This window comes from Aulonocara sp. 'chitande type north' Nkhata Bay, linkage group LG10, assembly GCF_057382095.1.
Source record: "Aulonocara sp. 'chitande type north' Nkhata Bay isolate Kocher_YH1m ecotype deep benthic linkage group LG10, A_spYH_male_GT1.1, whole genome shotgun sequence".
In the NCBI taxonomy this organism is placed as follows: domain Eukaryota; kingdom Metazoa; phylum Chordata; class Actinopteri; order Cichliformes; family Cichlidae; genus Aulonocara; species Aulonocara sp. 'chitande type north' Nkhata Bay.
In genome coordinates this window covers 7763400-7835488 of record NC_141353.1, presented here as the reverse complement: position 1 = coordinate 7835488, position 72089 = coordinate 7763400, and the positions used below count along the sequence as shown (strand labels likewise).

The 72089-nt window shown below is 37.5% G+C and overlaps 2 protein-coding genes across 3 annotated transcripts; one reads left to right on the top strand and one right to left on the bottom strand.

The window, feature by feature from the left end:
* The first annotated feature begins 25800 nt into the window (after nt 1-25800).
* LOC147320133 (uncharacterized) lies at nt 25801-31452 on the top strand. 2 transcript variants are annotated; one of them, XM_086307963.1, is made up of 13 exons: nt 25803-25980; nt 26336-26373; nt 26675-26759; nt 26859-26949; nt 27090-27178; nt 27259-27386; nt 27481-27532; nt 28372-28469; nt 28571-28707; nt 28791-28856; nt 29044-29090; nt 29256-29404; nt 30123-31452. In XM_086307963.1, the coding sequence occupies exons 2-13, from the start codon at nt 26349-26351 to the stop codon at nt 30443-30445; spliced, it is 1290 nt and encodes a 429-aa protein (XP_086164089.1). In that variant the 5' UTR covers nt 25803-25980; nt 26336-26348; the 3' UTR covers nt 30446-31452. The 2 variants fall into 2 exon arrangements, with proteins under 2 accessions (XP_086164088.1, XP_086164089.1); XM_086307962.1 differs by having other exon boundaries at nt 25801-26373.
* On the bottom strand, nt 30398-70051 carry LOC147320132 (uncharacterized). Its single transcript, XM_086307610.1, has 3 exons — nt 69881-70051; nt 31672-31779; nt 30398-31107 (listed from the first exon to the last, which is right to left on the bottom strand). The coding sequence occupies exons 1-3, from the start codon at nt 70049-70051 to the stop codon at nt 30670-30672; spliced, it is 717 nt and encodes a 238-aa protein (XP_086163736.1). The 3' UTR covers nt 30398-30669.
* Nucleotides 70052-72089: the final 2038 nt, after the last annotated feature.

Sequence of the window (72089 nt, the reverse complement as noted above, 5' to 3'; positions counted from 1 at the left end):
CCTGTGCTGGGCAAACAGGTTTTGCAGCCGTTTGAGCTAAGATTTTAAAATTATTCAGATAATGAAAACCTATACTTTGTTTCAGGCGAGTTTCCCATTCAAATGCATGTAACAGTGAGAAACGCATTGTCTTGGCGAAATAAAGCGTTTTTGAACAACTTCATATAAATCGCTGTAACTTTTGATAGAAGACTCAGACAAACATGTTTATGGCTTTATCTTATAGAACTCAATATCCCTGTGCTGGGCAAACAGGTTTTGCAGCCGTTTGAGCTAAGATTTTAAAATTATTCACATAATGAAAACCTATACTTTGTTTCAGGCGAGTTTCCCATTCAAATGCATGTAACAGTGAGAAACGCATTGTCTTGGCGAAATAAAGCGTTTTTGAACAACTTCATATAAATCGCTGTAACTTTTGATAGAAGACTCAGACAAACATGTTTATGGCTTTATCTTATAGAACTCAATATCCCCGTGCTGGGCAAACAGAACAGGTTTTGCAGCCGTTTGAGCTAAGATTTTAAAATTATTCACATAATGAAAACCTATACTTTGTTTCAGGCGAGTTTCCCATTCAAATGCATGTAACAGTGAGAAACGCATGGTCTTGGCGAAATAAAGCGTTTTTGAACAACTTCATATAAATCGCTGTAACTTTTGATAGAAGACTCAGACAAACATGTTTATGGCTTTATCTTATAGAACTCAATATCCCCGTGCTGGGCAAACAGGTTTTGCAGCCGTTTGAGCTAAGATTTTAAAATTATTCACATAATGAAAACCTATACGTTGTTTCAGGCGAGTTTCCCATTCAAATGCATGTAACAGTGAGAAACGCATTGTCTTGGCGAAATAAAGCGTTTTTGAACAACTTCATATAAATCGCTGTAACTTTTGATAGAAGACTCAGACAAACATGTTTATGGCTTTATCTTATAGAACTCAATATCCCCGTGCTGGGCAAACAGGTTTTGCAGCCGTTTGAGCTAAGATTTTAAAATTATTCACATAATGAAAACCTATACGTTGTTTCAGGCGAGTTTCCCATTCAAATGCATGTAACAGTGAGAAACGCATTGTCTTGGCGAAATAAAGCGTTTTTGAACAACTTCATATAAATCGCTGTAACTTTTGATAGAAGACTCAGACAAACATGTTTATGGCTTTATCTTATAGAACTCAATATCCCCATGCTGGGCAAACAGGTTTTGCAGCCGTTTGAGCTAAGATTTTAAAATTATTCACATAATGAAAACCTATACTTTGTTTCAGGCGAGTTTCCCATTCAAATGCATGTAACAGTGAGAAACGCATTGTCTTGGCGAAATAAAGCGTTTTTGAACAACTTCATATAAATCGCTGTAACTTTTGATAGAAGACTCAGACAAACATGTTTATGGCTTTATCTTATAGAACTCAAGATCCCTGTGCTGGGCAAACAGAACAGGTTTTGCAGCCGTTTGAGCTAAGATTTTAAAATTATTCAGATAATGAAAACCTATACTTTGTTTCAGGCGAGTTTCCCATTCAAATGCATGTAACAGTGAGAAACGCATTGTCTTGGCGAAATAAAGCGTTTTTGAACAACTTCATACAAATCGCTGTAACTTTTGATAGAAGACTCAGACAAACATGTTTATGGCTTTATCTTATAGAACTCAATATCCCCGTGCTGGGCAAACAGGTTTTGCAGCCGTTTGAGCTAAGATTTTAAAATTATTCACATAATGAAAACCTATACTTTGTTTCAGGCGAGTTTCCCATTCAAATGCATGTAACAGTGAGAAACGCATTGTCTTGGCGAAATAAAGCGTTTTTGAACAACTTCATATAAATCGCTGTAACTTTTGATAGAAGACTCAGACAAACATGTTTATGGCTTTATCTTATAGAACTCAATATCCCTGTGCTGGGCAAACAGGTTTTGCAGCCGTTTGAGCTAAGATTTTAAAATTATTCACATAATGAAAACCTATACTTTGTTTCAGGCGAGTTTCCCATTCAAATGCATGTAACAGTGAGAAACACACTGTCTTGGCGAAATAAAGCGTTTTTGAACAACTTCATATAAATCGCTGTAACTTTTGATAGAAGACTCAGACAAACATGTTTATGGCTTTATCTTATAGAACTCAATATCCCCGTGCTGGGCAAACAGAACAGGTTTTGCAGCCGTTTGAGCTAAGATTTTAAAATTATTCAGATAATGAAAACCTATACTTTGTTTCAGGCGAGTTTCCCATTCAAATGCATGTAACAGTGAGAAACGCATTGTCTTGGCGAAATAAAGCGTTTTTGAACAACTTCATATAAATCGCTGTAACTTTTGATAGAAGACTCAGACAAACATGTTTATGGCTTTATCTTATAGAACTCAATATCCCCGTGCTGGGCAAACAGAACAGGTTTTGCAGCCGTTTGAGCTAAGATTTTAAAATTATTCACATAATGAAAACCTATACGTTGTTTCAGGCCAGTTTCCCAATCAAATGCATGTAACAGTGAGAAACGCATTGTCTTGGCGAAATAAAGCGTTTTTGAACAACTTCATATAAATCGCTGTAACTTTTGATAGAAGACTCAGACAAACATGTTTATGGCTTTATCTTATAGAACTCAATATCCCCGTGCTGGGCAAACAGGTTTTGCAGCCGTTTGAGCTAAGATTTTAAAATTATTCACATAATGAAAACCTATACGTTGTTTCAGGCGAGTTTCCCATTCAAATGCATGTAACAGTGAGAAACGCATTGTCTTGGCGAAATAAAGCGTTTTTGAACAACTTCATATAAATTGCTGTAACTTTTGATAGAAGACTCAGACAAACATGTTTATGGCTTTATCTTATAGAACTCAATATCCCCGTGCTGGGCAAACAGAACAGGTTTTGCAGCCGTTTGAGCTAAGATTTTAAAATTATTCACATAATGAAAACCTATACTTTGTTTCAGGCGAGTTTCCCATTCAAATGCATGTAACAGTGAGAAACGCACTGTCTTGGCGAAAGAAAGCGTTTTTGTACAACTTCATAGAAATAGCTGTAACTTTTGATAGAAGACTCAGACAAACATGTTTATGGCTTTATCTTATAGAACTCAAGGTCCCCGTGCTGGGAAAACAGGTTTTGCAGCCGTTTGAGCTAAGATTTTAAAATTATTCACATAATGAAAACCTATACTTTGTTTCAGGCGAGTTTCCCATTCAAATGCATGTAACAGTGAGAAACGCATTGTCTTGGCGAAATAAAGTTTTTTTTGAACAACTTCATATAAATCGCTGTAACTTTTGATAGAAGACTCAGACAAACATGTTTATGGCTTTATCTTATAGAACTCAATATCCCCGTGCTTGGGCAAACAGGTTTTGCAGCCGTTTGAGCTAAGATTTTAAAATTATTCACACAATGAAAACCTATACTTTGTCTCAGGCGAGTTTCCCATTCAAATGCATGTAACAGTGAGAAACGCATTGTCTTGGCGAAATAAAGTTTTTTTTGAACAACTTCATATAAATTGCTGTAACTTTTGATAGAAGACTCAGACAAACATGTTTATGGCTTTATCTTATAGAACTCAATATCCCCGTGCTGGGCAAACAGAACAGGTTTTGCAGCCGTTTGAGCTAAGATTTTAAAATTATTCACATAATGAAAACCTATACTTTGTTTCAGGCGAGTTTCCCATTCAAATGCATGTAACAGTGAGAAACGCATTGTCTTGGCGAAATAAAGTTTTTTTTGAACAACTTCATATAAATCGCTGTAACTTTTGATAGAAGACTCAGACAAACATGTTTATGGCTTTATCTTATAGAACTCAATATCCCCGTGCTGGGCAAACAGGTTTTGCAGCCGTTTGAGCTAAGATTTTAAAATTATTCACATAATGAAAACCTATACTTTGTTTCAGGCGAGTTTCCCATTCAAATGCATGTAACAGTGAGAAACGCATTGTCTTGGCGAAATAAAGCGTTTTTGAACAACTTCATATAAATCGCTGTAACTTTTGATAGAAGACTCAGACAAACATGTTTATGGCTTTATCTTATAGAACTCAATATCCCCGTGCTTGGGCAAACAGGTTTTGCAGCCGTTTGAGCTAAGATATTAAAATTATTCACATAATGAAAACCTATACTTTGTTTCAGGCGAGTTTCCCATTCAAATGCATGTAACAGTGAGAAACGCATTGTCTTGGCGAAATAAAGTTTTTTTTGAACAACTTCATATAAATCGCTGTAACTTTTGATAGAAGACTCAGACAAACATGTTTATGGCTTTATCTTATAGAACTCAATATCCCCGTGCTGGGCAAACAGAACAGGTTTTGCAGCCGTTGGAGCTAAGATTTTAAAATTATTCACATAATGAAAACCTATACTTTGTCTCAGGCGAGTTTCCCATTCAAATGCATGTAACAGTGAGAAACGCATTGTCTTGGCGAAATAAAGTTTTTTTTGAACAACTTCATATAAATTGCTGTAACTTTTGATAGAAGACTCAGACAAACATGTTTATGGCTTTATCTTATAGAACTCAATATCCCCGTGCTGGGCAAACAGAACAGGTTTTGCAGCCGTTTGAGCTAAGATTTTAAAATTATTCAGATAATGAAAACCTATACTTTGTTTCAGGCGAGTTTCCCATTCAAATGCATGTAACAGTGAGAAACGCATTGTCTTGGCGAAATAAAGCGTTTTTGAACAACTTCATATAAATCGCTGTAACTTTTGATAGAAGACTCAGACAAACATGTTTATGGCTTTATCTTATAGAACTCAATATCCCCGTGCTGGGCAAACAGAACAGGTTTTGCAGCCGTTTGAGCTAAGATTTTAAAATTATTCACATAATGAAAACCTATACTTTGTTTCAGGCGAGTTTCCCATTCAAATGCATGTAACAGTGAGAAACGCATGGTCTTGGCGAAATAAAGCGTTTTTGAACAACTTCATATAAATCGCTGTAACTTTTGATAGAAGACTCAGACAAACATGTTTATGGCTTTATCTTATAGAACTCAATATCCCCGTGCTGGGCAAACAGGTTTTGCAGCCGTTTGAGCTAAGATTTTAAAATTATTCACATAATGAAAACCTATACGTTGTTTCAGGCGAGTTTCCCATTCAAATGCATGTAACAGTGAGAAACGCATTGTCTTGGCGAAATAAAGCGTTTTTGAACAACTTCATATAAATCGCTGTAACTTTTGATAGAAGACTCAGACAAACATGTTTATGGCTTTATCTTATAGAACTCAATATCCCCGTGCTGGGCAAACAGAACAGGTTTTGCAGCCGTTTGAGCTAAGATTTTAAAATTATTCAGATAATGAAAACCTATACTTTGTTTCAGGCGAGTTTCCCATTCAAATGCATGTAACAGTGAGAAACGCATTGTCTTGGCGAAATAAAGCGTTTTTGAACAACTTCATATAAATCGCTGTAACTTTTGATAGAAGACTCAGACAAACATGTTTATGGCTTTATCTTATAGAACTCAATATCCCCGTGCTGGGCAAACAGAACAGGTTTTGCAGCCGTTTGAGCTAAGATTTTAAAATTATTCACATAATGAAAACCTATACTTTGTTTCAGGCGAGTTTCCCATTCAAATGCATGTAACAGTGAGAAACGCATGGTCTTGGCGAAATAAAGCGTTTTTGAACAACTTCATATAAATCGCTGTAACTTTTGATAGAAGACTCAGACAAACATGTTTATGGCTTTATCTTATAGAACTCAATATCCCCGTGCTGGGCAAACAGGTTTTGCAGCCGTTTGAGCTAAGATTTTAAAATTATTCACATAATGAAAACCTATACGTTGTTTCAGGCGAGTTTCCCATTCAAATGCATGTAACAGTGAGAAACGCATTGTCTTGGCGAAATAAAGCGTTTTTGAACAACTTCATATAAATCGCTGTAACTTTTGATAGAAGACTCAGACAAACATGTTTATGGCTTTATCTTATAGAACTCAATATCCCCGTGCTGGGCAAACAGGTTTTGCAGCCGTTTGAGCTAAGATTTTAAAATTATTCACATAATGAAAACCTATACGTTGTTTCAGGCGAGTTTCCCATTCAAATGCATGTAACAGTGAGAAACGCATTGTCTTGGCGAAATAAAGCGTTTTTGAACAACTTCATATAAATCGCTGTAACTTTTGATAGAAGACTCAGACAAACATGTTTATGGCTTTATCTTATAGAACTCAATATCCCCGTGCTGGGCAAACAGGTTTTGCAGCCGTTTGAGCTAAGATTTTAAAATTATTCACATAATGAAAACCTATACTTTGTTTCAGGCGAGTTTCCCATTCAAATGCATGTAACAGTGAGAAACGCATTGTCTTGGCGAAATAAAGCGTTTTTGAACAACTTCATATAAATCGCTGTAACTTTTGATAGAAGACTCAGACAAACATGTTTATGGCTTTATCTTATAGAACTCAATATCCCCGTGCTGGGCAAACAGAACAGGTTTTGCAGCCGTTTGAGCTAAGATTTTAAAATTATTCAGATAATGAAAACCTATACTTTGTTTCAGGCGAGTTTCCCATTCAAATGCATGTAACAGTGAGAAACGCATTGTCTTGGCGAAATAAAGCGTTTTTGAACAACTTCATATAAATCGCTGTAACTTTTGATAGAAGACTCAGACAAACATGTTTATGGCTTTATCTTATAGAACTCAATATCCCCGTGCTGGGCAAACAGAACAGGTTTTGCAGCCGTTTGAGCTAAGATTTTAAAATTATTCACATAATGAAAACCTATACTTTGTTTCAGGCGAGTTTCCCATTCAAATGCATGTAACAGTGAGAAACGCATTGTCTTGGCGAAATAAAGCGTTTTTGAACAACTTCATATAAATCGCTGTAACTTTTGATAGAAGACTCAGACAAACATGTTTATGGCTTTATCTTATAGAACTCAATATCCCCGTGCTGGGCAAACAGGTTTTGCAGCCGTTTGAGCTAAGATTTTAAAATTATTCACATAATGAAAACCTATACGTTGTTTCAGGCGAGTTTCCCATTCAAATGCATGTAACAGTGAGAAACGCATTGTCTTGGCGAAATAAAGCGTTTTTGAACAACTTCATATAAATCGCTGTAACTTTTGATAGAAGACTCAGACAAACATGTTTATGGCTTTATCTTATAGAACTCAAGATCCCTGTGCTGGGCAAACAGGTTTTGCAGCCGTTTGAGCTAAGATTTTAAAATTATTCACATAATGAAAACCTATACGTTGTTTCAGGCGAGTTTCCCATTCAAATGCATGTAACAGTGAGAAACGCATTGTCTTGGCGAAATAAAGCGTTTTTGAACAACTTCATATAAATCGCTGTAACTTTTGATAGAAGACTCAGACAAACATGTTTATGGCTTTATCTTATAGAACTCAATATCCCTGTGCTGGGCAAACAGGTTTTGCAGCCGTTTGAGCTAAGATTTTAAAATTATTCAGATAATGAAAACCTATACTTTGTTTCAGGCGAGTTTCACATTCAAATGCATGTAACAGTGAGAAACGCATTGTCTTGGCGAAATAAAGCGTTTTTGAACAACTTCATATAAATCGCTGTAACTTTTGATAGAAGACTCAGACAAACATGTTTATGGCTTTATCTTATAGAACTCAATATCCCTGTGCTGGGCAAACAGGTTTTGCAGCCGTTTGAGCTAAGATTTTAAAATTATTCACATAATGAAAACCTATACTTTGTTTCAGGCGAGTTTCCCATTCAAATGCATGTAACAGTGAGAAACACACTGTCTTGGCGAAATAAAGCGTTTTTGAACAACTTCATATAAATCGCTGTAACTTTTGATAGAAGACTCAGACAAACATGTTTATGGCTTTATCTTATAGAACTCAATATCCCCGTGCTGGGCAAACAGAACAGGTTTTGCAGCCGTTTGAGCTAAGATTTTAAAATTATTCAGATAATGAAAACCTATACTTTGTTTCAGGCGAGTTTCCCATTCAAATGCATGTAACAGTGAGAAACGCATTGTCTTGGCGAAATAAAGCGTTTTTGAACAACTTCATATAAATCGCTGTAACTTTTGATAGAAGACTCAGACAAACATGTTTATGGCTTTATCTTATAGAACTCAATATCCCCGTGCTGGGCAAACAGAACAGGTTTTGCAGCCGTTTGAGCTAAGATTTTAAAATTATTCACATAATGAAAACCTATACGTTGTTTCAGGCCAGTTTCCCAATCAAATGCATGTAACAGTGAGAAACGCATTGTCTTGGCGAAATAAAGCGTTTTTGAACAACTTCATATAAATCGCTGTAACTTTTGATAGAAGACTCAGACAAACATGTTTATGGCTTTATCTTATAGAACTCAATATCCCCGTGCTGGGCAAACAGGTTTTGCAGCCGTTTGAGCTAAGATTTTAAAATTATTCACATAATGAAAACCTATACGTTGTTTCAGGCGAGTTTCCCATTCAAATGCATGTAACAGTGAGAAACGCATTGTCTTGGCGAAATAAAGCGTTTTTGAACAACTTCATATAAATTGCTGTAACTTTTGATAGAAGACTCAGACAAACATGTTTATGGCTTTATCTTATAGAACTCAATATCCCCGTGCTGGGCAAACAGGTTTTGCAGCCGTTTGAGCTAAGAGTTTAAAATTATTCACATAATGAAAACCTATACGTTGTTTCAGGCGAGTTTCCCATTCAAATGCATGTAACAGTGAGAAACGCATTGTCTTGGCGAAATAAAGCGTTTTTGAACAACTTCATATAAATCGCTGTAACTTTTGATAGAAGACTCAGACAAACATGTTTATGGCTTTATCTTATAGAACTCAATATCCCCGTGCTTGGGCAAACAGGTTTTGCAGCCGTTTGAGCTAAGATTTTAAAATTATTCACATAATGAAAACCTATACTTTGTTTCAGGCGAGTTTCCCATTCAAATGCATGTAACAGTGAGAAACGCATTGTCTTGGCGAAATAAAGCGTTTTTGAACAACTTCATATAAATCGCTGTAACTTTTGATAGAAGACTCAGACAAACATGTTTATGGCTTTATCTTATAGAACTCAATATCCCTGTGCTGGGCAAACAGGTTTTGCAGCCGTTTGAGCTAAGATTTTAAAATTATTCACATAATGAAAACCTATACGTTGTTTCAGGCGAGTTTCCCATTCAAATGCATGTAACAGTGAGAAACGCATTGTCTTGGCGAAATAAAGCGTTTTTGAACAACTTCATATAAATCGCTGTAACTTTTGATAGAAGACTCAGACAAACATGTTTATGGCTTTATCTTATAGAACTCAATATCCCCGTGCTGGGCAAACAGAACAGGTTTTGCAGCCGTTTGAGCTAAGATTTTAAAATTATTCACATAATGAAAACCTATACTTTGTTTCAGGCGAGTTTCCCATTCAAATGCATGTAACAGTGAGAAACGCATTGTCTTGGCGAAATAAAGCGTTTTTGAACAACTTCATATAAATCGCTGTAACTTTTGATAGAAGACTCAGACAAACATGTTTATGGCTTTATCTTATAGAACTCAATATCCCCGTGCTGGGCAAACAGGTTTTGCAGCCGTTTGAGCTAAGATTTTAAAATTATTCACATAATGAAAACCTATACTTTGTTTCAGGCGAGTTTCCCATTCAAATGCATGTAACAGTGAGAAACACACTGTCTTGGCGAAATAAAGCGTTTTTGAACAACTTCATATAAATCGCTGTAACTTTTGATAGAAGACTCAGACAAACATGTTTATGGCTTTATCTTATAGAACTCAATATCCCCGTGCTGGGCAAACAGAACAGGTTTTGCAGCCGTTTGAGCTAAGATTTTAAAATTATTCACATAATGAAAACCTATACTTTGTTTCAGGCGAGTTTCCCATTCAAATGCATGTAACAGTGAGAAACGCATTGTCTTGGCGAAATAAAGCGTTTTTGAACAACTTCATATAAATCGCTGTAACTTTTGATAGAAGACTCAGACAAACATGTTTATGGCTTTATCTTATAGAACTCAATATCCCCGTGCTGGGCAAACAGGTTTTGCAGCCGTTTGAGCTAAGATTTTAAAATTATTCACATAATGAAAACCTATACTTTGTTTCAGGCGAGTTTCCCATTCAAATGCATGTAACAGTGAGAAACGCATTGTCTTGGCGAAATAAAGCGTTTTTGTACAACTTCATATAAATCGCTGTAACTTTTGATAGAAGACTCAGACAAACATGTTTATGGCTTTATCTTATAGAACTCAATATCCCCGTGCTGGGCAAACAGGTTTTGCAGCCGTTTGAGCTAAGATTTTAAAATTATTCACATAATGAAAACCTATACGTTGTTTCAGGCGAGTTTCCCATTCAAATGCATGTAACAGTGAGAAACGCATTGTCTTGGCGAAATAAAGCGTTTTTGAACAACTTCATATAAATCGCTGTAACTTTTGATAGAAGACTCAGACAAACATGTTTATGGCTTTATCTTATAGAACTCAATATCCCCGTGCTGGGCAAACAGGTTTTGCAGCCGTTTGAGCTAAGATTTTAAAATTATTCACATAATGAAAACCTATACGTTGTTTCAGGCGAGTTTCCCATTCAAATGCATGTAACAGTGAGAAACGCATTGTCTTGGCGAAATAAAGCGTTTTTGAACAACTTCATATAAATCGCTGTAACTTTTGATAGAAGACTCAGACAAACATGTTTATGGCTTTATCTTATAGAACTCAATATCCCCGTGCTGGGCAAACAGGTTTTGCAGCCGTTTGAGCTAAGATTTTAAAATTATTCACATAATGAAAACCTATACTTTGTTTCAGGCGAGTTTCCCATTCAAATGCATGTAACAGTGAGAAACGCATTGTCTTGGCGAAATAAAGCGTTTTTGAACAACTTCATATAAATCGCTGTAACTTTTGATAGAAGACTCAGACAAACATGTTTATGGCTTTATCTTATAGAACTCAAGATCCCTGTGCTGGGCAAACAGGTTTTGCAGCCGTTTGAGCTAAGATTTTAAAATTATTCACATAATGAAAACCTATACGTTGTTTCAGGCGAGTTTCCCATTCAAATGCATGTAACAGTGAGAAACGCATTGTCTTGGCGAAATAAAGCGTTTTTGAACAACTTCATATAAATCGCTGTAACTTTTGATAGAAGACTCAGACAAACATGTTTATGGCTTTATCTTATAGAACTCAATATCCCCGTGCTGGGCAAACAGAACAGGTTTTGCAGCCGTTTGAGCTAAGATTTTAAAATTATTCAGATAATGAAAACCTATACTTTGTTTCAGGCGAGTTTCCCATTCAAATGCATGTAACAGTGAGAAACGCATTGTCTTGGCGAAATAAAGCGTTTTTGAACAACTTCATATAAATCGCTGTAACTTTTGATAGAAGACTCAGACAAACATGTTTATGGCTTTATCTTATAGAACTCAATATCCCCGTGCTGGGCAAACAGGTTTTGCAGCCGTTTGAGCTAAGATTTTAAAATTATTCACATAATGAAAACCTATACTTTGTTTCAGGCGAGTTTCCCATTCAAATGCATGTAACAGTGAGAAACGCATTGTCTTGGCAAAATAAAGCGTTTTTGAACAACTTCATATAAATCGCTGTAACTTTTGATAGAAGACTCAGACAAACATGTTTATGGCTTTATCTTATAGAACTCAATATCCCCGTGCTGGGCAAACAGGTTTTGCAGCCGTTTGAGCTAAGATTTTAAAATTATTCACATAATGAAAACCTATACTTTGTTTCAGGCGAGTTTCCCATTCAAATGCATGTAACAGTGAGAAACACACTGTCTTGGCGAAATAAAGCGTTTTTGAACAACTTCATATAAATCGCTGTAACTTTTGATAGAAGACTCAGACAAACATGTTTATGGCTTTATCTTATAGAACTCAATATCCCCGTGCTGGGCAAACAGAACAGGTTTTGCAGCCGTTTGAGCTAAGATTTTAAAATTATTCACATAATGAAAACCTATACTTTGTTTCAGGCGAGTTTCCCATTCAAATGCATGTAACAGTGAGAAACGCATTGTCTTGGCGAAATAAAGCGTTTTTGAACAACTTCATATAAATCGCTGTAACTTTTGATAGAAGACTCAGACAAACATGTTTATGGCTTTATCTTATAGAACTCAATATCCCCGTGCTGGGCAAACAGAACAGGTTTTGCAGCCGTTTGAGCTAAGATTTTAAAATTATTCACATAATGAAAACCTATACTTTGTTTCAGGCGAGTTTCCCATTCAAATGCATGTAACAGTGAGAAACGCATTGTCTTGGCGAAATAAAGCGTTTTTGAACAACTTCATATAAATCGCTGTAACTTTTGATAGAAGACTCAGACAAACATGTTTATGGCTTTATCTTATAGAACTCAATATCCCGTGCTGGGCAAACAGGTTTTGCAGCCGTTTGAGCTAAGATTTTAAAATTATTCACATAATGAAAACCTATACGTTGTTTCAGGCGAGTTTCCCATTCAAATGCATGTAACAGTGAGAAACACACTGTCTTGGCGAAATAAAGCGTTTTTGAACAACTTCATATAAATCGCTGTAACTTTTGATAGAAGACTCAGACAAACATGTTTATGGCTTTATCTTATAGAACTCAAGGTCTCCGTGCTGGGAAAACAGGTTTTGCAGCTGTTTGAGCTAAGATTTTAAAATTATTCAGATAATGAAAACCTATACTTTGTTTCAGGCGAGTTTCCCATTCAAATGCATGTAACAGTGAGAAACGCATGGTCTTGGCGAAATAAAGCGTTTTTGAACAACTTCATATAAATCGCTGTAACTTTTGATAGAAGACTCAGACAAACATGTTTATGGCTTTATCTTATAGAACTCAATATCCCCGTGCTGGGCAAACAGGTTTTGCAGCCGTTTGAGCTAAGATTTTAAAATTATTCACATAATGAAAACCTATACTTTGTTTCAGGCGAGTTTCCCATTCAAATGCATGTAACAGTGAGAAACGCATTGTCTTGGCGAAATAAAGCGTTTTTGAACAACTTCATATAAATCGCTGTAACTTTTGATAGAAGACTCAGACAAACATGTTTATGGCTTTATCTTATAGAACTCAATATCCCCGTGCTGGGCAAACAGGTTTTGCAGCCGTTTGAGCTAAGATTTTAAAATTATTCACATAATGAAAACCTATACGTTGTTTCAGGCGAGTTTCCCATTCAAATGCATGTAACAGTGAGAAACGCATGGTCTTGGCGAAATAAAGCGTTTTTGAACAACTTCATATAAATCGCTGTAACTTTTGATAGAAGACTCAGACAAACATGTTTATGGCTTTATCTTATAGAACTCAATATCCCCGTGCTGGGCAAACAGAACAGGTTTTGCAGCCGTTTGAGCTAAGATTTTAAAATTATTCACATAATGAAAACCTATACTTTGTTTCAGGCGAGTTTCCCATTCAAATGCATGTAACAGTGAGAAACGCATTGTCTTGGCGAAATAAAGCGTTTTTGAACAACTTCATATAAATCGCTGTAACTTTTGATAGAAGACTCAGACAAACATGTTTATGGCTTTATCTTATAGAACTCAATATCCCCGTGCTGGGCAAACAGGTTTTGCAGCCGTTTGAGCTAAGATTTTAAAATTATTCACATAATGAAAACCTATACGTTGTTTCAGGCGAGTTTCCCATTCAAATGCATGTAACAGTGAGAAACGCATTGTCTTGGCGAAATAAAGCGTTTTTGAACAACTTCATATAAATCGCTGTAACTTTTGATAGAAGACTCAGACAAACATGTTTATGGCTTTATCTTATAGAACTCAATATCCCCGTGCTGGGCAAACAGGTTTTGCAGCCGTTTGAGCTAAGATTTTAAAATTATTCACATAATGAAAACCTATACGTTGTTTCAGGCGAGTTTCCCATTCAAATGCATGTAACAGTGAGAAACGCATTGTCTTGGCGAAATAAAGCGTTTTTGAACAACTTCATATAAATCGCTGTAACTTTTGATAGAAGACTCAGACAAACATGTTTATGGCTTTATCTTATAGAACTCAATATCCCCGTGCTTGGGCAAACAGGTTTTGCAGCCGTTTGAGCTAAGATTTTAAAATTATTCACATAATGAAAACCTATACTTTGTTTCAGGCGAGTTTCCCATTCAAATGCATGTAACAGTGAGAAACACACTGTCTTGGCGAAATAAAGCGTTTTTGAACAACTTCATATAAATCGCTGTAACTTTTGATAGAAGACTCAGACAAACATGTTCATGGCTTTATCTTATAGAACTCAATATCCCCGTGCTGGGCAAACAGAACAGGTTTTGCAGCCGTTTGAGCTAAGATTTTAAAATTATTCACATAATGAAAACCTATACTTTGTTTCAGGCGAGTTTCCCATTCAAATGCATGTAACAGTGAGAAACGCATTGTCTTGGCGAAATAAAGTTTTTTTTGAACAACTTCATATAAATCGCTGTAACTTTTGATAGAAGACTCAGACAAACATGTTTATGGCTTTATCTTATAGAACTCAATATCCCCGTGCTGGGCAAACAGAACAGGTTTTGCAGCCGTTTGAGCTAAGATTTTAAAATTATTCACATAATGAAAACCTATACTTTGTTTCAGGCGAGTTTCCCATTCAAATGCATGTAACAGTGAGAAACGCATTGTCTTGGCGAAATAAAGTTTTTTTTGAACAACTTCATATAAATCGCTGTAACTTTTGATAGAAGACTCAGACAAACATGTTTATGGCTTTATCTTATAGAACTCAATATCCCCGTGCTGGGCAAACAGGTTTTGCAGCCGTTTGAGCTAAGATTTTAAAATTATTCACATAATGAAAACCTATACTTTGTTTCAGGCGAGTTTCCCATTCAAATGCATGTAACAGTGAGAAACGCATTGTCTTGGCGAAATAAAGCGTTTTTGAACAACTTCATATAAATCGCTGTAACTTTTGATAGAAGACTCAGACAAACATGTTTATGGCTTTATCTTATAGAACTCAATATCCCCGTGCTTGGGCAAACAGGTTTTGCAGCCGTTTGAGCTAAGATATTAAAATTATTCACATAATGAAAACCTATACTTTGTTTCAGGCGAGTTTCCCATTCAAATGCATGTAACAGTGAGAAACGCATTGTCTTGGCGAAATAAAGTTTTTTTTGAACAACTTCATATAAATCGCTGTAACTTTTGATAGAAGACTCAGACAAACATGTTTATGGCTTTATCTTATAGAACTCAATATCCCCGTGCTGGGCAAACAGAACAGGTTTTGCAGCCGTTGGAGCTAAGATTTTAAAATTATTCACATAATGAAAACCTATACTTTGTCTCAGGCGAGTTTCCCATTCAAATGCATGTAACAGTGAGAAACGCATTGTCTTGGCGAAATAAAGTTTTTTTTGAACAACTTCATATAAATTGCTGTAACTTTTGATAGAAGACTCAGACAAACATGTTTATGGCTTTATCTTATAGAACTCAATATCCCCGTGCTGGGCAAACAGAACAGGTTTTGCAGCCGTTTGAGCTAAGATTTTAAAATTATTCACATAATGAAAACCTATACTTTGTTTCAGGCGAGTTTCCCATTCAAATGCATGTAACAGTGAGAAACGCATTGTCTTGGCGAAATAAAGCGTTTTTGAACAACTTCATATAAATCGCTGTAACTTTTGATAGAAGACTCAGACAAACATGTTTATGGCTTTATCTTATAGAACTCAATATCCCCGTGCTTGGGCAAACAGGTTTTGCAGCCGTTTGAGCTAAGATATTAAAATTATTCACATAATGAAAACCTATACTTTGTTTCAGGCGAGTTTCCCATTCAAATGCATGTAACAGTGAGAAACGCATTGTCTTGGCGAAATAAAGTTTTTTTTGAACAACTTCATATAAATCGCTGTAACTTTTGATAGAAGACTCAGACAAACATGTTTATGGCTTTATCTTATAGAACTCAATATCCCCGTGCTGGGCAAACAGAACAGGTTTTGCAGCCGTTGGAGCTAAGATTTTAAAATTATTCACATAATGAAAACCTATACTTTGTCTCAGGCGAGTTTCCCATTCAAATGCATGTAACAGTGAGAAACGCATTGTCTTGACGAAATAAAGTTTTTTTTGAACAACTTCATATAAATTGCTGTAACTTTTGATAGAAGACTCAGACAAACATGTTTATGGCTTTATCTTATAGAACTCAATATCCCCGTGCTGGGCAAACAGAACAGGTTTTGCAGCCGTTTGAGCTAAGATTTTAAAATTATTCACATAATGAAAACCTATACTTTGTTTCAGGCGAGTTTCCCATTCAAATGCATGTAACAGTGAGAAACGCATTGTCTTGGCGAAATAAAGTTTTTTTTTGAACAACTTCATATAAATCGCTGTAACTTTTGATAGAAGACTCAGACAAACATGTTTATGGCTTTATCTTATAGAACTCAATATCCCCGTGCTGGGCAAACAGGTTTTGCAGCCGTTTGAGCTAAGATTTTAAAATTATTCACATAATGAAAACCTATACTTTGTTTCAGGCGAGTTTCCCATTCAAATGCATGTAACAGTGAGAAACGCATTGTCTTGGCTAAATAAAGCGTTTTTGTACAACTTCATAGAAATAGCTGTAACTTTTGATAGAAGACTCAGACAAACATGTTTATGGCTTTATCTTATAGAACTCAATATCCCCGTGCTGGGCAAACAGGTTTTGCAGCTGTTTGAGCTAAGATTTCCAAGTTATACACATAATGAAAACCTATACTTTGTTTCGGTCGAGTTCCCCATTCAAATGCATGTAACAGTGAGAAACGCACTGTCTTGGCGAAAGAAAGCGTTTTTGTACAACTTCATATAAATAGCTGTAACTTTTGATAGAAGACTCAGACAAACATGTTTATGGCTTTATCTTATAGAACTCAAGGTCCCCGTGCTGGGAAAACAGGTTTTGCAGCCGTTTGAGCTAAGATTTTAAAATTATTCACATAATGAAAACCTATACTTTGTTTCAGGCGAGTTTCCCATTCAAATGCATGTAACAGTGAGAAACGCATTGTCTTGGCGAAATAAAGTTTTTTTTTGAACAACTTCATATAAATCGCTGTAACTTTTGATAGAAGACTCAGACAAACATGTTTATGGCTTTATCTTATAGAACTCAATATCCCCGTGCTGGGCAAACAGGTTTTGCAGCCGTTTGAGCTAAGATTTTAAAATTATTCACATAATGAAAACCTATACTTTGTTTCAGGCGAGTTTCCCATTCAAATGCATGTAACAGTGAGAAACGCATTGTCTTGGCTAAATAAAGCGTTTTTGTACAACTTCATAGAAATAGCTGTAACTTTTGATAGAAGACTCAGACAAACATGTTTATGGCTTTATCTTATAGAACTCAATATCCCCGTGCTGGGCAAACAGAACAGGTTTTGCAGCCGTTGGAGCTAAGATTTTAAAATTATTCACATAATGAAAACCTATACTTTGTCTCAGGCGAGTTTCCCATTCAAATGCATGTAACAGTGAGAAACGCATTGTCTTGGCGAAATAAAGCGTTTTTGAACAACTTCATATAAATCGCTGTAACTTTTGATAGAAGACTCAGACAAACATGTTTATGGCTTTATCTTATAGAACTCAATATCCCCGTGCTTGGGCAAACAGGTTTTGCAGCCGTTTGAGCTAAGATTTTAAAATTATTCACAAAATGAAAACCTATACTTTGTTTCAGGCGAGTTTCCCATTCAAATGCATGTAACAGTGAGAAACGCATTGTCTTGGCAAAATAAAGCGTTTTTGAACAACTTCATATAAATCGCTGTAACTTTTGATAGAAGACTCAGACAAACATGTTTATGGCTTTATCTTATAGAACTCAATATCCCCGTGCTGGGCAAACAGGTTTTGCAGCTGTGTGAGCTAAGATTTCCAAGTTATTCACATAATGAAAACCTATACTTTGTTTCGGTCGAGTTCCCCATTCAAATGCATGTAACAGTGAGAAACGCACTGTCTTGGCGAAAGAAAGCGTTTTTGTACAACTTCAAAGAAATGGCTGTAACTTTTGATAGAAGACTCAGACAAACATGTTTATGGCCTTATATTATAGAACTCAAGGTCCCCATGCTGGGAAAACAGGTTTTGCAGCTGTTTGAGCTAAGATTTCCAAGTTATTCACATAATGAAAACCTATACTTTGTTTCGGTCGAGTTCCCCATTCAAATGCATGTAACAGTGAGAAACGCACTGTCTTGGCGAAAGAAAGCGTTTTTGTACAACTTCATAGAAATAGCTGTAACTTTTGATAGAAGACTCAGACAAACATGTTTATGGCCTTATATTATAGAACTCAAGGTCTCCGTGGTGGGAAAACAGGTTTTGCAGCTGTTTGAGCTAAGATTTCCAAGTTATTCACATAATGAAAACCTATACGTTGTTTCAGGCGAGTTTCCCATTCAAATGCATGTAACAGTGAGAAACGCATTGTCTTGGCGAAATAAAGCGTTTTTGAACAACTTCATATAAATCGCTGTAACTTTTGATAGAAGACTCAGACAAACATGTTTATGGCTTTATCTTATAGAACTCAATATCCCTGTGCTGGGCAAACAGGTTTTGCAGCCGTTTGAGCTAAGATTTTAAAATTATTCAGATAATGAAAACCTATACTTTGTTTCAGGCGAGTTTCCCATTCAAATGCATGTAACAGTGAGAAACGCATTGTCTTGGCGAAATAAAGCGTTTTTGAACAACTTCATATAAATCGCTGTAACTTTTGATAGAAGACTCAGACAAACATGTTTATGGCTTTATCTTATAGAACTCAATATCCCTGTGCTGGGCAAACAGGTTTTGCAGCCGTTTGAGCTAAGATTTTAAAATTATTCACATAATGAAAACCTATACTTTGTTTCAGGCGAGTTTCCCATTCAAATGCATGTAACAGTGAGAAACACACTGTCTTGGCGAAATAAAGCGTTTTTGAACAACTTCATATAAATCGCTGTAACTTTTGATAGAAGACTCAGACAAACATGTTTATGGCTTTATCTTATAGAACTCAATATCCCCGTGCTGGGCAAACAGAACAGGTTTTGCAGCCGTTTGAGCTAAGATTTTAAAATTATTCACATAATGAAAACCTATACGTTGTTTCAGGCCAGTTTCCCAATCAAATGCATGTAACAGTGAGAAACGCATTGTCTTGGCGAAATAAAGCGTTTTTGAACAACTTCATATAAATCGCTGTAACTTTTGATAGAAGACTCAGACAAACATGTTTATGGCTTTATCTTATAGAACTCAATATCCCCGTGCTGGGCAAACAGGTTTTGCAGCCGTTTGAGCTAAGATTTTAAAATTATTCACATAATGAAAACCTATACGTTGTTTCAGGCGAGTTTCCCATTCAAATGCATGTAACAGTGAGAAACGCATTGTCTTGGCGAAATAAAGCGTTTTTGAACAACTTCATATAAATTGCTGTAACTTTTGATAGAAGACTCAGACAAACATGTTTATGGCTTTATCTTATAGAACTCAATATCCCCGTGCTGGGCAAACAGGTTTTGCAGCCGTTTGAGCTAAGAGTTTAAAATTATTCACATAATGAAAACCTATACGTTGTTTCAGGCGAGTTTCCCATTCAAATGCATGTAACAGTGAGAAACGCATTGTCTTGGCGAAATAAAGCGTTTTTGAACAACTTCATATAAATCGCTGTAACTTTTGATAGAAGACTCAGACAAACATGTTTATGGCTTTATCTTATAGAACTCAATATCCCCGTGCTGGGCAAACAGGTTTTGCAGCCGTTTGAGCTAAGATTTTAAAATTATTCACATAATGAAAACCTATACTTTGTTTCAGGCGAGTTTCCCATTCAAATGCATGTAACAGTGAGAAACGCATTGTCTTGGCGAAATAAAGCGTTTTTGAACAACTTCATATAAATCGCTGTAACTTTTGATAGAAGACTCAGACAAACATGTTTATGGCTTTATCTTATAGAACTCAATATCCCTGTGCTGGGCAAACAGGTTTTGCAGCCGTTTGAGCTAAGATTTTAAAATTATTCACATAATGAAAACCTATACGTTGTTTCAGGCGAGTTTCCCATTCAAATGCATGTAACAGTGAGAAACGCATTGTCTTGGCGAAATAAAGCGTTTTTGAACAACTTCATATAAATCGCTGTAACTTTTGATAGAAGACTCAGACAAACATGTTTATGGCTTTATCTTATAGAACTCAATATCCCCGTGCTGGGCAAACAGAACAGGTTTTGCAGCCGTTTGAGCTAAGATTTTAAAATTATTCACATAATGAAAACCTATACTTTGTTTCAGGCGAGTTTCCCATTCAAATGCATGTAACAGTGAGAAACGCATTGTCTTGGCGAAATAAAGCGTTTTTGAACAACTTCATATAAATCGCTGTAACTTTTGATAGAAGACTCAGACAAACATGTTTATGGCTTTATCTTATAGAACTCAATATCCCCGTGCTGGGCAAACAGGTTTTGCAGCCGTTTGAGCTAAGATTTTAAAATTATTCACATAATGAAAACCTATACTTTGTTTCAGGCGAGTTTCCCATTCAAATGCATGTAACAGTGAGAAACGCATTGTCTTGGCGAAATAAAGCGTTTTTGAACAACTTCATATAAATCGCTGTAACTTTTGATAGAAGACTCAGACAAACATGTTTATGGCTTTATCTTATAGAACTCAATATCCCCGTGCTGGGCAAACAGGTTTTGCAGCCGTTTGAGCTAAGATTTTAAAATTATTCACATAATGAAAACCTATACGTTGTTTCAGGCGAGTTTCCCATTCAAATGCATGTAACAGTGAGAAACGCATTGTCTTGGCGAAATAAAGCGTTTTTGAACAACTTCATATAAATCGCTGTAACTTTTGATAGAAGACTCAGACAAACATGTTTATGGCTTTATCTTATAGAACTCAATATCCCCGTGCTGGGCAAACAGGTTTTGCAGCCGTTTGAGCTAAGATTTTAAAATTATTCACATAATGAAAACCTATACTTTGTTTCAGGCGAGTTTCCCATTCAAATGCATGTAACAGTGAGAAACGCATTGTCTTGGCGAAATAAAGCGTTTTTGAACAACTTCATATAAATCGCTGTAACTTTTGATAGAAGACTCAGACAAACATGTTTATGGCTTTATCTTATAGAACTCAATATCCCTGTGCTGGGCAAACAGGTTTTGCAGCCGTTTGAGCTAAGATTTTAAAATTATTCACATAATGAAAACCTATACGTTGTTTCAGGCGAGTTTCCCATTCAAATGCATGTAACAGTGAGAAACGCATTGTCTTGGCGAAATAAAGCGTTTTTGAACAACTTCATATAAATCGCTGTAACTTTTGATAGAAGACTCAGACAAACATGTTTATGGCTTTATCTTATAGAACTCAATATCCCCGTGCTGGGCAAACAGAACAGGTTTTGCAGCCGTTTGAGCTAAGATTTTAAAATTATTCACATAATGAAAACCTATACTTTGTTTCAGGCGAGTTTCCCATTCAAATGCATGTAACAGTGAGAAACGCATTGTCTTGGCGAAATAAAGCGTTTTTGAACAACTTCATATAAATCGCTGTAACTTTTGATAGAAGACTCAGACAAACATGTTTATGGCTTTATCTTATAGAACTCAATATCCCTGTGCTGGGCAAACAGGTTTTGCAGCCGTTTGAGCTAAGATTTTAAAATTATTCACATAATGAAAACCTATACGTTGTTTCAGGCGAGTTTCCCATTCAAATGCATGTAACAGTGAGAAACGCATTGTCTTGGCGAAATAAAGCGTTTTTGAACAACTTCATATAAATCGCTGTAACTTTTGATAGAAGACTCAGACAAACATGTTTATGGCTTTATCTTATAGAACTCAATATCCCCGTGCTGGGCAAACAGAACAGGTTTTGCAGCCGTTTGAGCTAAGATTTTAAAATTATTCACATAATGAAAACCTATACTTTGTTTCAGGCGAGTTTCCCATTCAAATGCATGTAACAGTGAGAAACGCATTGTCTTGGCGAAATAAAGCGTTTTTGAACAACTTCATATAAATCGCTGTAACTTTTGATAGAAGACTCAGACAAACATGTTTATGGCTTTATCTTATAGAACTCAATATCCCCGTGCTGGGCAAACAGGTTTTGCAGCCGTTTGAGCTAAGATTTTAAAATTATTCACATAATGAAAACCTATACGTTGTTTCAGGCGAGTTTCCCATTCAAATGCATGTAACAGTGAGAAACGCATTGTCTTGGCGAAATAAAGCGTTTTTGAACAACTTCATATAAATCGCTGTAACTTTTGATAGAAGACTCAGACAAACATGTTTATGGCTTTATCTTATAGAACTCAATATCCCCGTGCTGGGCAAACAGGTTTTGCAGCCGTTTGAGCTAAGATTTTAAAATTATTCACATAATGAAAACCTATACGTTGTTTCAGGCGAGTTTCCCATTCAAATGCATGTAACAGTGAGAAACGCATTGTCTTGGCGAAATAAAGCGTTTTTGAACAACTTCATATAAATCGCTGTAACTTTTGATAGAAGACTCAGACAAACATGTTTATGGCTTTATCTTATAGAACTCAATATCCCCGTGCTGGGCAAACAGGTTTTGCAGCCGTTTGAGCTAAGATTTTAAAATTATTCACATAATGAAAACCTATACTTTGTTTCAGGCGAGTTTCCCATTCAAATGCATGTAACAGTGAGAAACGCATTGTCTTGGCGAAATAAAGCGTTTTTGAACAACTTCATATAAATCGCTGTAACTTTTGATAGAAGACTCAGACAAACATGTTTATGGCTTTATCTTATAGAACTCAAGATCCCTGTGCTGGGCAAACAGGTTTTGCAGCCGTTTGAGCTAAGATTTTAAAATTATTCACATAATGAAAACCTATACGTTGTTTCAGGCGAGTTTCCCATTCAAATGCATGTAACAGTGAGAAACGCATTGTCTTGGCGAAATAAAGCGTTTTTGAACAACTTCATATAAATCGCTGTAACTTTTGATAGAAGACTCAGACAAACATGTTTATGGCTTTATCTTATAGAACTCAATATCCCCGTGCTGGGCAAACAGAACAGGTTTTGCAGCCGTTTGAGCTAAGATTTTAAAATTATTCAGATAATGAAAACCTATACTTTGTTTCAGGCGAGTTTCCCATTCAAATGCATGTAACAGTGAGAAACGCATTGTCTTGGCGAAATAAAGCGTTTTTGAACAACTTCATATAAATCGCTGTAACTTTTGATAGAAGACTCAGACAAACATGTTTATGGCTTTATCTTATAGAACTCAATATCCCCGTGCTGGGCAAACAGGTTTTGCAGCCGTTTGAGCTAAGATTTTAAAATTATTCACATAATGAAAACCTATACTTTGTTTCAGGCGAGTTTCCCATTCAAATGCATGTAACAGTGAGAAACGCATTGTCTTGGCAAAATAAAGCGTTTTTGAACAACTTCATATAAATCGCTGTAACTTTTGATAGAAGACTCAGACAAACATGTTTATGGCTTTATCTTATAGAACTCAATATCCCCGTGCTGGGCAAACAGGTTTTGCAGCCGTTTGAGCTAAGATTTTAAAATTATTCACATAATGAAAACCTATACTTTGTTTCAGGCGAGTTTCCCATTCAAATGCATGTAACAGTGAGAAACACACTGTCTTGGCGAAATAAAGCGTTTTTGAACAACTTCATATAAATCGCTGTAACTTTTGATAGAAGACTCAGACAAACATGTTTATGGCTTTATCTTATAGAACTCAATATCCCCGTGCTGGGCAAACAGAACAGGTTTTGCAGCCGTTTGAGCTAAGATTTTAAAATTATTCACATAATGAAAACCTATACTTTGTTTCAGGCGAGTTTCCCATTCAAATGCATGTAACAGTGAGAAACGCATTGTCTTGGCGAAATAAAGCGTTTTTGAACAACTTCATATAAATCGCTGTAACTTTTGATAGAAGACTCAGACAAACATGTTTATGGCTTTATCTTATAGAACTCAATATCCCCGTGCTGGGCAAACAGAACAGGTTTTGCAGCCGTTTGAGCTAAGATTTTAAAATTATTCACATAATGAAAACCTATACTTTGTTTCAGGCGAGTTTCCCATTCAAATGCATGTAACAGTGAGAAACGCATTGTCTTGGCGAAATAAAGCGTTTTTGAACAACTTCATATAAATCGCTGTAACTTTTGATAGAAGACTCAGACAAACATGTTTATGGCTTTATCTTATAGAACTCAATATCCCCGTGCTGGGCAAACAGGTTTTGCAGCCGTTTGAGCTAAGATTTTAAAATTATTCACATAATGAAAACCTATACTTTGTTTCAGGCGAGTTTCCCATTCAAATGCATGTAACAGTGAGAAACGCATTGTCTTGGCGAAATAAAGCGTTTTTGAACAACTTCATATAAATCGCTGTAACTTTTGATAGAAGACTCAGACAAACATGTTTATGGCTTTATCTTATAGAACTCAATATCCCCGTGCTGGGCAAACAGGTTTTGCAGCCGTTTGAGCTAAGATTTTAAAATTATTCACATAATGAAAACCTATACGTTGTTTCAGGCGAGTTTCCCATTCAAATGCATGTAACAGTGAGAAACGCATTGTCTTGGCGAAATAAAGCGTTTTTGAACAACTTCATATAAATCGCTGTAACTTTTGTACGGTGTACATTTTAGGACATCGTCAGGTATCAGACAAAAAATTGTCAGGTGTCAGTTGTCAAAAAAAAAAAAAAGTCAGGTATCAGACAAAAAATTGTCAGGTGTCAGTTGTCAAAAAAAAAATTGTCAGGTATCAGACAAAAAATTGTCAGGTGTCAGTTGTCAAAAAAAAATTGTCAGGTATCAGAAAAAAAATTGTCATGTGTCAGAAAAAAAATTGTCAGGTGTCAGTTGTCAAAAAAAAAAAAGTCAGGTATCAGAAAAAAAATTGTCAGGTGTCAGAAAAAAAATTGTCAGGTGTCAGAAAAAAAATTGTCAGGTGTCAGTTGTCAAAAAAAAAAAAAGTCAGGTATCAGAAAAAAAATTGTCAGGTGTCAGTTGTCAAAAAAAAAAAAAAGTCAGGTATCAGACAAAAAATTGTCAGGTGTCAGTTGTCAAAAAAAATTGTCAGGTATCAGAAAAAAAATTGTCAGGTGTCAGAAAAAAAATTGTCAGGTGTCAGTTGTCAAAAAAAAAAAAGTCAGGTATCAGAAAAAAAATTGTCAGGTGTCAGAAAAAAAATTGTCAGGTGTCAGAAAAAAAATTGTCAGGTGTCAGTTGTCAAAAAAAAAAAAAAGTCAGGTATCAGAAAAAAAATTGTCAGGTGTCAGTTGTCAAAAAAAAAAAAAGTCAGGTATCAGAAAAAAAATTGTCAGGTGTCAGAAAAAAAATTGTCAGGTGTCAGAAAAAAAAATGTCAGGTATCAGAAAAAAAATTGTCAGGTGTCAGTTGTCAAAAAAAAAAAAGTCAGGTATCAGAAAAAAAATTGTCAGGTGTCAGAAAAAAAATTGTCAGGTGTCAGAAAAAAAAATGTCAGGTATCAGAAAAAAAATTGTCAGGTGTCAGACAAAAAATTGTCAGGTGTCAGACAAAAAAATTGTCAGGTGTCAGAAAAAAAATTGTCAGGTGTCAGACAAAAAAATTGTCAGGTGTCAGAAAAAAAATTGTCAGGTGTCAGTTGTCAAAAAAAAAATTGTCAGGTATCAGAACACAAGGTACCAGAGAGAAAATCTTCCTGCAGGTGGCGCTGTTGTCATGTCCCACCCGAATTGATTTCCAAATATGTCATCAACGTGTGACCGTGGGAGAGCGTAAGGTCATTGACCTCACCGGAGTTTTACCGTGGTTCAGGCTCCTAACGACACAAGGTAAGTTTAACTTTTTCTCCCTTTTGTTCATATTTTTGCCACAGTTGTGTTATATTAAGTTGCAGTTATGTTGTGAAAGTTACATATCAGAGACGGAAAGCCAGTTTTGTACGAAACCAAATCAGTACTATTTTTGTCTGGCTAATTCATTCTAGCTAGCGACAGTGGTGAAACGTGATTCAAATTTAAACTGTTCAGTAATTGTTTTGTATACATTTCAGCAAATGGACAAGCTGAAAGCTCACGAGCAGCCTGCATCCTTTCTGTCGCTCTTTTTCTTTATTTCTCTTTTCTATATTGCTACTGTCGGGATATTTTTTGATCCCGATATGTTTTTTTCTGTTGTTGTTTTTAGACTTTGCTGCAATATGTCATCTGACGATGATGAAAGGAGTATCCGACTCTGGCTGGTTCCCATGACTGTACCAAAAATACTTTTTTTTTTTTTATTAAAAAAAGAGCATTAAAAATAAATGACTAAAGTACAACTTATTTATTAACTACTGTTCACCTCTTTCATATCAAAGAAGTGTATTTTTTGCTACACATGTTTTATTTGTGGGCACTGAATAGACGATGCTTTTAGTGTAATTGCCACATAAAAAGATTTAGTACTTTACTGGTTAATTACTTATGTTCAGTGTAAGAGGTGGGTGATCAATTAGACTGTTGTTGTTACACTTAACCTTTCAAGATATGATGATAATAACATTGTTCAACAAAGGCTTAAAACAAAAGGAAATCAGCTGTGCACTGAATTCATATGGGCATAAAATAAGGTAAGTCTGCATTTCAACAGTTTCCGTGACAACTCTCTAAAATGACAAAACATGCAGTTTGCATTTAATATAATGTAAGTCTGTGTTGTCTTTTAACAGTGAGAGGCATCTGAGACGAGTTTTAAAACTTCTAGGGTTGAAGCGAAGATGCCCCCAACGACCTTTTACTGAAATCCACAAAGCTGTGGAGGTAAGCGTTAAAACATCAGTGCAAAAAATATATATTTTCCTGAAGTCTGTGTCATGAGCTATTGTAGAAACAATAAATGTTATTTTCTGTAGTGATTTAAAAAAAACAAACATTCAATTGTCTGTTTGTTTGTTTTTTAGAGTGAGATGAAACAGTGGTCTCCTGAACAAGGAATCAGGGCAATGGTAAAGCGGGTAAGGGATGTCAGAGGAGTGCGGCCTTGTTACAGGTTGGTTAAATAGTGTGTATATGATCAAGTGTTCTCTTGTTTTACTGTTGAGCTCAGAGTAAAATCTATTGTTACTGTAGAGACGATGTTGCTAATATAATGAGGTATATGGATGCAAGTGGTCTTCAGAGGAGATCTCCTGGAAAGAAGAAAATTCCCCGTCGGAATTACATCAGCCGTGGTCCAAATGACACACGGCACATTGATGGTATTTATTTTATCTTTTCAATTAACCTTCCAAACATGTTTTGATGGTACTTCTGTTGAAACAAATTGTAATTATTATTTGTTGTTTCATATAGGCAATGATAAACTGAAGTTCTTTGGAATGTGGATACATTTGGGGATTGATGGGTAGGTTTGAATATGGCATTCGCTACTTAATTTATTATATTCAGTGATAGTACAAAGTTGCTTCAAGATAAGGATGTGCGGTAAACTGAGGTGTTATCTCTCCTGAGTAGTCTAGGGCAGGGATGGGCAAGTCCAGGCCTCGAGGGCCGGTGTCCTGCAGGTTTTAGATGTGTCCTTGATCCACAGCTGATTCAAATGGCTAAATTACCCTCACAACATGTTTTGTTGTTCTCCAGAGGCCTGGTAATGAACTAATCATTTTATTCAAGTGTGTTTACCCAGGGTGATATCTAAAACATGCAGGACACTGGCCCTCGAGGTCTGGATTTGGCCAAGCCTGGTCTAAGGGACCAAGATAAAGTATGAATAGTGAAGGAGGATTCAAGATGGCGGTTTTTAAAAGGCTTATTTCCTGCTAGTCTTAAAGTTCCATTTCAGACTGGCAGTTAATTTCAGGGAGGGCCAAGACCAACACAACAAACAAAACATCCCTGATATAAAGTAAACAGAATTTAACTCCAAAGAAAATAAAATGTACAATTTACGATAACCTACCTAACCAACACATAAACAGGAGAATACAAGGGATTACAAAACAAAAGGCAGCTCTCCCCTCGCGTCAGTCTGAACACAGTCAACAGTCACATTCAATTCCAAAGGCATGTAAGCCTACACAACTATGGCAGTCAAAATGGTCGGAGGAACCAGAAACAACGCCTAGACATAATACAATGGAAAACCAGCATACTCTTGGGGAATGTAACAAAAACCAAACATAGTGCCAAAACATGATTAAATCATATGTACAAGTGGCCACTTTTCTGTTTCTTTCTTTTCAGATTTTCCAGGAAGGTTCTATGGCTAAAGGTGGGCACATCCAACCGCAAGCAAAACTTTGTGGCCAGATACTTCTTTGAGGCTGTTCAAGAACAGGGTGGTATGCAATATACTAAAAAATGGGGGGTTAAAAAAGATTACATTTTGTTAATAAATTTATTTTTTCATCATTCACTAATTATCTTCAGTTTGTGTCTTTAGGCTGTCCTCAAATGATTCGGGGGGACAGAGGAAAGGAGAACCTTGTTGTGGGTCAAATGCAGATGGCATTTCACATGCGAGATCTTGGGAATCAGGCATGGAGGTGCTTCAGAATGGGGACATCAGTGCACAACCAGGTATGTCTTTAAGCTGGTAAATGACTATTTCTAAAGTAACAACCTGACAACAAAACTGATAATGTCATGTTTCTGTTGTTTAGAGAGCTGAATGTTTCAACAGTATTTTAAAGCGGACATGGATTAAGAAATGGCTGACAACATTTGAGGTAAAGCAAATCTTTCACCTGTAAAACCTATTAACAAAGAGTAGCCATCCAAATTTCGTTAAACATACGATGGATTAGTTTATCTGAAAACACAAGGCCAGAATCTGTGTTTATGTACATCTGTACCTTTTCACTAATGAAATTCTCACCTTCACAACTTATGTCTTTTTCAAAACAACATGCGTAGGCCATGATGGAGTCTGGGATCCTTGAACTGGACAATCCTGTGCACATGTAAGTCAATATTTTTAGACATGAAAAATAATCAAGCAGCAGTATGAAAGTATGTGGTCTAGGAATGCCTTTGTTTTTTGAGTACTGATTAAAATTTAGCTTTTACTTATTCTACCTCAAAGAAGCAGATGAACATATTAATTTTTTAATTCTCCTTTTTCATAGCAACTGCTTGCAGTACTCACACTTGCCACTGCTTCAAAGAGACTTAAAAACGGAGCAAACAGTTTGGAACACCCATGACATCCGCAAGCAACGCAATGCACCTGGTCCATTTGGGAAACCCGACCTTCTGTTTACCTCACCACCTCCTGGTATGTCATTTGAAAGCCTGTGGGGTTTTATTTTTTTGTTTGTTTTTTAACTTTCATTAGTTTACTTTTACTTTGATATAGCACTCTTCACAGGATAAAAACCACAAAGTGGCTTCACAATAATATAAAACAGATAAACATAAAACAGCACAATCGAACATACAGAATAAATGCAATCAAGGAAACGTAATGATGGAGGCAGAGCATTCCATGACCTGGGAGCCACCGCTTTGGAAGATCTCTTGCCTCTGGTCTTCTGGTGGGACTACTAACAGCCATTGATTAGATGATCACAGGCTGGGAGAGGGAGCGTGGGGTTCTATAAGATCAGAAATTAAGGCAGGAGCTTCACGATTCGGAGCATTGAAAGTCATTACTAAAATTTTAAAATGAATTTTCTAAAATATACTGGAAGCCAGTGTAATGAGCGTAAAACTGTTATAATGTGCTTTCTCTTTTGTGTCTTCCGAAGAAGCCTACTTGTAGTACAATAAGAGATTTCTGAATTTCTACTGTCAATACTAAAATGGCTTCATATTGACACCTTTAACTAAAAATTTATCTAAATGTTTGAGTGATATTTCCATCTTTAAGTTTCTGTAATAACATCTGTAAACACTGACTGCTTCTTATACAGGTTCTAGAACAGCTTTGTCATTATTCATTTATTTTTAACATTCAAAGTGAACATCTTTTCAATATTGTCTTTCATTCGCAGGATATGGCAATGTGCTGCACATTGTTGACCCAGACTTTTTAGACTATGCCAAGCAATTAATCTGTGAGAGGGAAGAGCCTTCACTGGTAGCAAACCAGGAATTCAGAGACATGTGCCAGAACATTTTAGAAAACAGCCAGTTTCCCTGCACACCTGATGGTTGCCTTGCTGCATACCTCATGCTAGTCCAAGAGCTCACAACTGTCATGAACAGAAATGCAGTTCCTACACTTTCTACGTTTGCCGAGGCAAATGACATATACATCTTTCTGAAGAGAGAGAGGATGGAAGGTGCACCAGTAAACATTTCCAATGACCAATAAAATCATACAACAGTGTTTGTTAACATTTATTTATCCTTGTTTAAAATCAACAGGTAATTTGAAAACTGTCTGACCAACAAAATGTACAATAAAATGTTGAAATACAATTGACAAGGTGCCATCTTTCATAATGATTCAGTGTTTCATTTACCACAACTTTTGTTAACAATAATGTAGAACATAATTCACATTGAAAGACTTTTGAACTGCAGACTGTAGCAACATTACCACTTGTAGCCATATCGGCTCGTAAGATCAAGGCCTGACTTGAGAAACTTAACAACATCAGATGCGGAAGGCCTTGAGTCTGGGTCATAGCTCACCAAACCACCAAGAAAACTGTTTTTGTCACTGAGATGTGATAGGGCATGTGGTGGGGTTTTGGTGGCCATTAGTGCAGCCAGTTCTCTTTGTTTTTTAACCATCCACGGAGCGGAACCCGTCAGGATCTCCAGATATGTGGCTCCGAGGGACCACATGTCTGTCTGGAACGAGGCCTCTTCAAACATCAGTATGCATTCAGGGGCCATGTAAAGATATGTGCCACCAGCTGGACCAGTAGCCTGGGCAGTGAACTTACTCCCTTGACGAAGCATCACAGTGTCTCTTATGTTTGCCATGCCCCAGTCTGTCAGGACTGCCTTCTTAGAAGGGTGGTGAACCTATAAGGTATACATATGAGAACTTACCAGGTTGTCTAAAATTTCACAAATGTTATCAAAAATGTCATTCCAAAGACCACAGCTCATAATTGGGGAAAAAAAAAACCCTCAAAGCTTTTAGCACCCAGATCACCCAATCACTGCAGATTTATTCTGAGATTGTTTATTATACCCAACATTAAAATTAACAGATTGGTTAATGATCCAACCCGGTTTTATAGTCCTGTGCATTTTTTAATCCCCATTCCACTTAAGCAAGTGGTACAGACTAATAAAATAATAGAAACTTTCAGTTTGTAAAGCCTAAACTTACAACATGTTTGGGAATTTTGTAGGTGTGCAAGAACCAACATATTAAAGAAAAATTGGACTATTAAAGAAACAATGTAAGGCTTCTTACTTTAAAAAAAAAAATCCTTTATATGAATATGCCAGAAAAGTTTCTCATTGTTCAAATGTAGTGTTTAATAGACTGAAGAGAATAAAGTTAAATAAATAATATACTATTTTTATTTTGATCTTCAAAAACAAAGTGGAGAAAAAGAAAAATACAATATGGCTTACCATGACATTTGCTGGCTTTATATCCTGGTGAATGATTCTCTGTGCATGGATGTACTCTACTGCCATGGATAAGTCCAGTGATATGAAACCGGCATCATCCCCTTCAAGCTATCAAGACAATATATAATATTAATAAAACAATGCATAGCCAGGTGTGACAATCTAACATGTCTACCACTGGAAATGTATTACTTCAAATAGGATTAGTATTCAAATGCAACTGCTCGTAAGCTTTCAGCTTGTCCATTTGCTGAAATGTATACAAAACAATTACTGAACAGTTTAAATTTGAATCACGTTTCACCACTGTCGCTAGCTAGAATGAATTAGCCAGACAAAAATAGTACTGATTTGGTTTCGTACAAAACTGGCTTTCCGTCTCTGATATGTAACTTTCACAACATAACTGCAACTTAATATAACACAACTGTGGCAAAAATATGAACAAAAGGGAGAAAAAGTTAAACTTACCTTGTGTCGTTAGGAGCCTGAACCACGGTAAAACTCCGGTGAGGTCAATGACCTTACGCTCTCCCACGGTCACACGTTGATGACATATTTGGAAATCAATTCGGGTGGGACATGACAACAGCGCCACCTGCAGGAAGATTTTCTCTCTGGTACCTTGTGTTCTGACACCTGACAACTTTTTTTCTGACACCTGACAATTTTTTTTCTGACACCTGACAACTTTTTTTCTGACACCTGACAATTTTTTTTCTGACACCTGACAACTTTTTTTCTGACACCTGACAACTTTTTTTCTGACACCTGACAATTTTTTTTCTGATACCTGACTTTTTTTTTTTTGACAACTGACACCTGACAATTTTTTTTCTGACACCTGACAATTTTTTGTCTGATACCTGACTTTTTTTTTTTTGACAACTGACACCTGACAATTTTTTTTCTGACACCTGACAATTTTTTTTCTGATACCTGACAATTTTTTTTTTGACAACTGACACCTGACAATTTTTTGTCTGATACCTGACGATGTCCTAAAATGTACACCGTACTTTTGATAGAAGACTCAGACAAACATGTTTATGGCTTTATCTTATAGAACTCAATATCCCCGTGCTGGGCAAACAGGTTTTGCAGCCGTTTGAGCTAAGATTTTAAAATTATTCACATAATGAAAACCTATACGTTGTTTCAGGCGAGTTTCCCATTCAAATGCATGTAACAGTGAGAAACGCATTGTCTTGGCGAAATAAAGCGTTTTTGAACAACTTCATATAAATCGCTGTAACTTTTGATAGAAGACTCAGACAAACATGTTTATGGCTTTATCTTATAGAACTCAATATCCCCGTGCTGGGCAAACAGGTTTTGCAGCCGTTTGAGCTAAGATTTTAAAATTATTCACATAATGAAAACCTATACTTTGTTTCAGGCGAGTTTCCCATTCAAATGCATGTAACAGTGAGAAACGCATTGTCTTGGCGAAATAAAGCGTTTTTGAACAACTTCATATAAATCGCTGTAACTTTTGATAGAAGACTCAGACAAACATGTTTATGGCTTTATCTTATAGAACTCAAGATCCCTGTGCTGGGCAAACAGGTTTTGCAGCCGTTTGAGCTAAGATTTTAAAATTATTCACATAATGAAAACCTATACGTTGTTTCAGGCGAGTTTCCCATTCAAATGCATGTAACAGTGAGAAACGCATTGTCTTGGCGAAATAAAGCGTTTTTGAACAACTTCATATAAATCGCTGTAACTTTTGATAGAAGACTCAGACAAACATGTTTATGGCTTTATCTTATAGAACTCAATATCCCCGTGCTGGGCAAACAGAACAGGTTTTGCAGCCGTTTGAGCTAAGATTTTAAAATTATTCAGATAATGAAAACCTATACTTTGTTTCAGGCGAGTTTCCCATTCAAATGCATGTAACAGTGAGAAACGCATTGTCTTGGCAAAATAAAGCGTTTTTGAACAACTTCATATAAATCGCTGTAACTTTTGATAGAAGACTCAGACAAACATGTTTATGGCTTTATCTTATAGAACTCAATATCCCCGTGCTGGGCAAACAGAACAGGTTTTGCAGCCGTTTGAGCTAAGATTTTAAAATTATTCACATAATGAAAACCTATACTTTGTTTCAGGCGAGTTTCCCATTCAAATGCATGTAACAGTGAGAAACGCATTGTCTTGGCGAAATAAAGCGTTTTTGAACAACTTCATATAAATCGCTGTAACTTTTGATAGAAGACTCAGACAAACATGTTTATGGCTTTATCTTATAGAACTCAATATCCCGTGCTGGGCAAACAGGTTTTGCAGCCGTTTGAGCTAAGATTTTAAAATTATTCACATAATGAAAACCTATACGTTGTTTCAGGCGAGTTTCCCATTCAAATGCATGTAACAGTGAGAAACACACTGTCTTGGCGAAATAAAGCGTTTTTGAACAACTTCATATAAATCGCTGTAACTTTTGATAGAAGACTCAGACAAACATGTTTATGGCTTTATCTTATAGAACTCAAGGTCTCCGTGCTGGGAAAACAGGTTTTGCAGCTGTTTGAGCTAAGATTTTAAAATTATTCAGATAATGAAAACCTATACTTTGTTTCAGGCGAGTTTCCCATTCAAATGCATGTAACAGTGAGAAACGCATGGTCTTGGCGAAATAAAGCGTTTTTGAACAACTTCATATAAATCGCTGTAACTTTTGATAGAAGACTCAGACAAACATGTTTATGGCTTTATCTTATAGAACTCAATATCCCCGTGCTGGGCAAACAGGTTTTGCAGCCGTTTGAGCTAAGATTTTAAAATTATTCACATAATGAAAACCTATACGTTGTTTCAGGCGAGTTTCCCATTCAAATGCATGTAACAGTGAGAAACGCATGGTCTTGGCGAAATAAAGCGTTTTTGAACAACTTCATATAAATCGCTGTAACTTTTGATAGAAGACTCAGACAAACATGTTTATGGCTTTATCTTATAGAACTCAATATCCCCGTGCTGGGCAAACAGAACAGGTTTTGCAGCCGTTTGAGCTAAGATTTTAAAATTATTCACATAATGAAAACCTATACTTTGTTTCAGGCGAGTTTCCCATTCAAATGCATGTAACAGTGAGAAACGCATTGTCTTGGCGAAATAAAGCGTTTTTGAACAACTTCATATAAATCGCTGTAACTTTTGATAGAAGACTCAGACAAACATGTTTATGGCTTTATCTTATAGAACTCAATATCCCCGTGCTGGGCAAACAGGTTTTGCAGCCGTTTGAGCTAAGATTTTAAAATTATTCACATAATGAAAACCTATACGTTGTTTCAGGCGAGTTTCCCATTCAAATGCATGTAACAGTGAGAAACGCATTGTCTTGGCGAAATAAAGCGTTTTTGAACAACTTCATATAAATCGCTGTAACTTTTGATAGAAGACTCAGACAAACATGTTTATGGCTTTATCTTATAGAACTCAATATCCCCGTGCTGGGCAAACAGGTTTTGCAGCCGTTTGAGCTAAGATTTTAAAATTATTCACATAATGAAAACCTATACTTTGTTTCAGGCGAGTTTCCCATTCAAATGCATGTAACAGTGAGAAACGCATTGTCTTGGCGAAATAAAGCGTTTTTGAACAACTTCATATAAATCGCTGTAACTTTTGATAGAAGACTCAGACAAACATGTTTATGGCTTTATCTTATAGAACTCAAGATCCCTGTGCTGGGCAAACAGGTTTTGCAGCCGTTTGAGCTAAGATTTTAAAATTATTCACATAATGAAAACCTATACGTTGTTTCAGGCGAGTTTCCCATTCAAATGCATGTAACAGTGAGAAACGCATTGTCTTGGCGAAATAAAGCGTTTTTGAACAACTTCATATAAATCGCTGTAACTTTTGATAGAAGACTCAGACAAACATGTTTATGGCTTTATCTTATAGAACTCAATATCCCTGTGCTGGGCAAACAGGTTTTGCAGCCGTTTGAGCTAAGATTTTAAAATTATTCAGATAATGAAAACCTATACTTTGTTTCAGGCGAGTTTCCCATTCAAATGCATGTAACAGTGAGAAACGCATTGTCTTGGCGAAATAAAGCGTTTTTGAACAACTTCATATAAATCGCTGTAACTTTTGATAGAAGACTCAGACAAACATGTTTATGGCTTTATCTTATAGAACTCAATATCCCTGTGCTGGGCAAACAGGTTTTGCAGCCGTTTGAGCTAAGATTTTAAAATTATTCACATAATGAAAACCTATACTTTGTTTCAGGCGAGTTTCCCATTCAAATGCATGTAACAGTGAGAAACGCATTGTCTTGGCGAAATAAAGCGTTTTTGAACAACTTCATATAAATCGCTGTAACTTTTGATAGAAGACTCAGACAAACATGTTTATGGCTTTATCTTATAGAACTCAATATCCCCGTGCTTGGGCAAACAGGTTTTGCAGCCGTTTGAGCTAAGATTTTAAAATTATTCACATAATGAAAACCTATACTTTGTTTCAGGCGAGTTTCCCATTCAAATGCATGTAACAGTGAGAAACACACTGTCTTGGCGAAATAAAGCGTTTTTGAACAACTTCATATAAATCGCTGTAACTTTTGATAGAAGACTCAGACAAACATGTTCATGGCTTTATCTTATAGAACTCAATATCCCCGTGCTGGGCAAACAGAACAGGTTTTGCAGCCGTTTGAGCTAAGATTTTAAAATTATTCACATAATGAAAACCTATACTTTGTTTCAGGCGAGTTTCCCATTCAAATGCATGTAACAGTGAGAAACGCACTGTCTTGGCGAAAGAAAGCGTTTTTGTACAACTTCATAGAAATAGCTGTAACTTTTGATAGAAGACTCAGACAAACATGTTTATGGCTTTATCTTATAGAACTCAAGGTCCCCGTGCTGGGAAAACAGGTTTTGCAGCCGTTTGAGCTAAGATTTTAAAATTATTCACATAATGAAAACCTATACTTTGTTTCAGGCGAGTTTCCCATTCAAATGCATGTAACAGTGAGAAACGCATTGTCTTGGCGAAATAAAGTTTTTTTTGAACAACTTCATATAAATCGCTGTAACTTTTGATAGAAGACTCAGACAAACATGTTTATGGCTTTATCTTATAGAACTCAATATCCCCGTGCTTGGGCAAACAGGTTTTGCAGCCGTTTGAGCTAAGATTTTAAAATTATTCACACAATGAAAACCTATACTTTGTCTCAGGCGAGTTTCCCATTCAAATGCATGTAACAGTGAGAAACGCATTGTCTTGGCGAAATAAAGTTTTTTTTGAACAACTTCATATAAATTGCTGTAACTTTTGATAGAAGACTCAGACAAACATGTTTATGGCTTTATCTTATAGAACTCAATATCCCCGTGCTGGGCAAACAGAACAGGTTTTGCAGCCGTTTGAGCTAAGATTTTAAAATTATTCACATAATGAAAACCTATACTTTGTTTCAGGCGAGTTTCCCATTCAAATGCATGTAACAGTGAGAAACGCATTGTCTTGGCGAAATAAAGTTTTTTTTGAACAACTTCATATAAATCGCTGTAACTTTTGATAGAAGACTCAGACAAACATGTTTATGGCTTTATCTTATAGAACTCAATATCCCCGTGCTGGGCAAACAGGTTTTGCAGCCGTTTGAGCTAAGATTTTAAAATTATTCACATAATGAAAACCTATACTTTGTTTCAGGCGAGTTTCCCATTCAAATGCATGTAACAGTGAGAAACGCATTGTCTTGGCGAAATAAAGCGTTTTTGAACAACTTCATATAAATCGCTGTAACTTTTGATAGAAGACTCAGACAAACATGTTTATGGCTTTATCTTATAGAACTCAATATCCCCGTGCTTGGGCAAACAGGTTTTGCAGCCGTTTGAGCTAAGATATTAAAATTATTCACATAATGAAAACCTACACTTTGTTTCAGGCGAGTTTCCCATTCAAATGCATGTAACAGTGAGAAACGCATTGTCTTGGCGAAATAAAGTTTTTTTTGAACAACTTCATATAAATCGCTGTAACTTTTGATAGAAGACTCAGACAAACATGTTTATGGCTTTATCTTATAGAACTCAATATCCCCGTGCTGGGCAAACAGAACAGGTTTTGCAGCCGTTGGAGCTAAGATTTTAAAATTATTCACATAATGAAAACCTATACTTTGTCTCAGGCGAGTTTCCCATTCAAATGCATGTAACAGTGAGAAACGCATTGTCTTGACGAAATAAAGTTTTTTTTGAACAACTTCATATAAATTGCTGTAACTTTTGATAGAAGACTCAGACAAACATGTTTATGGCTTTATCTTATAGAACTCAATATCCCCGTGCTGGGCAAACAGAACAGGTTTTGCAGCCGTTTGAGCTAAGATTTTAAAATTATTCACATAATGAAAACCTATACTTTGTTTCAGGCGAGTTTCCCATTCAAATGCATGTAACAGTGAGAAACGCATTGTCTTGGCGAAATAAAGTTTTTTTTTGAACAACTTCATATAAATCGCTGTAACTTTTGATAGAAGACTCAGACAAACATGTTTATGGCTTTATCTTATAGAACTCAATATCCCCGTGCTGGGCAAACAGGTTTTGCAGCCGTTTGAGCTAAGATTTTAAAATTATTCACATAATGAAAACCTATACTTTGTTTCAGGCGAGTTTCCCATTCAAATGCATGTAACAGTGAGAAACGCATTGTCTTGGCTAAATAAAGCGTTTTTGTACAACTTCATAGAAATAGCTGTAACTTTTGATAGAAGACTCAGACAAACATGTTTATGGCTTTATCTTATAGAACTCAATATCCCCGTGCTGGGCAAACAGGTTTTGCAGCCGTTTGAGCTAAGATTTTAAAATTATTCACATAATGAAAACCTATACTTTGTTTCAGGCGAGTTTCCCATTCAAATGCATGTAACAGTGAGAAACGCATTGTCTTGGCGAAATAAAGCGTTTTTGAACAACTTCATATAAATCGCTGTAACTTTTGATAGAAGACTCAGACAAACATGTTTATGGCTTTATCTTATAGAACTCAATATCCCCGTGCTGGGCAAACAGGTTTTGCAGCCGTTTGAGCTAAGATTTTAAAATTATTCACATAATGAAAACCTATACGTTGTTTCAGGCGAGTTTCCCATTCAAATGCATGTAACAGTGAGAAACGCATTGTCTTGGCGAAATAAAGCGTTTTTGAACAACTTCATATAAATCGCTGTAACTTTTGATAGAAGACTCAGACAAACATGTTTATGGCTTTATCTTATAGAACTCAATATCCCCGTGCTGGGCAAACAGGTTTTGCAGCCGTTTGAGCTAAGATTTTAAAATTATTCACATAATGAAAACCTATACTTTGTTTCAGGCGAGTTTCCCATTCAAATGCATGTAACAGTGAGAAACGCATTGTCTTGGCGAAATAAAGCGTTTTTGAACAACTTCATATAAATCGCTGTAACTTTTGATAGAAGACTCAGACAAACATGTTTATGGCTTTATCTTATAGAACTCAAGATCCCTGTGCTGGGCAAACAGGTTTTGCAGCCGTTTGAGCTAAGATTTTAAAATTATTCACATAATGAAAACCTATACGTTGTTTCAGGCGAGTTTCCCATTCAAATGCATGTAACAGTGAGAAACGCATTGTCTTGGCGAAATAAAGCGTTTTTGAACAACTTCATATAAATCGCTGTAACTTTTGATAGAAGACTCAGACAAACATGTTTATGGCTTTATCTTATAGAACTCAATATCCCTGTGCTGGGCAAACAGGTTTTGCAGCCGTTTGAGCTAAGATTTTAAAATTATTCAGATAATGAAAACCTATACTTTGTTTCAGGCGAGTTTCCCATTCAAATGCATGTAACAGTGAGAAACGCATTGTCTTGGCGAAATAAAGCGTTTTTGAACAACTTCATATAAATCGCTGTAACTTTTGATAGAAGACTCAGACAAACATGTTTATGGCTTTATCTTATAGAACTCAATATCCCTGTGCTGGGCAAACAGGTTTTGCAGCCGTTTGAGCTAAGATTTTAAAATTATTCACATAATGAAAACCTATACTTTGTTTCAGGCGAGTTTCCCATTCAAATGCATGTAACAGTGAGAAACACACTGTCTTGGCGAAATAAAGCGTTTTTGAACAACTTCATATAAATCGCTGTAACTTTTGATAGAAGACTCAGACAAACATGTTTATGGCTTTATCTTATAGAACTCAATATCCCCGTGCTTGGGCAAACAGGTTTTGCAGCCGTTTGAGCTAAGATTTTAAAATTATTCACATAATGAAAACCTATACTTTGTTTCAGGCGAGTTTCCCATTCAAATGCATGTAACAGTGAGAAACACACTGTCTTGGCGAAATAAAGCGTTTTTGAACAACTTCATATAAATCGCTGTAACTTTTGATAGAAGACTCAGACAAACATGTTCATGGCTTTATCTTATAGAACTCAATATCCCCGTGCTGGGCAAACAGAACAGGTTTTGCAGCCGTTTGAGCTAAGATTTTAAAATTATTCACATAATGAAAACCTATACTTTGTTTCAGGCGAGTTTCCCATTCAAATGCATGTAACAGTGAGAAACGCACTGTCTTGGCGAAAGAAAGCGTTTTTGTACAACTTCATAGAAATAGCTGTAACTTTTGATAGAAGACTCAGACAAACATGTTTATGGCTTTATCTTATAGAACTCAAGGTCCCCGTGCTGGGAAAACAGGTTTTGCAGCCGTTTGAGCTAAGATTTTAAAATTATTCACATAATGAAAACCTATACTTTGTTTCAGGCGAGTTTCCCATTCAAATGCATGTAACAGTGAGAAACGCATTGTCTTGGCGAAATAAAGTTTTTTTTGAACAACTTCATATAAATCGCTGTAACTTTTGATAGAAGACTCAGACAAACATGTTTATGGCTTTATCTTATAGAACTCAATATCCCCGTGCTTGGGCAAACAGGTTTTGCAGCCGTTTGAGCTAAGATTTTAAAATTATTCACACAATGAAAACCTATACTTTGTCTCAGGCGAGTTTCCCATTCAAATGCATGTAACAGTGAGAAACGCATTGTCTTGGCGAAATAAAGTTTTTTTTGAACAACTTCATATAAATTGCTGTAACTTTTGATAGAAGACTCAGACAAACATGTTTATGGCTTTATCTTATAGAACTCAATATCCCCGTGCTGGGCAAACAGGTTTTGCAGCCGTTTGAGCTAAGATTTTAAAATTATTCACATAATGAAAACCTATACTTTGTTTCAGGCGAGTTTCCCATTCAAATGCATGTAACAGTGAGAAACGCATTGTCTTGGCGAAATAAAGCGTTTTTGAACAACTTCATATAAATCGCTGTAACTTTTGATAGAAGACTCAGACAAACATGTTTATGGCTTTATCTTATAGAACTCAATATCCCCGTGCTTGGGCAAACAGGTTTTGCAGCCGTTTGAGCTAAGATATTAAAATTATTCACATAATGAAAACCTATACTTTGTTTCAGGCGAGTTTCCCATTCAAATGCATGTAACAGTGAGAAACGCATTGTCTTGGCGAAATAAAGTTTTTTTTGAACAACTTCATATAAATCGCTGTAACTTTTGATAGAAGACTCAGACAAACATGTTTATGGCTTTATCTTATAGAACTCAATATCCCCGTGCTGGGCAAACAGAACAGGTTTTGCAGCCGTTGGAGCTAAGATTTTAAAATTATTCACATAATGAAAACCTATACTTTGTCTCAGGCGAGTTTCCCATTCAAATGCATGTAACAGTGAGAAACGCATTGTCTTGACGAAATAAAGTTTTTTTTGAACAACTTCATATAAATTGCTGTAACTTTTGATAGAAGACTCAGACAAACATGTTTATGGCTTTATCTTATAGAACTCAATATCCCCGTGCTGGGCAAACAGAACAGGTTTTGCAGCCGTTTGAGCTAAGATTTTAAAATTATTCACATAATGAAAACCTATACTTTGTTTCAGGCGAGTTTCCCATTCAAATGCATGTAACAGTGAGAAACGCATTGTCTTGGCGAAATAAAGTTTTTTTTTGAACAACTTCATATAAATCGCTGTAACTTTTGATAGAAGACTCAGACAAACATGTTTATGGCTTTATCTTATAGAACTCAATATCCCCGTGCTGGGCAAACAGGTTTTGCAGCCGTTTGAGCTAAGATTTTAAAATTATTCACATAATGAAAACCTATACTTTGTTTCAGGCGAGTTTCCCATTCAAATGCATGTAACAGTGAGAAACGCATTGTCTTGGCTAAATAAAGCGTTTTTGTACAACTTCATAGAAATAGCTGTAACTTTTGATAGAAGACTCAGACAAACATGTTTATGGCTTTATCTTATAGAACTCAATATCCCCGTGCTGGGCAAACAGGTTTTGCAGCTGTTTGAGCTAAGATTTCCAAGTTATACACATAATGAAAACCTATACTTTGTTTCGGTCGAGTTCCCCATTCAAATGCATGTAACAGTGAGAAACGCACTGTCTTGGCGAAAGAAAGCGTTTTTGTACAACTTCATATAAATAGCTGTAACTTTTGATAGAAGACTCAGACAAACATGTTTATGGCTTTATCTTATAGAACTCAAGGTCCCCGTGCTGGGAAAACAGGTTTTGCAGCCGTTTGAGCTAAGATTTTAAAATTATTCACATAATGAAAACCTATACTTTGTTTCAGGCGAGTTTCCCATTCAAATGCATGTAACAGTGAGAAACGCATTGTCTTGGCGAAATAAAGTTTTTTTTTGAACAACTTCATATAAATCGCTGTAACTTTTGATAGAAGACTCAGACAAACATGTTTATGGCTTTATCTTATAGAACTCAATATCCCCGTGCTGGGCAAACAGGTTTTGCAGCCGTTTGAGCTAAGATTTTAAAATTATTCACATAATGAAAACCTATACTTTGTTTCAGGCGAGTTTCCCATTCAAATGCATGTAACAGTGAGAAACGCATTGTCTTGGCTAAATAAAGCGTTTTTGTACAACTTCATAGAAATAGCTGTAACTTTTGATAGAAGACTCAGACAAACATGTTTATGGCTTTATCTTATAGAACTCAATATCCCCGTGCTGGGCAAACAGAACAGGTTTTGCAGCCGTTGGAGCTAAGATTGTAAAATTATTCACATAATGAAAACCTATACTTTGTCTCAGGCGAGTTTCCCATTCAAATGCATGTAACAGTGAGAAACGCATTGTCTTGACGAAATAAAGTTTTTTTTGAACAACTTCATATAAATCGCTGTAACTTTTGATAGAAGACTCAGACAAACATGTTTATGGCTTTATCTTATAGAACTCAATATCCCCGTGCTTGGGCAAACAGGTTTTGCAGCCGTTTGAGCTAAGATTTTAAAATTATTCACAAAATGAAAACCTATACTTTGTTTCAGGCGAGTTTCCCATTCAAATGCATGTAACAGTGAGAAACGCATTGTCTTGGCAAAATAAAGCGTTTTTGAACAACTTCATATAAATCGCTGTAACTTTTGATAGAAGACTCAGACAAACATGTTTATGGCTTTATCTTATAGAACTCAATATCCCCGTGCTGGGCAAACAGGTTTTGCAGCTGTGTGAGCTAAGATTTCCAAGTTATTCACATAATGAAAACCTATACGTTGTTTCGGTCGAGTTCCCCATTCAAATGCATGTAACAGTGAGAAACGCACTGTCTTGGCGAAAGAAAGCGTTTTTGTACAACTTCAAAGAAATGGCTGTAACTTTTGATAGAAGACTCAGACAAACATGTTTATGGCCTTATATTATAGAACTCAAGGTCCCCATGCTGGGAAAACAGGTTTTGCAGCTGTTTGAGCTAAGATTTCCAAGTTATTCACATAATGAAAACCTATACTTTGTTTCGGTCGAGTTCCCCATTCAAATGCATGTAACAGTGAGAAACGCACTGTCTTGGCGAAAGAAAGCGTTTTTGTACAACTTCATAGAAATAGCTGTAACTTTTGATAGAAGACTCAGACAAACATGTTTATGGCCTTATATTATAGAACTCAAGGTCTCCGTGCTGGGAAAACAGGTTTTGCAGCTGTTTGAGCTAAGATTTCCAAGTTATTCACATAATGAAAACATATACTTTGTTTCGGTCGAGTTCCCCATTCAAATGCATGTAACAGTGAGAAACGCACTGTCTTGGCGAAAGAAAGCGTTTTTGTACAACTTCATAGAAATAGCTGTAACTTTTGATAGAAGACTCAGACAAACATGTTTATGGCCTTATATTATAGAACTCAAGGTCCCCGTGGTGGGAAAACAGGTTTTGCAGCTGTTTGAGCTAAGATTTCCAAGTTATTCACATAATGAAAACCTATACTTTGTTTCGGTCGAGTTCCCCATTCAAATGCATGTAACAGTGAGAAACGCACTGTCTTGGCGAAAGAAAGCGTTTTTGTACAACTTCATAGAAATAGCTGTAACTTTTGATAGAAGACTCAGACAAACATGTTTATGTCCTTATATTATAGAACTCAAGGTCTCCGTGCTGGGAAAACAGGTTTTGCAGCTGTTTGAGCTAAGATTTCCAAGTTATTCACATAATGAAAACATATACTTTGTTTCGGTCGAGTTCCCCATTCAAATGCATGTAACAGTGAGAAACGCACTGTCTTGGCGAAAGAAAGCGTTTTTGTACAACTTCATATGAATAGCTGTAAGTTTTGATAGAAGACTCGGATACACATGTTTATGGCTTTATCTTATAGAACTCAAGGTTCCCGTGCTGGGAAAACAGGTTTTGCAGCTGTTTGAGCTAAGATTTCCAAGTTATTCACATAATGAAAACCTATACTTTGTTTCGGTCGAGTTCCCCATTCAAATGCATGTAACAGTGAGAAACGCACTGTCTTGGCGAAAGAAAGCGTTTTTGTACAACTTCATAGAAATAGCTGTAACTTTTGATAGAAGACTCGGATACACATGTTTATGGCTTTATCTTATAGAACTCCAGGTTCCCGTGCTGGGCAAACAGGTTTTGCAGCTGTTTGAGCTAAGATTTCCAAGTTATTCACATAATGAAAACCTATACTTTGTTTCGGTCGAGTTCCCCATTCAAATGCATGTAACAGTGAGAAACGCACTGTCTTGGCGAAATAAAGCGTTTTTGTACAACTTCATAGAAATAGCTGTAACTTTTGATAGAAGACTCAGACAAACATGTTTATGGCCTTATATTATAGAACTCAAGGTCTCCGTGCTGGGAAAACAGGTTTTGCAGCTGTTTGAGCTAAGATTTCCAAGTTATTCACATAATGAAAACCTATACTTTGTTTCGGTCGAGTTCCCCATTCAAATGCATGTAACAGTGAGAAACGCATTGTCTTGGCGAAATAAAGTTTTTTTTGAACAACTTCATATAAATCGCTGTAACTTTTGATAGAAGACTCAGACAAACATGTTTATGGCTTTATCTTATAGAACTCAATATCCCCGTGCTTGGGCAAACAGGTTTTGCAGCCGTTTGAGCTAAGATTTTAAAATTATTCACACAATGAAAACCTATACTTTGTCTCAGGCGAGTTTCCCATTCAAATGCATGTAACAGTGAGAAACGCATTGTCTTGGCGAAATAAAGTTTTTTTTGAACAACTTCATATAAATTGCTGTAACTTTTGATAGAAGACTCAGACAAACATGTTTATGGCTTTATCTTATAGAACTCAATATCCCCGTGCTGGGCAAACAGAACAGGTTTTGCAGCCGTTTGAGCTAAGATTTTAAAATTATTCACATAATGAAAACCTATACTTTGTTTCAGGCGAGTTTCCCATTCAAATGCATGTAACAGTGAGAAACGCATTGTCTTGGCGAAATAAAGTTTTTTTTGAACAACTTCATATAAATCGCTGTAACTTTTGATAGAAGACTCAGACAAACATGTTTATGGCTTTATCTTATAGAACTCAATATCCCCGTGCTGGGCAAACAGGTTTTGCAGCCGTTTGAGCTAAGATTTTAAAATTATTCACATAATGAAAACCTATACTTTGTTTCAGGCGAGTTTCCCATTCAAATGCATGTAACAGTGAGAAACGCATTGTCTTGGCGAAATAAAGCGTTTTTGAACAACTTCATATAAATCGCTGTAACTTTTGATAGAAGACTCAGACAAACATGTTTATGGCTTTATCTTATAGAACTCAATATCCCCGTGCTTGGGCAAACAGGTTTTGCAGCCGTTTGAGCTAAGATATTAAAATTATTCACATAATGAAAACCTACACTTTGTTTCAGGCGAGTTTCCCATTCAAATGCATGTAACAGTGAGAAACGCATTGTCTTGGCGAAATAAAGTTTTTTTTGAACAACTTCATATAAATCGCTGTAACTTTTGATAGAAGACTCAGACAAACATGTTTATGGCTTTATCTTATAGAACTCAATATCCCCGTGCTGGGCAAACAGAACAGGTTTTGCAGCCGTTGGAGCTAAGATTTTAAAATTATTCACATAATGAAAACCTATACTTTGTCTCAGGCGAGTTTCCCATTCAAATGCATGTAACAGTGAGAAACGCATTGTCTTGACGAAATAAAGTTTTTTTTGAACAACTTCATATAAATTGCTGTAACTTTTGATAGAAGACTCAGACAAACATGTTTATGGCTTTATCTTATAGAACTCAATATCCCCGTGCTGGGCAAACAGAACAGGTTTTGCAGCCGTTTGAGCTAAGATTTTAAAATTATTCACATAATGAAAACCTATACTTTGTTTCAGGCGAGTTTCCCATTCAAATGCATGTAACAGTGAGAAACGCATTGTCTTGGCGAAATAAAGTTTTTTTTTGAACAACTTCATATAAATCGCTGTAACTTTTGATAGAAGACTCAGACAAACATGTTTATGGCTTTATCTTATAGAACTCAATATCCCCGTGCTGGGCAAACAGGTTTTGCAGCCGTTTGAGCTAAGATTTTAAAATTATTCACATAATGAAAACCTATACTTTGTTTCAGGCGAGTTTCCCATTCAAATGCATGTAACAGTGAGAAACGCATTGTCTTGGCTAAATAAAGCGTTTTTGTACAACTTCATAGAAATAGCTGTAACTTTTGATAGAAGACTCAGACAAACATGTTTATGGCTTTATCTTATAGAACTCAATATCCCCGTGCTGGGCAAACAGGTTTTGCAGCCGTTTGAGCTAAGATTTTAAAATTATTCACATAATGAAAACCTATACTTTGTTTCAGGCGAGTTTCCCATTCAAATGCATGTAACAGTGAGAAACGCATTGTCTTGGCGAAATAAAGCGTTTTTGAACAACTTCATATAAATCGCTGTAACTTTTGATAGAAGACTCAGACAAACATGTTTATGGCTTTATCTTATAGAACTCAATATCCCCGTGCTGGGCAAACAGAACAGGTTTTGCAGCCGTTGGAGCTAAGATTTTAAAATTATTCACATAATGAAAACCTATACTTTGTCTCAGGCGAGTTTCCCATTCAAATGCATGTAACAGTGAGAAACGCATTGTCTTGACGAAATAAAGTTTTTTTTGAACAACTTCATATAAATTGCTGTAACTTTTGATAGAAGACTCAGACAAACATGTTTATGGCTTTATCTTATAGAACTCAATATCCCCGTGCTGGGCAAACAGAACAGGTTTTGCAGCCGTTTGAGCTAAGATTTTAAAATTATTCACATAATGAAAACCTATACTTTGTTTCAGGCGAGTTTCCCATTCAAATGCATGTAACAGTGAGAAACGCATTGTCTTGGCGAAATAAAGTTTTTTTTTGAACAACTTCATATAAATCGCTGTAACTTTTGATAGAAGACTCAGACAAACATGTTTATGGCTTTATCTTATAGAACTCAATATCCCCGTGCTGGGCAAACAGGTTTTGCAGCCGTTTGAGCTAAGATTTTAAAATTATTCACATAATGAAAACCTATACTTTGTTTCAGGCGAGTTTCCCATTCAAATGCATGTAACAGTGAGAAACGCATTGTCTTGGCTAAATAAAGCGTTTTTGTACAACTTCATAGAAATAGCTGTAACTTTTGATAGAAGACTCAGACAAACATGTTTATGGCTTTATCTTATAGAACTCAATATCCCCGTGCTGGGCAAACAGGTTTTGCAGCCGTTTGAGCTAAGATTTTAAAATTATTCACATAATGAAAACCTATACTTTGTTTCAGGCGAGTTTCCCATTCAAATGCATGTAACAGTGAGAAACGCATTGTCTTGGCGAAATAAAGCGTTTTTGAACAACTTCATATAAATCGCTGTAACTTTTGATAGAAGACTCAGACAAACATGTTTATGGCTTTATCTTATAGAACTCAATATCCCCGTGCTGGGCAAACAGGTTTTGCAGCCGTTTGAGCTAAGATTTTAAAATTATTCACATAATGAAAACCTATACGTTGTTTCAGGCGAGTTTCCCATTCAAATGCATGTAACAGTGAGAAACGCATTGTCTTGGCGAAATAAAGCGTTTTTGAACAACTTCATATAAATCGCTGTAACTTTTGATAGAAGACTCAGACAAACATGTTTATGGCTTTATCTTATAGAACTCAATATCCCCGTGCTGGGCAAACAGGTTTTGCAGCCGTTTGAGCTAAGATTTTAAAATTATTCACATAATGAAAACCTATACTTTGTTTCAGGCGAGTTTCCCATTCAAATGCATGTAACAGTGAGAAACGCATTGTCTTGGCGAAATAAAGCGTTTTTGAACAACTTCATATAAATCGCTGTAACTTTTGATAGAAGACTCAGACAAACATGTTTATGGCTTTATCTTATAGAACTCAAGATCCCTGTGCTGGGCAAACAGGTTTTGCAGCCGTTTGAGCTAAGATTTTAAAATTATTCACATAATGAAAACCTATACGTTGTTTCAGGCGAGTTTCCCATTCAAATGCATGTAACAGTGAGAAACGCATTGTCTTGGCGAAATAAAGCGTTTTTGAACAACTTCATATAAATCGCTGTAACTTTTGATAGAAGACTCAGACAAACATGTTTATGGCTTTATCTTATAGAACTCAATATCCCTGTGCTGGGCAAACAGGTTTTGCAGCCGTTTGAGCTAAGATTTTAAAATTATTCAGATAATGAAAACCTATACTTTGTTTCAGGCGAGTTTCCCATTCAAATGCATGTAACAGTGAGAAACGCATTGTCTTGGCGAAATAAAGCGTTTTTGAACAACTTCATATAAATCGCTGTAACTTTTGATAGAAGACTCAGACAAACATGTTTATGGCTTTATCTTATAGAACTCAATATCCCTGTGCTGGGCAAACAGGTTTTGCAGCCGTTTGAGCTAAGATTTTAAAATTATTCACATAATGAAAACCTATACTTTGTTTCAGGCGAGTTTCCCATTCAAATGCATGTAACAGTGAGAAACACACTGTCTTGGCGAAATAAAGCGTTTTTGAACAACTTCATATAAATCGCTGTAACTTTTGATAGAAGACTCAGACAAACATGTTTATGGCTTTATCTTATAGAACTCAATATCCCCGTGCTTGGGCAAACAGGTTTTGCAGCCGTTTGAGCTAAGATTTTAAAATTATTCACATAATGAAAACCTATACTTTGTTTCAGGCGAGTTTCCCATTCAAATGCATGTAACAGTGAGAAACACACTGTCTTGGCGAAATAAAGCGTTTTTGAACAACTTCATATAAATCGCTGTAACTTTTGATAGAAGACTCAGACAAACATGTTCATGGCTTTATCTTATAGAACTCAATATCCCCGTGCTGGGCAAACAGAACAGGTTTTGCAGCCGTTTGAGCTAAGATTTTAAAATTATTCACATAATGAAAACCTATACTTTGTTTCAGGCGAGTTTCCCATTCAAATGCATGTAACAGTGAGAAACGCACTGTCTTGGCGAAAGAAAGCGTTTTTGTACAACTTCATAGAAATAGCTGTAACTTTTGATAGAAGACTCAGACAAACATGTTTATGGCTTTATCTTATAGAACTCAAGGTCCCCGTGCTGGGAAAACAGGTTTTGCAGCCGTTTGAGCTAAGATTTTAAAATTATTCACATAATGAAAACCTATACTTTGTTTCAGGCGAGTTTCCCATTCAAATGCATGTAACAGTGAGAAACGCATTGTCTTGGCGAAATAAAGTTTTTTTTGAACAACTTCATATAAATCGCTGTAACTTTTGATAGAAGACTCAGACAAACATGTTTATGGCTTTATCTTATAGAACTCAATATCCCCGTGCTTGGGCAAACAGGTTTTGCAGCCGTTTGAGCTAAGATTTTAAAATTATTCACACAATGAAAACCTATACTTTGTCTCAGGCGAGTTTCCCATTCAAATGCATGTAACAGTGAGAAACGCATTGTCTTGGCGAAATAAAGTTTTTTTTGAACAACTTCATATAAATTGCTGTAACTTTTGATAGAAGACTCAGACAAACATGTTTATGGCTTTATCTTATAGAACTCAATATCCCCGTGCTGGGCAAACAGGTTTTGCAGCCGTTTGAGCTAAGATTTTAAAATTATTCACATAATGAAAACCTATACTTTGTTTCAGGCGAGTTTCCCATTCAAATGCATGTAACAGTGAGAAACGCATTGTCTTGGCGAAATAAAGCGTTTTTGAACAACTTCATATAAATCGCTGTAACTTTTGATAGAAGACTCAGACAAACATGTTTATGGCTTTATCTTATAGAACTCAATATCCCCGTGCTTGGGCAAACAGGTTTTGCAGCCGTTTGAGCTAAGATATTAAAATTATTCACATAATGAAAACCTATACTTTGTTTCAGGCGAGTTTCCCATTCAAATGCATGTAACAGTGAGAAACGCATTGTCTTGGCGAAATAAAGTTTTTTTTGAACAACTTCATATAAATCGCTGTAACTTTTGATAGAAGACTCAGACAAACATGTTTATGGCTTTATCTTATAGAACTCAATATCCCCGTGCTGGGCAAACAGAACAGGTTTTGCAGCCGTTGGAGCTAAGATTTTAAAATTATTCACATAATGAAAACCTATACTTTGTCTCAGGCGAGTTTCCCATTCAAATGCATGTAACAGTGAGAAACGCATTGTCTTGACGAAATAAAGTTTTTTTTGAACAACTTCATATAAATTGCTGTAACTTTTGATAGAAGACTCAGACAAACATGTTTATGGCTTTATCTTATAGAACTCAATATCCCCGTGCTGGGCAAACAGAACAGGTTTTGCAGCCGTTTGAGCTAAGATTTTAAAATTATTCACATAATGAAAACCTATACTTTGTTTCAGGCGAGTTTCCCATTCAAATGCATGTAACAGTGAGAAACGCATTGTCTTGGCGAAATAAAGTTTTTTTTTGAACAACTTCATATAAATCGCTGTAACTTTTGATAGAAGACTCAGACAAACATGTTTATGGCTTTATCTTATAGAACTCAATATCCCCGTGCTGGGCAAACAGGTTTTGCAGCCGTTTGAGCTAAGATTTTAAAATTATTCACATAATGAAAACCTATACTTTGTTTCAGGCGAGTTTCCCATTCAAATGCATGTAACAGTGAGAAACGCATTGTCTTGGCTAAATAAAGCGTTTTTGTACAACTTCATAGAAATAGCTGTAACTTTTGATAGAAGACTCAGACAAACATGTTTATGGCTTTATCTTATAGAACTCAATATCCCCGTGCTGGGCAAACAGGTTTTGCAGCTGTTTGAGCTAAGATTTCCAAGTTATACACATAATGAAAACCTATACTTTGTTTCGGTCGAGTTCCCCATTCAAATGCATGTAACAGTGAGAAACGCACTGTCTTGGCGAAAGAAAGCGTTTTTGTACAACTTCATATAAATAGCTGTAACTTTTGATAGAAGACTCAGACAAACATGTTTATGGCTTTATCTTATAGAACTCAAGGTCCCCGTGCTGGGAAAACAGGTTTTGCAGCCGTTTGAGCTAAGATTTTAAAATTATTCACATAATGAAAACCTATACTTTGTTTCAGGCGAGTTTCCCATTCAAATGCATGTAACAGTGAGAAACGCATTGTCTTGGCGAAATAAAGTTTTTTTTGAACAACTTCATATAAATCGCTGTAACTTTTGATAGAAGACTCAGACAAACATGTTTATGGCTTTATCTTATAGAACTCAATATCCCCGTGCTGGGCAAACAGGTTTTGCAGCTGTGTGAGCTAAGATTTCCAAGTTATTCACATAATGAAAACCTATACTTTGTTTCGGTCGAGTTCCCCATTCAAATGCATGTAACAGTGAGAAACGCACTGTCTTGGCGAAAGAAAGCGTTTTTGTACAACTTCAAAGAAATGGCTGTAACTTTTGATAGAAGACTCAGACAAACATGTTTATGGCCTTATATTATAGAACTCAAGGTCCCCATGCTGGGAAAACAGGTTTTGCAGCTGTTTGAGCTAAGATTTCCAAGTTATTCACATAATGAAAACCTATACTTTGTTTCGGTCGAGTTCCCCATTCAAATGCATGTAACAGTGAGAAACGCACTGTCTTGGCGAAAGAAAGCGTTTTTGTACAACTTCATAGAAATAGCTGTAACTTTTGATAGAAGACTCAGACAAACATGTTTATGGCCTTATATTATAGAACTCAAGGTCTCCGTGCTGGGAAAACAGGTTTTGCAGCTGTTTGAGCTAAGATTTCCAAGTTATTCACATAATGAAAACATATACTTTGTTTCGGTCGAGTTCCCCATTCAAATGCATGTAACAGTGAGAAACGCACTGTCTTGGCGAAAGAAAGCGTTTTTGTACAACTTCATAGAAATAGCTGTAACTTTTGATAGAAGACTCAGACAAACATGTTTATGGCCTTATATTATAGAACTCAAGGTCCCCGTGGTGGGAAAACAGGTTTTGCAGCTGTTTGAGCTAAGATTTCCAAGTTATTCACATAATGAAAACCTATACTTTGTTTCGGTCGAGTTCCCCATTCAAATGCATGTAACAGTGAGAAACGCACTGTCTTGGCGAAAGAAAGCGTTTTTGTACAACTTCATAGAAATAGCTGTAACTTTTGATAGAAGACTCAGACAAACATGTTTATGTCCTTATATTATAGAACTCAAGGTCTCCGTGCTGGGAAAACAGGTTTTGCAGCTGTTTGAGCTAAGATTTCCAAGTTATTCACATAATGAAAACATATACTTTGTTTCGGTCGAGTTCCCCATTCAAATGCATGTAACAGTGAGAAACGCACTGTCTTGGCGAAAGAAAGCGTTTTTGTACAACTTCATATGAATAGCTGTAAGTTTTGATAGAAGACTCGGATACACATGTTTATGGCTTTATCTTATAGAACTCAAGGTTCCCGTGCTGGGAAAACAGGTTTTGCAGCTGTTTGAGCTAAGATTTCCAAGTTATTCACATAATGAAAACCTATACTTTGTTTCGGTCGAGTTCCCCATTCAAATGCATGTAACAGTGAGAAACGCACTGTCTTGGCGAAAGAAAGCGTTTTTGTACAACTTCATAGAAATAGCTGTAACTTTTGATAGAAGACTCGGATACACATGTTTATGGCTTTATCTTATAGAACTCCAGGTTCCCGTGCTGGGCAAACAGGTTTTGCAGCTGTTTGAGCTAAGATTTCCAAGTTATTCACATAATGAAAACCTATACTTTGTTTCGGTCGAGTTCCCCATTCAAATGCATGTAACAGTGAGAAACGCACTGTCTTGGCGAAATAAAGCGTTTTTGTACAACTTCATAGAAATAGCTGTAACTTTTGATAGAAGACTCAGACAAACATGTTTATGGCCTTATATTATAGAACTCAAGGTCTCCGTGCTGGGAAAACAGGTTTTGCAGCTGTTTGAGCTAAGATTTCCAAGTTATTCACATAATGAAAACCTATACTTTGTTTCAGGCGAGTTCCCCATTCAAATGCATGTAACAGTGAGAAACGCACTGTCTTGGCGAAAGAAAGCATTTTTGTACAACTTGATATAAATAGCTGTATCTTTTGATAGAAGACTCGGATACACATGTTTATGGCTTTAACTTATAGAACTCAAGGTCCCCGTGCTGGCAAAACAGGTTTTGCAGCTGTTTGAGCTAAGATTTCCAAGTTATTCACATAATGAAAACCTATACTTTGTTTCAGGCGAGTTTCCCATTCAAATGCATGTAACAGTGAGAAACGCACTGTCTTGGCGAAAGAAAGCGTTTTTGTACAACTTCATATAAATAGCTGTAACTTTTGATAGAAGACTCGGATACACATGTTTATGGCTTTAACTTATAGAACTCAAGGTCCCCGTGCTGGGAAAACAGGTTTTGCAGCTGTTGGAGCTAAGATTTCCAAGTTATTCACATAATGAAAACCTATACTTTGTTTCAGGCGAGTTCCCCATTCAAATGCATGTAACAGTGAGAAACGCACTGTCTTGGCGAAAGAAAGCGTTTTTGTACAACTTCATATAAATAGCTGTAACTTTTGATAGAAGACTCGGATACACATGTTTATGGCTTTATCTTATAGAACTCAAGGTCCCGGTGCTGGGAAAACAGGTTTTGCAGCTGTTTGAGCTAAGATTTCCAAGTTATTCACATAATGAAAACCTATACTTTGTTTCAGTCGAGTTCCCCATTCAAATGCATGTAACAGTGAGAAACGCACTGTCTTGGCGAAAGAAAGCAATTTTGTACAACTTGATATAAATAGCTGTATCTTTTGATAGAAGACTCGGATACACATGTTTATGGCTTTATCTTATAGAACTCAAGGTCCCGGTGCTGGGAAAACAGGTTTTGCAGCTGTTTGAGCTAAGATTTCCAAGTTATTCACATAATGAAAACCTATACTTTGTTTCAGGCGAGTTCCCCATTCAAATGCATGTAACAGTGAGAAACGCACTGTCTTGGCGAAAGAAAGCGTTTTTGTACAACTTCATATAAATAGCTGTATCTTTTGATAGAAGACTCGGATACACATGTTTATGGCTTTAACTTATAGAACTCAAGGTCCCCGTGCTGGGAAAACAGGTTTTGCAGCTGTTTGAGCTAAGATTTAAAAGTTATTCAAATAATGAAAACCTATACTTTGTTTCAGGCGAGTTCCCCATTCAAATGCATGTAACAGTGAGAAACGCACTGTCTTGGCGAAAGAAAGCGTTTTTGTACAACTTGATATAAATAGCTGTATCTTTTGATAGAAGACTCGGATACACATGTTTATGGCTTTAACTTATAGAACTCAAGGTCCCCGTGCTGGGAAAACAGGTTTTGCAGCTGTTTGAGCTAAGATTTCCAAGTTATTCACATAATGAAAACCTATACTTTGTTTCAGGCGAGTTCCCCATTCAAATGCATGTAACAGTGAGAAACGCACTGTCTTGGCGAAAGAAAGCGTTTTTGTACAACTTCATATAAATAGCTGTAACTTTTGATAGAAGACTCGGATACACATGTTTATGGCTTTATCTTATAGAACTCAAGGTCCCGGTGCTGGGAAAACAGGTTTTGCAGCTGTTTGAGCTAAGATTTCCAAGTTATTCACATAATGAAAACCTATACTTTGTTTCAGGCGAGTTCCCCATTCAAATGCATGTAACAGTGAGAAACGCACTGTCTTGGCGAAAGAAAGCGTTTTTGTACAACTTGATATAAATAGCTGTATCTTTTGATAGAAGACTCGGATACACATGTTTATGGCTTTAACTTATAGAACTCAAGGTCCCCGTGCTGGGAAAACAGGTTTTGCAGCTGTTTGAGCTAAGATTTCCAAGTTATTCACATAATGAAAACCTATACTTTGTTTCAGTTGAGTTCCCCATTCAAATGCATGTAACAGTGAGAAACGCACTGTCTTGGCGAAAGAAAGCGTTTTTGTACAACTTGATATAAATAGCTGTAACTTTTGATAGAAGACTCGGATACATATGTTTATGGCTTTAACTTATAGAACTCAAGGTCCCCGTGCTGGGAAAACAGGTTTTGCAGCTGTTTGAGCTAAGATTTCCAAGTTATTCACATAATGAAAACCTATACTTTGTTTCAGGCGAGTTCCCCATTCAAATGCATGTAACAGTGAGAAACGCACTGTCTTGGCGAAAGAAAGCGTTTTTGTACAACTTCATATAAATAGCTGTAACTTTTGATAGAAGACTCGGATACACATGTTTATGGCTTTATCTTATAGAACTCAAGGTCCCGGTGCTGGGAAAACAGGTTTTGCAGCTGTTTGAGCTAAGATTTCCAAGTTATTCACATAATGAAAACCTATACTTTGTTTCAGGCAAGTTCCCCATTCAAATGCATGTAACAGTGAGAAACGCACTGTCTTGGCGAAAGAAAGCGTTTTTGTACAACTTGATATAAATAGCTTTATCTTTTGATAGAAGACTCGGATACACATGTTTATGGCTTTAACTTATAGAACTCAAGGTCCCCGTGCTGGGAAAACAGGTTTTGCAGCTGTTTGAGCTAAGACTTCCAAGTTATTCACATAATGAAAACCTATACTTTGTTTCGGTCGAGTTCCCCATTCAAATCCATGTAACAGTGAGAAACGCACTGTCTTGGCGAAAGAAAGTGTTTTTGTACAACTTCATATAAATAGCTGTAACTTTTGATAGAAGACTCGGATACACATGTTTATGGCTTTAACTTATAGAACTCAAGGTCCCCGTGCTGGGAAAACAGGTTTTGCAGCTGTTTGAGCTAAGATTTCCAAGTTATTCACATAATGAAAACTTATACTTTGTTTCGGTCGAGTTCCCCATTCAAATGCATGTAACAGTGAGAAACGCACTGTCTTGGCGAAAGAAAGCGTTATGAAAAATATGAAAAATAAAAAGTACCATCATCCCTTTAATCTCTAATATTAAATTTTCATAGGTTCCTTGTGTATGTATCATGCAAACGAAATAAAAAATTAAGTTGAATAAGGAGAGAATATATAATATCTGTATTACTGGGAATCATAAAACATGCTGCTGAATCCTGTCACTATCAGCAAGGTGGGAAAGGTAGGGTTAGGGTTAGGCTAGAGGTTAAAATCGTTGTTCTATAGAGCATCAAAATTCTTCTGTAAAATACTGTCACATCAAAGATGTTGAGTTACTTGGTCAAATATGTCATTATATTTGACTTTGTCAGTATTGCCAGCCTTAACGCTTCACATTTATTACTCTACATGTCCTTGCTGTTGCACTCTGACTGAGTTCATGAAGAGCTTTTGAGTATGCTGCTGTAACATTACAGTGAAGAATAGGAATGGGCCAGATTTAAGAGGTGATAGATTGTCCCCCGTAAGAAGTTTAACCCAAAAGCAGGATCTCAGAAAACCGGGATGGTCACCATTATGGGTTACAGTGTGAAGCAATCACCATGGTTATCATTCTAGATGTTAATGGACTTTTTATGGCGTGAGAGACAGATGGAGAGTGACTGCAAAGACACATTAATGTCCTCCTCTTAATTTTTTAACCTTGACCTACCTATCGTGCTCCTGAAATAATCGCAGACACAGTGATGCACACACACACACACACACACACACACACACACACACACACACACACACACACACACACACACACACACACACACACAGAAAAGAATTCTGCAGAGGTCATTTATAATTAGTTACACAGCATGAAAGTAGTGCTGCAGTGCCACACACAATTCCAGACAACTCACAGCATCCACTGCATGCAAAAAATAATCAGCATTCAAGGCAATCAAGTAATCATATTTTTAATAATGCATATCCCACTTGGGGATGGTGTTCTACTGTAGGTTAAATGTTAGATAATAAGCAAAAAAGAGATAGAAGGAAAGAGAAAAAGCCAACCCATTATCTTGGTGCTGACCGATATCATGCACATTTCACCAGGGCCAGTGGTGTTGGCTAAGGCCATTCACATTACACCAGGGTGTGTGGTGCTGACCAATACCATCCATATTTCTCCAGGGAAAGAGTTGTTAGATGAGGCCATCCACATTACAACAGGGCCTGTGCTACTGGCTGAGGACATTTACATTTCACCAGGGCCTGTGGTCATGGCTGAGGCCAAATACATTTCATCAGGGCCTGTGGTCATGGCTGAGGCCAAATACATTTCATCAGGGCCTGTGGTCATGGCTGAGGACATTCACATTACACCAGGGCCTGTGGTGCTGGCCAATACCATCCACATTTCACCTGGGCCAGTGTTGGTAGATGAGGCCATCCACATTACAACAGGGCCTGTGCTACTGGCTGAGGCCATCCACATTATACCACGGCATGTGCTCCCTGTGAGGCTATCGTCACCACACCAGGGCCTGTATTGCTGGCTTAGGCCATCCACATTGCACCAGGGCTAGTGCTCCCTCTGAGGCCAACTTCACGACAGCAGGGCCTGTGCTGCTGTCTGAGGTCATCTACATTTCACCAGAGCCTGTGTTGCTGGCTGATGTGATCCACATTACACAAGGGCCTGTGCTACTTTTTGATGCCATCCACATTAAACCAGGGCCTGTGGTGCAGGCCCAAACCATCCACATTTCACTAGGGTTGTGTTGCTGGCTGATGCGATCCACAATACACAAGGGCCTGTGCTACTGGCTGATGCCATCCTCATTACACCAGGGCCAGTGGTGTTGGCTGAGGACACTCATATTACGACAGGGCCTGTGTTGCTGGCCGAAACGATCCACATTTGACAAGGGCCAGTGGTGTTGCTGGCTGATGCCATTCACAATACTCAAGGGCCTGTGCTACTTTTTGATGCCATCCACATTAAACCAGGGCCTGTGGTGCAGGCCCAAACCATCCACATTTCACCAGGGTTGTGTTGCTGGCTGATGCGATCCAAAATACACAAGGGCCTGTGCTACTGGCTGATGCCATCCTCATTACACCAGGGCCAGTGGTGTTGGCTGAGGACACTCATATTACGACAGGGCCTGTGTTGCTGGCCGAAACGATCCACATTTGACAAGGGCCAGTGGTGTTGCTGGCTGATGCCATTCACAATACTCAAGGGCATGTGCTACCGGCTGATGCCATCTACATTACACCAGGGCCTGTGGTGCTGGCCAGTACCACCGACATTTCACCAGGGCCAGTGTTGTTTGCTGAGGCCATCCACATTACACCAGGGACAGTGCTTCCTGTGAGGCCATCTTCACCACACCAGGGACTGTGCTGTTGGCTGAAACCATCCACATTACATCAGAGCCATTGGTCCTTGCCGATATCATCCACATTTCACCAGGGCCAGTGGTGTTGGCTAAGGCCATCCACATTACACCAAGGTCTGTGGTTCTGGCCATTACCATCCACATTTCACCTGGGCCAGTGTTGGTAGATGAGGCCATCCACATTACAACAGGACCTGTGCTACTGGCTGAGGCCATCCACATTATACCACGGCATGTGCTCCCTGTGAGGCTATCGTCACCACACCAGGGCCTGTATTGCTGGCTTAGACCATCCACATTGCACCAGGGCTAGTGCTCCCTCTGAGGCCAACTTCACGACAGCAGGGCCTGCACTGCTGTCTGAGGTCATCTACATTTCACCAGAGCCTGTGTTGCTGGTTGATGTGATCCACATTACACAAGGGCCTGTGCTAGGGAAATTATTTTACTGCTATTGTTAAATAATCATCATCATTACCATTGCATTAATAATAGAATCTGCAGCATTGATATTGTATTCAGAGGTTTAAACAGTGTGTGTGTTTTAGAAAGAATAAGTTGCAGGCTGACAGGAAGTTGCAGAGAGTTTGCAGAAAGGAAAGCAGAAGTGAAAGCAGAGTCTAAGTTATTCTGAGCAGGTTAGACGAGGCTATTTGAATTACTAGGTTATTCAAATTGTCTGTTATACTTTTATATTCTTTTATTAAGCTCTTAGTAGAGGTTCTTGATTAAAACATTTATTCAACATAGTACATATAGTTTCAGTTAGGTTATTACACATAAGGATGAGCCTCTGGTCTGGTAAAAGGTCAGAAGTGCAATGGGTGAGATGAGAGGGCATGTAGGGTCAACACATACACACACACACATTAGTAGACTCATTTATAGGTGAGAAGTTGGTCATGTTTGTCTCTGGAAAGAGGAACAGCGTCTGGCAGGATGTGGGGTTCGTGTTCCAGACGAGACGAAGACAACGTTCTTTTAAACTGTGTTAAAAGTCATTGTGGTTGATTTGATGTATGTATATATTCTGTCGGTGACGTATGAAGGGGCGTCATTAATTCAAACCCTGATACTATAAAAATCTGTGTATGCTTTGATTAAGTCGAAGATCAATCCCTGTCTGCGTACAGACTGGTCTTCCCACGCGTGTATTCATTAAAATCAATCGTTTGACCAAGATCTTCTGGACCATGGTTGTTTGTACTCTCCTTCCTCAATATTTGAACCTTAACAAACAGGACCTGTGCTACTGGCTGAGGCCATCCACATTATACCACGGCATGTGCTCCCTGTGAGGCTATCGTCACCACACCAGGGCCTGTATTGCTGGCTTAGACCATCCACATTGCACCAGGGCTAGTGCTCCCTCTGAGGCCAACTTCACGACAGCAGGGCCTGCGCTGCTGTCTGAGGTCATCTACATTTCACCAGAGCCTGTGTTGCTGGCTGATGTGATCCACATTACACAAGGGCCTGTGCTACTCGTTGATGCCATCCACATTTCACCAGGGCTTGTGTTGCTGGCTGATGCGATCCACAATACACAAGGGCCTGTGCTACTGGCTGAGGACATTCACATTACACCAGGGCCTGTGGTGCTGGCTAATATCATCCACATTTCACCAGGGCCAGTGTTGTTTGCTGAGGCCATCCACATTACACCAGGGACAGTGCTTCCTGTGAGGCCATCTTCACCACACCAGGGACTGTGCTGTTGGCTGAAACCATCCACATTACATCAGGGCCATTGGTCCTTGCCGATGTCATCCACATTTCACCAGGGCCAGTGGTGTTGGCTAAGGCCATCCACATTACACCAAGGTCTGTGGTTAAGGCCATTACCATCCACATTTCACCTGGGACAGCGTTGGTAGATAAGGCCATCCACATTACAACAGGGCCTGTGCTACTGAATGAGGCCATCCACATTATACCATAGCTAGTGCTCCCTCCGAGGCCCACTTCACGACAGCAGGGCCTGCGCTGCTGTCTGAGGCCACCTATATTTCACGAGGGCTTGTGTTGTTGGCTGATGCGATCCACAATACACAAGGGCCTGTGCTACTGGCTGATGCCATCCCCATTACACCAGGGCCAGTGGTGTTGGCTGAGGACATTCACATTACGCCAGGGCCTGTGGTGTTGGCCAATACTATCCACATTTCACCAGGGCCAGTGTTGTTGCCTGAGGAAATACACATTACACCAGGGACAGTGCTTCCTGTGAGGCCATCTTCACCACAACAGGGCCTGTGCTACTGGCTGAGGCAGACTACATTTGACCAGAGCGCATGTTGCCGGCTGTGGCCATCTACATTTCACCAGGGCCTGGCTGCTGTCTGAGGCCATCCACATTACACCATGGCCTGTGCTTCCTGTGAGGCCATCTTCACAACATTAGGGCCTGTACTGTTGGATGAGGCCATCCTCATTACACCAGGTACAGTTCTTCCTGTTGGCAATCATCACCAAACCAGGGCCTGTGGTGCTGGATTAGGCCATCCACATTTCACCAGGGATTGTGTTGCTGGCTGATGCGTTCCAGAAAACGCAAGGGCCTTTACTACTGGCTGAGGATATTCACATTACACTAGGGACTGTGTTGCTGGCTGAGGCCACCTATATTTCACGAGGGCCTGTGTTGATGGCTGATGCCATCCACAATACACCAGGGCCAGTGATTTCTGTGAGGCCATCTTCACTAGACCAGGGTCTGTGCTGCTTGCTGATGACATCGAAAATACACCAGGGCCAGTGATTCCTGTGAGGCCATCTTCACCAGACCAGGGCCTGTGCTGCTAGCCATCCAAATTACCCAAAGGCCTGTGTTGCTGGCCGAAAACAACCACATTTCACCAGGGCCTGTGGTGTTGCTGGATGAGGCCATCCACATTATACCAGGGCCTGTGCTACTCGTTGATACCATCCACATTTCACCAGGGCTTGTGTTGCTGGCTGATGCAATCCACAGTACACAAGGGCCTGGTCTACTGGTGAGGACATTCACATTACAACATGGCCTGTTGTGCTGGCCAATACCATCCACATTTCACCAGGGCCATTGTGGTTGGCTGAGGCCATACACTTTACATCAGGGACAGTGCTTCCTGTGAGGCGATCTTCACCACACCAGGGACTGTACTGTTGGATGATTCCATCCACATTACACCAGGGCCTGTGCTACTCGATGATACCATCCACATTTCAGCAGGGCCACTGTTGTTGGCTGAGGCCATATACTTTACATCAGGGACAGTGCTTCCTGTCAGGTCATCATCAGCACACCAGGGCCTGTGGTGCTGGATTATGCCAACAACAACAACAACAACAATCTTTATTGAAGGGAATCATTGCCATGGTAACAACAAATGGTAGTTAAAAAAAATGTAGCATTAACAAAGATGAGGAGATACATTTACTGAATACCAAATAAAGACACCTTCAATGCTAAAGATATCACAGGTGTAATGTAATGTTGCTATGGTTTAGATTTTATTTTCTATCATTCATAGACTATGATGTGTTTGTAGCCACATGGACATCTCACACTGATTTCAGGACCCTGCAAAGAAAACAACATGGCCACCATGTTGGATTTTTGGAGTCACAAATCTGGGCTAACGTTAGCAAGCTGCATTCAGAGAAACTATGGATTTTGGGACTTGTGAGCCATACTTTTCGCTGGCAGCTTTATCTACATTTAAATTAAATCAATGTCTCTCCCAGAGCTCCAGTTCGGTGGCATCTTATATGGCTCGATCACCTTACACTGGTACCAAGATCAAAGCTTTCAAAGTACGGACATCTACATGCGTTTTCGATCTGGATGGGTAAATATGGTTGTCATCAGAGAGGTGAAGAACAAGAAATTGTTGTTTGCTGAAATGAATGATCACGTGTAAATCTTATATTTTCTTGACTTGGAATTTTACAGTGAATCAGTCCTACAGTTTAAATGAGCCTCCATTGACAGACTAGGTTACTGTGGAAATGCAGGGATTGGCGTGATTTGACCTGTAAGGCAGGGTCAGGAGGGGTGTGTTCACATGTTGGTGCCATATTCTACACCCTTCTGGCCGCTGTAAAGAAACACGAAAAGGCAGCAGCTATCCGGCATTTTGGCTAAACTCAAAGACGTTCATAAGATGGCTGGAGAGCAAAGGACTGCACTACTGTTTTGACTTTCATGTGTGCATGTCCCAGTAGCTCTGATGTCACGTGAAGACTCTTTTAAAGCAAAGAAACAGATGAATAAAATACTAGCATTTTACTCAGCAAAACTGAAGTGGATGGTTTGTGGATGGTTTGTAGCAGTTAGCAGGCCAGACTATTTGTCATAAAAAAAAAATACTCCAAAAGGCACCATGAGCACAAACACAGTTGAGAGGTTCAGTTCAGCCACAGTGTATTAGTGGAAGCCAAAGAGTTCATCAAAGAGGACATGCACCCAAACTTTAAGCCTCAGCAAAACTGAAGCAGTTTAGTTCTGAGAAAGAGTTCAGTTATCATAGACAGAAACTATCCATGTTTAAAGTTGGACATTTTAACATGGGACACCCATGATTCCCAGCCTCAAGTGGCCACTATTGGAACTGCATCTTTCAGCACCTCAGTGCTGCTTTTGTTTTCCAGCCCCAGATGATGTAGCTTTGTGTACCTATCTACACCCTAATTACAAACATTGGTAAAAAAAAAAAAAAAAAAAGAAAAGGAAAAAAAAAGTTTTCTTAAGTTTCTAACTTTGGCTTGATTCATGGCTTCCTCTTCATTGGTCCATACATGATGTAAGTATGTATTCTAGTTGTCAACTAGAAAGTGCATTTTCTGAAGAAACTGCAGTGTGAATGCTTGAATCTGAATGTATGCATTGAAATGAATTAATTGCTGAATTTTAAGTTAAAAAGTTTGAATGAGATAAAAAGAAAAATAATTTAATCTGAAAACAAAAGTGCTGAAGTGCTAAAAGCTGACATTTACACAGAAGAATAAGTTGGAAAAAAGCTGAAAATGTTTTAATTGTAAATTAGAAAAACCTTAGAAATGAGAAAAGAAAATTTAGAGTCAGAAAACCTCTGAATGAATATTAAAAGTTCATATTCTTTGAATGACTAAAATGTGATCCCTCCACTTGGATCCACACAGTTTAAAATTTTTAAATGTCTGAGCTTTGAAAGACAAGGTGTTGGAAAGAGAACAACGATGGCAACGTTTTGAGGGTAAAATCATACCTGTAGAGCAAACACTGAGGACACAGCAGCAGTTGAAAGAGAAGTGTTTAAGATGAATCTTGGCAGAGTGAGAGACAGAGCTAGTTAAGCAGGCAGGTGTGAGCCTGGTTGCTATAGTGACTGCACCCAATGGCTCCATACACACGCACACAGACATGCGCCTCACTTCTGCTGCTTAAAATGAACAGAAAAGTCATGTGAGTGAAGTTGGCCCCCCCACCTTCTTCAAATCCAACAAAAGTGGTATCAAACGTTTGTGCTACGTTTGTGCTGGTTTGTGCTGCAAAAATTTTCATTTGTGCTACTATCATTTTAAAGATATTAATCAAAATTTCTATAGGTCATCAGAGGTCAACCAGCCCCCCCACATTAATGGAATCGAACAAAATTGATGTCAAATGTTTGTACTACGTTTGTGCTGGTTTGTGCTGCTAAAATTGTCGTTTGTGCCGCTTTCATTTTAAAGATATTGATAAAAAATTCTAGAGGTCATCAGAGGTCAACCAGCCCCCCCACATTAATGGAATCAAACAAAACTGGTGTCAAACGTTTGTGCTACGTTTGTGCTGGTTTGTGCTGCTAAACTTGTCGTTTGTGCCGCTTTCATTTTAAAGATATTACCAAAAGTTTCTAAAGCTCAACCAGCCACTTTCTTTACCGTAAAGAAATTGAGAGATATTAACCAGCATTGGATATTTTTTTCTTATGATCACACTCTTAAACCTAGTAATCAAACTGCAATAACTTATTTAAAAACTAGGTTAAATATAGCATTTAAAATAATTAATGCATTCGGTTAGAGAAAAAACTTTATTTGCTGGTAACAAAATACAAAACTACGAGAACAATGTTTCCTGTTAGAAAAGGTAAATACATTGAACTGTCTGAGCCTCACAAGTCTAATACAATAACTGAAAAATAACAGCTATTTCCATCATCTAACTCACAAACTAGAAAAGGACTTTCTTTCATGAGATCTTGCCATCATTCCTTTGTGTAGAGCACAGCGTGCGGACATACACTGGTGTTTTCAGATGCTATGGTTACATCCTTTCTTAGGTCATCATACATCTCCCAGATGTACGGGGTCCTGTTACAGAATGTCATATAATGCCCGAGTGTTTCTGGTGTTGGGCCCTCCTAAATGTAATGACTGCTTTCAGTGTGAATTTCTCTCCTTGAAGTAGCAGAGTGGATGGGAATTCAGTAAGCAAAAACCTTTTTGGACTGTGAAAACTGTGCTCCAGAGTTTCTGTAGAGCATTTTCCAAGGTCTGTGTCAATCCATACAAGCTCTCTCAGGGTGAAACTGTGACAAACAGTAAATCATCTCTCTCTCGCCTCCAGACAATACAAAACGCAGCAGCCAGATTACTAACTCGCTCTACCAAGCGTGTTCACATCACTCCCATCTTATATTCTTTACATTGGCTCCCAATAGAGTTTAGAATTCGCTTTAAAATTCTTGTTTTAACATACAGAGCACTAAATGGCCAGGCTCCAGATTACTTATCCAAGCTTCTTTTAAAATACACTGCTGCTCGTCATCTCCGCTCACAGACTCAGAGTCTCTTAGTTGTTCCCCGTACACGATTGAAGACAAAAGGGGACAGAGCCTTTCAGTCTGTTGCACCAAGGCTGTGGAACAGTTTACCACTACAATTACGTTTGCTTGACTCTGTGGATTCTTTTAAAAAACAGTTAAAAACTCTTCTGTTCAAACAAGCCTTTTGTTGATCTACATATTTTATTTTATTTTATTTTTTTACATTATTTACATTTGATCTTTTACATTGTATATAATGTCTATTGATTTTATTGTTTATTTTAATATTTGTGTACAGCACTTTGTGATTGCCTGTCTGCGAAAAGCGCTTAATAAATAAAGTTTACTTACTTACTTACTTACTGTGCAAAGTTGCTTTCCTGATGAATCTGTTTTAAATGCTGTTGGAGATGCATCAGGACTTTCGATTGGTCTTAGGCATGGCGATGCTGGAAGGTTGAGCCCTTGTTCAACAGCAGACTGAAGGTGAGCTATGCCAGAAGCTGAGAGGACTGACAGATCAATGGAAACAAAAGGTATTTGCCTTGTGTTTGGTGTGTAAAGTTTGCAGTACTGGGAGGAACACTGTCTTGTGAAGTGAACACTTGGATTTTCCATCATTGTTTTTTGAATTACTGTGGACACATGGCACTGTGCATCAACACGATGAACACCAGTCTTCAACTGAACAGGGCAGAATATTGAGCTCAGCACCTCTGCCCTCAATGAATAGGCATGTTGAGTGACACCCTTTGAAGCAAGGGATTTCACAAGCTGGAATACTTTGTTCTCCTCTGAACTATTCAACATGTTTTGAGCAGTACGACTGTCACAGTAAGCGCAGCACAGACTTTGACAGAAGGCATCAAAGGCACAGGTGTTCATGACACAGTATTGTCCTTTGCCAAGTTTTACTGCACTGTAAACCCCAACAGTCTACCTGACTTATAAAGTTTGTGGATATAACAATTGAAATTCCCCAAAGTTGAAACAACTTAAAACTTTTGTTCTGTTAACGATTCAAACAGTTATAATTGTACATGGCTTAGAAGTTAAGAGTAAATACTGCTTTCTTAATTATGATTTTTGAGTAAATGTTTTTTTTCCGAGCTCCGCATGTGTATGTCAACTACGTTATGACGTTTTCTCTCTAACCTGAACGACGTTGACAGAAAATTCTGTTCAATATGGCTGCCCTTCTTGAGCGACTGGAGAGCACATTTGGAGAAACTTGCAAGTAAAACGGAACCTTCGTTATGTTTATTTTTTCCGTAAAAAAGCAAGTATATTAATATGTTGCAGGCAAGAACTTCGATTTCGAATGCGCTGCTGTGTTAAAAAGCACAGACCCAGGTGGTGAATAGTGGTTCGCTGTTGTTCGCGCTCTTTTTCAAACATAGATTATGTCGTCAGTTTTAACCGATTAAAACAGTTTTACTAAGAATTACATAAAAAGAAAGGGTCTTAATGATATTTTAACGACCACTTGCCAACGCAAGAAAGTTGGCGTTTTTAAAACAGCAGCCTCATTGTTCGGCAGGGTTTTTTTTTCTTCTTCTCATTAGCATGATTCAAAACTGACTTAGCTAGCAGTGGCAACTTCAATCTAAAACAATTGAAATATAGCAAGGTTTTGTATATTTAGTGTGCTAATAAGGTTTTCAATATTTTTATTTTTTCCTTCCAAGGCTGAAGACCGAAGACAAAAGGACAGAAGAAAAAAAAAATTCAGACTGCAATTAATTTCAGGTGGAGACAGTAAACACAGGTGAGTTGAAAGATCTATTGAAGAGTCCTTTCTTCATGGCCATTAAAACATTTTTAGGTTAAAAGACCCGTGTCATGAATCGCTGTGCGGCAGGCAGGAGTTGGACCCAATTCAATTCAATTTTATTTATATAGCGCCAAATCACAACATAAGTCGCCTCAAGGCGCTTCATAGATACAGAGAAAAACCCAACAATCATATGACCCCCTATGAACAAGCATTTTGGCGACAGTGGGAAGTAAAAACTCCCTTTTAACAGGAAGAAACCTCCAGCAGAACCAGGCTCAGGGAGGGGCGGGGCCATCTGCTGCGACTGGTTGGGGTGAGAGAAGGAAGACAGGATAAAAGACATGCTGTGGAAGAGAGACAGAGGTTAATAACAGATATGATTCAATGCAGAGAGGTCTGTTAATACATAGTGAGTGAGAAAGGTGACTGGAAAGGAAAAACTCAATGCATCATGGGAATCCTCCGGCAGCCTATGTCTATTGCAGCATAACTAAGGGAGGATTCAGGGTCACCTGGTCCAGCCCTAACTATATGCTTTAGCAAAAAGGAAAGTTTGAAGCCTAATCTTGAAAGTAGAGATAGTGTCTGTCTCCTGAATCCAAACTGGAAGCTGGTTCCACAGAAGAGGGGCCTGAAAACTGAAGGCTCTCCCTCCCATTCTACTTTTAAATACTCTAGGAACAACAAGTAGGCCTGCAGAGCGAGAGCGAAGTGCTCTAATGGGGTGATATGGTACTACAAGGTCATTAAGATAAGATGGGGCCTGATTATTTAAGACCTTGTATGTGAGGAGCAGGATTTTGAATTCAATTCTGGATTTAACAGGAAGCCAATGAAGGGAAGCCAAAACAGGAGAAATATGCTCTCTCTTTCTAGTCCCTGTCAGTACTCTTGCTGCAGCATTTTGGATTAGCTGAAGGCTTTTCAGTGAGTTTTTTGGACATCCTGATAATAATGAATTACAGTAGTCCAGCCTGGAAGTAATAAATGCGTGAACTAGTTTTTCAGCATCACTCTGAGACAGGATATTTCTAATTTTAGAGATGTTGCGCAAATGGAAGAACGCAGTCTTACATATTTGTTTAATATGTGCGTTGAAGGAGATATCCTGGTCAAAAATGACTCCAAGGTTCCTCACAGCGTTACTGGAGGCCAAGGTAATGCCATCCAGAGTAAGAATCTGGTTAGATACCATATTTCTAGGCTTTTCAGGGCCGAGTACAATAACCTCAGTTTTATCTGAATTAAGAAGCAGAAAGTTAGCGGCCATCCAGGTCTTTATGTCTTTAAGACATTCCTGCAGTTTAACTAATTGGTGTGTGTTATCTGGCTTCATGGACAGATAGAGCTGGGAGTCATCGGCATAGCAGTGAAAATGTATGCTATGTCTTCTAATGATGCTGCCTAAGGGAAGCATGTATAATGTAAACAGAATTGGTCCTAGCACTGAACCCTGTGGAACTCCATAATTAACCTCAGTCTGTGAAGAGGACTCTCCATTTACATGAACAAACTGGAGTCTATTAGATAGATATGATACAAACCACTGCAGTGCAGTACCTGTAACACCTACAGCATGTTCTAATCGCTCTAATAGGATATTATGGTCGACAGTATCGAATGCTGCACTAAGGTCTAGCAGGACAAGCACAGAGATGAGTCCACTGTCAGAGGCCATAAGAAGATCATTTGTAACCTTCACTAAAGCTGTTTCTGTGCCGTGATGAACTCTGAAACCTGACTGAAACTCTTCAAATAAGCCATTCCTCTGCAGATGATCTGTTAGCTGTTTGACAACTACTCTTTCAAGGTTTTTGATATGAAAGGAAGGTTGGAGATTGGTCTATAATTAGTTTCATCAGTTGTTCAGTTCTTATAAAATGTTGTATAATTGTACCAAATCACTGAGGATACATCCAATGTGTAAATCACAATCAACAATTTTACTGTGATATTCGCTCGTGTTTAGAGAATCTCCATTATCTTTGTTACTGAGTTTCCATTTTTGTAGGGCCAAATTTGTATTAAAAATTAATATTTTCATATGATGTGAAATGACTCAATCATTTCTAATTTTTAGAAGAAACCATTCATTAAGTCCCTTAAGGTGAAGATTTCATATATTGATAATGATAAAATTAACACAAATTAAAAGTTTCACTGATAAACACAATTTTTCCTTGCTTTGAACCCCATGTTCTATATAGATTACAGCTCTGATCTGGAGAACACTATTTTAAAATACTGTGTAGGGTTTTGTCAAATGATTAAGAAACAGACTCTCTGTCACAAGAGACAGAAAGGTTGTATCTTAAAAGAAAAGTCTCCAAAATTTGGTAGAGTCTGATGTCATGCAGTTTCATAAACATGTATTCTCCCCAAAGAATGACACCTGAAAACTTTGCGTTAAATTAACTTTTCTTTTCCCTTTTTAGGAGGCGCCTGATATCAACGTGAAACGCACTGCAGTACTTCGTGCCCTTCCTGTATGTCTATGTCTGTGTCAATTTTGGGCTCCTGAGAGGGGTTATCATCCACTTCCTGCTCCACAAAGGCTTTGTGTGGATACTGACGCTTCACTGTACTATCCTGTCTGGCAACCTCTGCTTCTTTTCGTATTTGTTTTGCAGAACAGATCCGCATGTTCCCTTCAATAAAACCAAGATGACATTCAATGAATTTATCTATCCTTATAGGGAGATTTTCATGCTTAAACAGACCATGTTTAATGTTCTTGAACTCTGCTTCAACATTAGCTGAAGTTGCAGTGAGTTTTTCGCTCTGAAATAGGGGAACCATTTCTCCAGTCCAGAGTGGTAGGTATTAGGTGTGGGACGAGCTCAGGTAGATAGTGCATATTGTCTCGATCACCATGATCTTCAGCATGGCACCTGCTCCCCTCACAAATATCTGCCACCCACTGCCTTAAGTCGGTGTTTATTTCTGTGCATGGATCCAATCTAATGTCTTCTTCTTCCTTGTCATCAGAAACAGACATAGTCTCATCTGCAATTTTTCTTTTCAGATTTGATTTGGACACTTCTGACATAATGGGGTTTCCAAAACTGTCACAGCCTTCTGTCTCACTTAATGCCACAATAGCAATGCTGCGTATTAGGACCTTTGCTTCTTCCAAGGATTGGGACTTGACAAGTTGTGCCATTGATTGCACATAGAAATCCCTCACCCGATGAGGCTTTTTTCTCAAACAGTCCCACTGGCAAATCATTTTGATTAAGTGTGCCACATCCACTCTAATGAAACATTCAATTCAATTCAATTTTATTTATATAGCGCCAAATCACAACATAAGTCGCCTCAAGGTGCTTCATAGATACAGAGAAAAACCCAACAATCATATGACCCCCTATGAGCAAGCATTTTGGCGACAGTGGGAAGGAAAAACTCCCTTTTAACAGGAAGAAACCTCCAGCAGAACCAGGCTCAGGGAGGGGCGGCCATCTGCTGCGACCGGTTGGGGTGAGAGAAGGAAGACAGGATAAAAGACATGCTGTGGAAGAGAGACAGAGGTTAATAACAGATATGATTCAATGCAGAGAGGTCTGTTAACACATAGTGAGTGAGAAAGGTGACTGGAAAGGAAAAACTCAATGCATCATGGGAATCCCCCGGCAGCCTACGTCTATTGCAGCATAACTAAGGGAGGATTCAGGGTCACCTGGTCCAGCCCTAACTATATGCTTTAGCAAAAAGGAAAGTTTGAAGCCTAATCTTGAAAGTAGAGATAGTGTCTGTCTCCTGAATCCAAACTGGAAGCTGGTTCCACAGAAGAGGGGCCTGAAAACTGAAGGCTTTTATTCGATTCCATTACTGTGGGGGGGCTGGTTGACCTTTTGACCTTTACATTAATATCTTTAAAACAGATGCAGCACAAACGACAATTTTTGCAGCACAAACCACCACAAACGTAGCACAAATGTTTGACATCAATTTTGTTCGATTCCATTAATGTGGGGGGGCTGGTTGACCTCTGATGACCTCTAGAAATTTGTATGGATTTCTTTAAAATGATAGCAGCACAAACGTAAATTTTTGCAGCACATACCAGCAGAAACGTAGCACAGTTGATTGACACCAGTTTTGTTTGATTCCATTAATGTGGGGGGGCTGGTTGACCTCTGATGACCTCTAGAAATTTGTATGGATTTCTTTAAAATGATAGCAGCACAAACGTAAATTTTTGCAGCACAAACCAGCACAAACGTAGCACAAATGTTTGACATCAATTTTGTTCGATTCCATTAATGTGGGGGGGCTGGTTGACCTTTTGACCTTTACATTTTCATTAATATCTTTAAAACAGAGGCAGCACAAACCAGCACAAACGTAGCACAGTTGATTGACACCAGTTTTGTTTGATTCCATTAATGTGGGGGGGCTGGTTGACCTCTGATGACCTCTAGAAATTTGTATGGATTTCTTTAAAATGATAGCAGCACAAACGTAAATTTTTGCAGCACATACCAGCACAAACGTAGCACAGTTGATTGACACCAGTTTTGTTTGATTCCATTAATGTGGGGGGGCTGGTTGACCTCTGATGACCTCTAGAAATTTGTATGGATTTCTTTAAAATGATAGCAGCACAAACGTAAATTTTTGCAGCACAAACCAGCACAAACGTAGCACAAATGTTTGACATCAATTTTGTTCGATTCCA

Bases quoted from the DNA above. Each gene is read 5' to 3' on its own strand.
- LOC147320133 (XM_086307962.1), top strand. From the start codon at position 26,205: ATGGACAAGCTGAAAGCTCACGAGCAGCCTGCATCCTTTCTGTCGCTC. The intron at 28,708-28,790 runs GTATGTCTTTAA...TCTGTTGTTTAG, and splicing joins GGACATCAGTGCACAACCAG to AGAGCTGAATGTTTCAACAG. The intron at 28,857-29,043 runs GTAAAGCAAATC...CAACATGCGTAG, and splicing joins AATGGCTGACAACATTTGAG to GCCATGATGGAGTCTGGGAT.
- LOC147320132 (XM_086307610.1), bottom strand. From the start codon at position 70,051: ATGCGGATCTGTTCTGCAAAACAAATACGAAAAGAAGCAGAGGTTGCC. The intron at 31,780-69,880 runs GTACTGCAGTGC...TTGTCTTGATAG, and splicing joins ACATACAGGAAGGGCACGAA to CTTGAAGGGGATGATGCCGG. The intron at 31,108-31,671 runs GTAAGCCATATT...TATACCTTATAG, and splicing joins TAAAGCCAGCAAATGTCATG to GTTCACCACCCTTCTAAGAA.